This window comes from Tachyglossus aculeatus, chromosome 6 (genome assembly GCF_015852505.1).
Source record: "Tachyglossus aculeatus isolate mTacAcu1 chromosome 6, mTacAcu1.pri, whole genome shotgun sequence".
In the NCBI taxonomy this organism is placed as follows: Eukaryota; Metazoa; Chordata; class Mammalia; order Monotremata; family Tachyglossidae; genus Tachyglossus; species Tachyglossus aculeatus.
The window spans coordinates 17,313,266-17,385,354 of NC_052071.1; the positions used below are offsets into that span (position 1 = coordinate 17,313,266).

At 41.7% G+C, this 72,089-nt stretch overlaps 1 long non-coding RNA gene across 1 annotated transcript; it reads right to left on the reverse strand.

Annotated features, from left to right (window-relative positions):
• Positions 1-14,963: 14,963 nt before the first annotated feature.
• Positions 14,964-52,930, reverse strand: LOC119930092. Its single transcript, XR_005451623.1, has 2 exons — positions 52,896-52,930; positions 14,964-15,104 (listed from the first exon to the last, which is right to left on the reverse strand). It is a non-coding gene; the product is annotated as an uncharacterized LOC119930092 (long non-coding RNA).
• Between the last annotated feature and the right edge of the window lie 19,159 nt (positions 52,931-72,089).

The window sequence follows — 72,089 nt, forward strand, 5'->3', positions numbered from 1 at the left end:
TTTCACTCAGTGTGTGTTGGGAAGATGTGAAGAATGCACCCAGAAGGGAATTTATGAGTGGTTTTCAATTCCGGAACCTCAAAGGGACCAGCTCTGACATGTATCATGTGCAGACATCGGGAAGAAGCAGTGTGGCTCAGTGGAAAGAGCCTGGGTTTTGGAGTCAGACGTCATGGGTTCAAATCCTGGCTCCACCACTTGTCAGGTGTGTGACTTTGGGCAAGTCACTTCACTTCTCTGAGCTTCAGTTACCTCATCTGTAAAATGGGGATGAAGACTGTGAGCCCCCTGTGGGACAACCCGATCACCTTGTAACCTCCCTAGTGCTTAGAACAGTGCTTTGCACATAGTAAGTGCTTAATAAATGCTATCATTATTATTATTATCCCCATTTTGTAGGTGAGGTAACTGAGGCCCAGAGAAGTGAAATTAGTTGCCCAAGGTCAAACAGACAAGTGGCAGAGTCAGGATTAGAACCCATGACCTTCTGGCTCCCAGGCCTGGCTCCATCCACTATGCCATGCTGCTTCCCCACTGTGTGAGACTATTTGTCCCAAGGTCCTTGTCTGATTCTGGGGTCGGAACAGTGTAGTTCATCATTGAAATTAAGCACGAAAAAAATCTCCAGTGTAAATATATGACACTTAGAACCAAATGCCCAGAGAATCCATTCAAATCTTTGGTATTATACAAGGTTAGTCTTTTTTTTCTTTCCTGTCCTGTACATGTCCTTCCCCATTGCTCTTTTCTTTTCTGAGGTCTTCTCCAAAAGTCTGCCTTTCCTTTCCTTTTCTTGTGATAGTCGAGGCATTTAGGATCTTTTTTTTTAATGACTGAAGGCATCTCTGCCCTAGTCTACTTCCTTCATTCATTGAGAAGCAGCAGTGTGGCATACTGGGAAGAGCACAAGCCTGGGAGTCAGAGGACCTGGGTTCTAATTCCAGCTCTGCCACCTACCTGCTATGTGACCTTGGGCCAGTCACTTAACTTCTCTGGGCCTCAGTTTTCTTAACTCTGAAATGGGGATTCAATCTGTTCTGCCTCCTACTTAGACTGTGAGTCCCATATGGGACCTGATTGTCTTGTATCTACTTACCCCAGCACTTAGTAGAGTAGTTGGCACATAGTAAAAGCTTAACAAATAAATGTAGTTCATTCATTCATTCAGTCGTATTTATTGAGCACTTACTGTGTGGAGAGCACTGTAGTAAGTGCTTGGGAAGTACGGGTTGGCAACATATAGAGACGGTCCCTACCCAACAGCGAGCTCACAGTATTTCAATCTGTACCCGAGTTCCTTTGGGTCCCGTACTCATTACCTTTTCCTCTCCTGACAGCCGTCTTAAGATTTCTTAGAAGAAAGAAATTTACGAACTGCTAGGGACAACTATTCTTATTAATAATAATAATAGGAACAACTGCCAGTCTCCTGTGTTTGGAGTTCGGGCTTTTGGGCCTGCAACGTTATTTACACTTCAAGCTCCTCATGGCAAAGTGCCAAAGAATTGGGTTCCGTTCCCCATCTGGGACGATTTTGGGACTTTTGGGAAGACCTCAGGCTAGATTGTAAGCTCCTTGAGGACAGGGATCATGTCTGTCAACTCCATTGTATGGTACTCTTCTAAGTGCTTAGTATGTTGCTTAGCACAAAATAAGCATTCAGTAAATACCACTGACTGATGCTTCACTTATGAAAGCATTCTAATGGGTGAAGCCCAACAAAGGACTGGCAAAATGCCTTAATCGACATCATCTTCTCGATAATCTTTACTTCATGATCGCCTGTCAGTCAGTCCATCAATGGTATTTATTGAGCGCTTACTGGGTGCAGAGCACTGTACTAAGCTCTTGGGAGAGTACAGTATAACAGAGTTGGTAAACACATTTCTTTCCCACAAAGAGCAACATACTAGGCATTTAGGGATGTGACTGTGTATTTATTATTTATACAAATGTCTGTCTCCCCCTGTAGACTGTGAACTTATTGTGGGCAGGGAATGTGTCAATTTATTACTGTATTGTTCTTCCCCAAGTGCTTAGTACAGTGACTGACAAAGAGGCCTTCCTCAGAGGAATCTCCTAAGGCGAACTGGATAGGTGATGCCTATGTAGTTCCAATGACCCCTCGACATACACATTACCCAGTGGGGGCTAAGTGCTCCTTTGGCTTTGTCCACAGTATAGTAGACAGAGTAGTTTCCTAGGTAAAGTTTGACCTAGATAAGCAGTTCCATGCTGGTTCCTGAATAGAGCATTGGCAGCCTACTGTGAGCAGTAATGCCTCCTGGAAAATTTGGTTATTGCTTATTTAATTTGGAATAGTAGCCCACTGGGAAGGGACAGTGTCCCTCTCTAGGCACACTACCTGTGCTCAGTGAATGAGCCACGGGAAGGTAAACAATAGGTGTGCTTTATGAGAACAGGGAGAAGGCTGAAAGGATACACACTACAGATGTCACTAAAGGGACATTTCCCTCCTTACTTTAAGGATAGATTTCTTGGCGGTGTATGAGTCTAAGAAGCCTTTTTGATTCTTGAGTAGTAGAACAGTGCCTGGCAAATAGTAAGTACTTGACAAATACCATAATAATTACTAGTAATAACATGTATTAGTAATAATAGTACCTATTGAGCTACATCTTGAACTCCTTGTGGGCAGGGAACATTTCTACCAACTGTTATACCATCCCAGGCACCTAATAGAATCAATAAATACCATTAACAGATTGACAATTAAGCTCTGGCTCGTTGCAGAGCACTGCATCATGAGATGCGAATTGGATCAAAATGTGTGAGTTCCTTTATTAAAAATTTTAAAATGGTATTTGTAAGTGTTTACTATGTGCCAGGCACTGTTCTAAACCCTTGGGTAAATGCAAGATAATCAGGTTGGACACATTCCGTGACTCACATGGTACTCACAGTCTTAATCCCTGTTTTATAGATGAGACAACTGAAGCCCAGAGAGGTGAAGTGACTTGCCCAAGCCAGACAGCAGACAAGTGGTAGAGCAGGGATTTAGTCAGTCATATTTGTTGAGCACTTACTGTGTGCAGAGCACTGTACTAAGCACTTGGGAAAGTACAATATAACTATATAATAGACCCAGTTCCTTTAACCTCAGGGGACTTGTATCTCCTTGAGGGGTGCCACTAATGGCAGAAGGAACCAGCTTCTTCCAGAATGTCCCATTCGATTCTGGTGGTGGGAAGGGGTGGTGCTTTTTCCCTTTTTCCTCTCCTCCTCCCCATCCCTGCCCCCGCCCCTGCCACCTCTTTCCCCTCCCCACAGCACCTGCATACATGTTTGTACCTCTTTCCCCTCCCCACAGCACCTGCATATATGTTTGTACAGATTTATGACTCTATTTTACTTGCACATATTTAGTATTCTATTTATTTTGTTAATGATGTGCATTTAGCTTTAATTCTATGTGTTCTGATGACTTGACACCTGTCCACATGTTTTGTTTTGTTATCTGTCTCCCCCTTCTAGACTGTGAGCCTATTCTTGGGTCGAGAAGCACCGTGGCTCAGTGGAAAGAGCATGGGCTTTGGAGTCAGAGGTCATGGGTTCAAATCCCTGCTCCGCCAATTGTCAGCTGCGTGACTTTGGGCAAGTCACTTAACTTCTCTGTGCCTCAGTTACCTCATCTGTAAAATGGGGATTAAGACTGTGAGCCCCCTGTGGGACAACCTGATCACCTTGTAACCTCCCTAGCGCTGAGAACAGTGCTTCGCACATAGTAAGCGCTTAATAAATGCTATTATTATTATTATTAGGGACCATCTCTATATGTTGCTGGCTTGTACTTCCCAAGCGCTTAGTACAGTGCTGTGCATGTAGTAAGTGCTCAATAACTACAATTGAATGAATGGTGCTGTGTCTTAGCTCCCTATTGGCACAGGAAGTAGCTCCTCCCCAAATGCCCCAGTAGCCCTTGGGGCAGGTGTCCTGCTTCTGCTTCTCTCCTGCCAGACATAATGGGACTTGTGTGGCTAATAATGGGGCCCTCCTTGACCCCAGCCATGGTTCTTTTCAGCGGGAATCAATTTGACTGGCGGGATGTAGAGTCTCTGACCCTGTTGTGAGTAGCCGGATTCTCCAAGCCTTCGACTTAGAGAGGTTGAACTGTTGCGGCCAATTTCGACTTTCTGCGCTTTGTATGGGCTCAGCTAGCTCAAACGAGTTGGACTCCAAGGATCTGTATTTTTTCCAAGTTCAAAAAAAGAGAAAAAAAACTGTCTTCCTTGGCCACCTCCCTCTGTGCCCACAGAGGGCAAGAAAACATACTAGATAACTGGTATCAAAGGTAAAAGGTATGTGATCCCGTCATTGCCTCCAGATTTACACCCTGTCTAAAGAACAAGGTGAACTCACATGACAGTAATATCAAAGATGGGTGCGTTGAGAGGGTTGTGATAGCTTCAGGCAAGGATACTCTTCTTTTCGGGTGATGCATGACCGAAGATCCATTTTGTGGTGACATATGCTTCTCTCTTCCTCTTTCACATGGCTTCTGTTTTAAAACAAAAATGGTCTTTGTCAAGTGCTTACTATTCATCGAACACTGTTCTAAGTGCTTTGGTAAGTACAAGTTAATTTAGTTGGATGCAGTCCCTGTCCCACATGGGGCTAAGTAGGAGGGAGGTGTATTGAGTCCCCATTTTATATTGAGGAAACCGAGGCACAGAGAAATTAAGAGATTTGCTCAAGGTCACACAGTGAGGAATTGGCAGAGCTGAAATTAGAAACCAGGTCCTTTGATTTACAGACCCAGGCTTTGTTTCTTGGCCTTGTGTTGCTTTTCCTTCCTGCACCAGGGACTCTCTTGGGCTTCTGAAATCTCATTGCCATCTTCCCAGATTTCTTCTTGAGCCAACTTGAAAAACAATTAGTTCTTTCAAATTGTTTTCTTCAAGGAGCCTGCTTACTTCTTATCAACTCTCATTGCTTGCGAACTTAGTTACCTCTCTTGAAAGCAAGCTAGAGAGTCAAGCAGCTGTTTCCTTATCAAGAATTTATAGCAGCCTATTTGTTTGGAATTAACATATCTCATTAACTGTCTCAAGGACACCAACCAAATTTGCCTTTTAGAGAGCGTCTAAAAAACTTCCTTTTGGGCTAATCCTTTCTAGGAGATCTGCTTCTCTTAACTTCCTCCTTTCTATGGGGGTGCAAAGTGGAGAAGAAACTCATCAAGGCAGGTAGACCATGAGACTCATGTGGCATAGGGACTGTGTTCGATCTGATTAACTTAATAATAATGATAATAAATAATTATAGTACTGGTTAAGCCCTTACTATGTGCCAAGTGCTGTACTAAGTACTGAAGTAGATGCAAGTTAAGCAGGTTGGACACAGCCCCTGCCCCACATGGGGCTCACATTCTTAATCCCCATTTTACAGATAAGGTAACTGCGTCCCAGAGAAGTTAAGTGACTTGCCCAGGGTCACACAGCAGACTTGTGGTAGAACCAGAATTAGAACCCAGGTCCTTCTGACTCTTTGGCCTGTGCTCTATTCACTAAGCCACTCAACTTGTATCTACCCCAGAGCTTAAAACAGTGTTTGACACATGGTAAGTGCTTAACAAACGCCATTAAAAAATAAGGTAGAGCAAGCTAGTGTAAGACAGCAATCCTTTCAGACATTGACACTATCGAAAAGGAGAATCAAGCATGTCTGTAAGAGAAAAGGGGACAGAGTCATTTTTGAGCTCGTGTGCAATAGTTCCCTGTTGACTCTTTGGCTCAGAGAATTCCAATCTTATTGAGCTCTTCACCCCAAACGTTTGTTTCAACACTGTATTTCCCAGCTTGCCAGCACTCAGCAGAACCATTTCACAGTGACAATGCCTAGATCCTTGAGCATTTAATATTAATAATTGTGGTATTTGTCAGATGCTTTCTCCTTGCCAAGCACTGTTCTAAGTGCTGGGATAGAAGATGATCAGATTAGCCACTGCCTGACCCATATGGGTTTACAGCCTAAGTAGGAGGGAGAACAGGCATTGAATTCCCAGTTCGCAAATGAGGAAAATGAGGCTCAGAAAAGGGAAGTGACTCTTTTCCAGCAGCCAAGTGGTGGAGGTAGGTTTAGAACCCAGGTCCTCTGTCTCCCAGTCCTATGTTCTTTCTACTAGGCCCACACTGCTTCTGCATATTCTTGGCCTCTTCACATAGACAAGCAGCGTGGCTCAGTGGAAAGAGCCCGGGCTTGGGAGTCAGAGGTCATGGGTTCGAATCCTGACTCCACCACTTGTCGGCTGTGTGACTTTGGGCAAGTCACTTAACTTCTCTGTGCCTCAGTTCCCTCATCTGTAAAATGGGGATTAAGACAGTGAGCCCCATGTGGGACAACCCTGATTACCTTGTATCCTCCCCAGTGCTTAGAACAGTGTTTGGCACGTAGTAAGCTCTTAACAAATACCAACATTATTATTATTATTATATGCTGGTTTGGGATCTCCCTCTGATTTTGGTATGAGTTTGGTAACAGCAGAAAAGTAACCCTGTTTTAGCCCCTTCCTTCCCTTTGGGACCAGAATCATTTGGACCTTGGGTGAAATTTGGTGAGTTGTCTGCTATCCACCCTAGATTACCACAGCTCCTGTCTTCCTAACATCTGGAGATGGTGATTCTTGAGCCAATGAAAGGCTTATTAACGGGAAAGTCATTTCAGCCTCTGAGGCCTTGTGCCCGATCAGTGGCTGGAGAAACAAACTGCAATTGCTAGTCTGATCAATTTATAGCACTTCATTAATAGCCCAAGTGGTTTGAGAAAGAAGGCTGTGAAGGAGCTTAGCAATGTTCACTATTTCTCATTTTGAACTTAGCACAGATCATTCAAGCAGTAAAATGGCTTTAGAACCACATTTAATTCTTTAAAGGTAGGCTATTAAACAAATTGGTATATTGCATTTCATCCTAAGATAAACCAGCAACAGCTATTTGTTCGCATTTGTGGATACAGGGAAACACGGGAGGTAATATCCAACCTCCAAGGCTTTACGGAAGTTATTTGTCGTTCACCAGAGAAGTTACGATAAACATGCAAGTTATAAAATGATGTTTTTATATCCTACTTAAAAGCAAAACAGGTGCTATTATGGCCGTTGGATGTGCAGTGGAATATCACGAGGCTAATTGAAAAGGGAAACTTCAACGTTAACAAGCTGGCATCAGCAAGGTTTCCCTAATCGAAGCACAGTGAAGGAGGCAGGATTTCAGAACCTACCAAAGGAGCAGTGAAGATGAGGGCGACATTTTAAATAGAGGTCATGCCATAGGATGGCAGTAAGGCTGCTATCCTCCGGGAAACACATATCTGGGAACACAAATCTGTTAGACTCTCTGGGAGGATGAGAGACATGATTTGTTCTCTAGTTCCAGAGCTACCTTGGATTTTTCATGCAGAAATGTTGAGTCAATCAGTCAGTGGTATGTGTTGAGCACTTATTCTCTGTTAAGCACTTGAAAGAGTATGATGCAGCAGAGTTGATAGAGGCAATCCCTGACCACAAGGAGCTTTCAGTCTACAGGGAGAGACAGACACTAAAATTGATTAGGGATGGGGGAAATAGCATAGTAGAAAAATATTTACATATATACTGTGGGGCCGGGGTGAGTATCAGAGTTCTTAAGGGGTACGGAGACAAGTGTAGAGTCAACAGTTCATTCATTCAATCATATTTATTGAGTGCTTACTGTATGCAGAGCACTGTCCCAAGCGCTTGGGAAATAAACAGTGACATTCCCTGCCCACAACAAAAAGAGGGTGGATAAGTGAAATGGGGGCTTAGCTTAAGTGCTTACTGTGCTCTGTACATAGTAAGTGCTCAATAAATATGATTGATTGAAAGGTCTCCTGAAAGAGATGTGATTTTAGGAGTGTGGAACTCTTCATTTGCTTATTCATTAAATGACATTTACTGAGCACCTACTCTGCAGCGTGGCTTAGTGGAAAGAGCCTGGGCTTGGGAGTCAGAGGTCACGAGTTCTAATCCTGCTCTGTTACTTAGCTGATTGACCCTGGGCAAGTCATTTGACTTCTCTGGGCCTCAGTTCCCTCATCTGTCAAATGGGGATGAAGACTGTGAGCCCCATGTGGGACAACCTGATTACCTTGTATCTACCCCAGTGCTTAGAACAGTGCTTGGCACATAGTAAGTGCTTCACAAATACCAACAATATTATTATTACTCTGCACAAAGCACTGCACTAAGATCGGTGGGGAAACAATAGTAATGTCATTTATTGTGGTATTTTTAAGTGCTATGTGGACAAAACTGTACTAAGCACTGGCGAAGATCCAAAATCACCAGTTCTCACACATTCCCCATCCCACACGGGGATCAATGTAAGTAGGAGGCGGAACTGGTTTTGAATCCCCATTTTAGATGAAACTGAGGCACAGAGTAATTAAGTGATTTGTGCAAGATCAGCCAGCAGGCAAGTGGGAGGGCTGGGATTATATAAATTAGGAAAAATGCAAAGAAGGAATAAATGACATGGTCCTTCGTACTCACTTTAGGGGGTTTGTTGGGGTGAGGGTGGTTCGGAAGTTGGCAATGGGGATGTATGGGCAGGCCAAAATGCATACAGGAACATGAGGACGATGAGTATTGAAATAAAAAGATTGTTAGAAAAATCCTGTTTGATTTCTCCTTGATCTATTGGGAAAAAATGGATGGGTGAAGAGTAGAGGAAGAGCTAAATCTTCACAGCAAGAGGTGAGAAGATGGATTTGAAAGCCTGTTTATTTTCATATTTTGCAAATTTGATTTTGATGAAGGTCTTTCCAACTGATGTTATCAAATAACCAGGAAGTAGTTGGAAGATAGTCGCATCACAGGGGCACACATAGCTTAATTTTTTCAGTGGCCTTTCTCATGTCCAAAGAAAAATGGTTCTGGCTCTCTTTGTTCTAAAGCCAGGGAGAATAACCCTAGCTCCTGAACAGAGAACCTTTCTCTTCTTTTTGTTGTACTTTACAAAGCACTTAAAGTCCTAATACTCTGTCATTTCCACTGTCTGTAATTTATTTCAATGTCTGCTTCTCCCTCTAGACTGTAAACTCATTGTGGGCAGGGAAAGTGTCTACCAACACTGTTGTATTCTCCCAAATGCTTAGTCCAGTGCTCTGCATACAGTGTCTCAATAAATAGAATTTTTTATGGTATTTATTAAGTGCTTACTACGTACCAGACCCTAAGCACTGTGTTCTAAGTATTCTAAGCACTGGGGTAGATACGAGTTAGTTGGAAACAGTTTATGTCCCACATGGGACTCATACTCTTAATCCCCATTTTACAGATGAGGTAATTGAAGCCCAGAGAAGTGAAGTGACTTTCTCAATTACACACAGAAGACAAGTGGTGGAGCCGGGATTAGAACCCAGGTCCTTCTGACTCCCAGGCCAAGGCTCTAGCCTCTAGGCCATGCTGCTTCCCAATTGATTGATTAAATAATGGATTGATAATTCATTCAAATAATTCTCATTTGATTCATTCAGTGCATTGCTCCCAGAAGACTCAATAAATACTATTATTTCTACTTCTCCACAAATTGAATCAGAGAGTTGAGTAAATATGTTTCAGGTTTGACCACTATAGACAGCCCCGTGGGGATCATTCATGCACAATCCCAGCACTTTTTCATCTAAAACAAACTCTGCTTTCTAAGTGACTAGGTTAATTACCTTAACATTCCACTTCAAAGGCCCTTTGGAAAACACCTAACAGGAACAATTGTAGATGAGCATAAATACAGTTCAGCACACTTTAATCCTCACCTGGCACTTCAGGCCCTCTCCCAGGGGAGGAGAATGCAACCTGACATGGGTAAAAGTTGAATCTTCCCACCAATTACACCTGCTTTTCTTTCTCTCTCCTTGGCCGCTCCTTTATCTGAGAGAGAGCTGTTGATATCCCACCTGTTGCCTCTCACCTATCCAATAAGGGGTGCAAATTGTTCTTCCTAGGTGACAGAAATGGACCTGTCAGTCAGAGACGAGAAAACAACCACAGACTGAAGTGACATAATTGTACCTTGACAAAGGAACAAATGTGATGTTTCTACACTAACAACCAGCCTGATCCAGATTTTGTTTTCATGGGGTAGTACACATGTGGAATGTGGAGGGTCATTACGTTTTCAGCATTTTCAAATATTCCATCTCACTTTGAGGGCTACCCCTCATTCAACTTCCTGTCTGGCTTCTTCTGTGCAGGCATCAGAAATGAATAGTCAGAAAAGCAAAGATGTTTTTGTTAGATTTGGTGACAGTTTAGCATGGATGTGGCTTTAGCCAGTCAGTCAATCGTATTGATTGCACACTTACTGTGTGCCGAGCAGTGTACTAATTTTTTGGGAGAGTACAATATAACAATATAACAAACAGACATACTCCCTGTCCAAAACCAGTTTACAGTCTAAAGGGGAAGGCCGACGTTAGCCATTAGCTAGGGGTCTAGGTGTGCTTCCCCTTTTGGAACTTGGAGTAATTCCACTGAAGCATGCTCCTCTCTCCTCCCCAACCCCCTGCCTTCTGCCTCTAAGCTTCCCATTTTTAATTTTATTTTTTATGGTATTTCTTAAGAGCTTACCATGTGCCAGGCACTGCACTACACCTTCGGGTAGATACAAGATCATTAGGTTGGACACAGCACCTGTCCCTCTTGGGATTCCCAGTCTTTAACCCCATTTTATTAATGAGAAAACTGAAGCACTGAGAACTTCAGTGACCTACCCAAGGCAGAGTTGGAATTAGAACCCAGGACCCTCTGGCTCCCAGGCCCATTCTCTATCCACTAGGCCATGCTGTTTCTAAAGGGTTCCCTGCCATCCAAAGTCAATTTAGGATCCCATCTCCAGAGCATCCTGGTCCCTTAATGGCAATTAGTTAGGAATCCCCCTGGAAGCTGGGGTAGATATGAATATTTCATCCAACAGAAAGGTCAAATTCAGAATAACACTCTCAAGAGATTTTCTATTTTTGAAACTGGAAAACTGGAGCAAGGCAGAAATTGCTTTGAAAATGGTCTTGGCTTAAATCAACTAAATCTAAAACACAGAAGCTCTGAGTTCCTTCAGTGGTTCAGAGGTCTGATAGAAATAAGCACCCTCAAGTCCTCTAGAGTGTACGTTTGTTGTGGGCAGGGAATGTGTCCACTAATTCTCGATTATGACTCTCCCAAGCTCTGTGTCACGTTCTGCACATAGTAAGTGCTCAATAAGTACCGTTGATTGAGTGAGTATGCATCCCACTTGTATTTTCAACTCTTGCTTTGAGGATGTGTGATAGTGTATAGTATGAAAACAAAGCAATTTACAACAGCACAGCACCAAATTAAAAAAAATAGATCTTCTATAGAATACCTGAGTACCCTTGAACATCACTGATTACTTCTCATGTAGAATGCGTGGACCTAAGACTAAGAGGACCTGGGTTCTAATCTCAGCTCCACCTATAGGAAAGTAGGTAGACACATTTTCTGTCATCAAAGTATTCACGCTTTAAAGGGGGAGTCATACATTAAAATGAATTACTTATAAGAGAATGGGAGAATACAAGGCTATGGATGTTATTAAAGTGCTTACTATGAGTCATGCACTCTTCTAAGCATTGGGGAAGATACAGGGTTATCAGGTTGGACACAGTCCCCACCCCACATAGGGCTTGGTACAAGACTATAAACCCCTGGTACAAGGGAGTTGGATTTAATCCCCATTTTATAGGTGAGGAAACTGAGGCTCAGAGAAGTGAAGTAACTTGTTCAAGGTCACACAACAGACAGGTGGCAGAGCTGGGATTAGAACTCAGGTTGGGACTGTGGTGAGTATGAAGTGCTTAAGGGGTACAGATCCAGGTCTGGTTTGAATTCAAAAATAAAACCCAATTCTCTGTGTGTAGGAAATTCAAGTCAGTGTTAAGAAGGTGATTGTTTTTCCCCATAGATAAAAAGTGACAGAGTTTTGGCACAGTCTTCTTGGGGATTTTGGGGGCTGCTTCTTGGAGAAGCAGCGTGGCTCAGTGGAAAGAGCACGGGCTTTGGAGTCAGAGGTCATGGGTTCTAATCCCTGCTCCGCCAATTGTCAGCTGTGTGACTTGGGCAAGTCACTTAACTTCTCTGTGCCTCAGTTACCTCATCTGTAAAATGGGGATTAAGACTGTGAGCCCCATGTGGGACAACCTGATCACCTTGTAACATCCCCAGCGCTTAGAACAGTGCTTTGCACATAGTAAGTACTTAATAAATGCTATTATAATAATAATAATAATTATTATTATTTCATGGAAGCTCTTAAAATATTTCCTAAACCCTAGAAGTGCCTACTGGAATGTTCTGCTGTTGATGTGTGATGAATATTTCCATGATATATAGTATTGGGTAATCCTTTGGAGTTTTGAGGACAATATATTATATTCCAAGAGTAAATTATTTCTACTACTACTACTAAAAATAATATCAACATGGTTATTATTTAAGCATTTACTATGTGCTAAGACTGTACTAAGCACTGGGATAGATACACAATAATGAGGTCAAACATAGTCCCTGTCCCTCAACAGGCTCCCATTGTGATTAGGAGGAAGAACAGGTATTGTATCTCCCTTTTACAGATAAGAAACTGAGGCACAGAGCAGTTAAGTGACTTGCCCAAGGTCACAACAGGCAAGTGGCAGAGTCAGAATTAGATCCCAAGACGTCTGAGTCCCAGGCCTATGTGCTTTCCATAAGGCCATACAGAGTACGTTAATGTATTCTACAGGTATCTGTTGGTCATTTCTGAAAATATTTTTTCATGCCTCATAATCAATATAGCTTTGTATTCGCTTATGAGCTTGGAATCATAACTTTCCAATGCTCATTCGCTTGTGTAGGCTGAGTTACTAATGCCCCTTATTATGGAAATAAAACCTGTGCCACTCTCCTGCATGTTCAAAAATTCGGTCTCCGCCTTCCTGGTGTTTAGGCCCGAAATACTGGCTTCTCTTCTGGGAATGAAACATCTCCTGTTTTGACAGCCTATTCAGGTGCCAGAGGAAATATCCTAATTGCTCCTTGGTACAAAATGTAACATTTTGTTCTGTTTAATGTGAGTTAATTATCCAAAGTTCAAATTTAAACCGAGTTATATCCCAAACTGAAGATGCTGTGAAAACTATGTAAATGTGTCTTTAACCAAGTGCTCTTTGAAAATGAAAACCATATCCACCTGTCACCTATTAAATCCACCTTTTTAAAAGGAAAGCAATGGCTGATTATACTAATTTTACCCTGTTGGTAACTGTCACTAATCTTCAGCACATTCAATGTGCTTCGCTCTTGTGAATCTTCCATTCCCCTGATGCCATAAATATTCCATAAAATATTCAAAGCCAGTCCACAGCCAAGTAATAACAAATGTCAAATGCCACATTAGGAAGATTCATGGCCATTTGAACTATAAATTTTATATAAAGCCTAACTTATTGTGATCATTCATACAGGAGTGTGATGCTGCAATTAGCATCAACACCTTTATTAGTAGGGCATGATTCAAGCCAAGTTAATAGAGACTATTTATATCAATTGGCCTATCAGCTTTCTGTGTAACCACCACGTTTTTCTTTCCTTAGTGGACATGAGTCGGGAATAAGGAGAATGTGTTGAAAGTGGCCTGTTCTCTTAAAATCTCAGTGTGACTGGTTAGACATCAAAGTTCTACTTTTTCAAAGATCCCAGAAAACTTCTTTTCTCTGCACTAAAATGGATGGAGAGATGATAGAAGGAATGCATTTTAATAACCTTTCTTTTCTCTGTTGGTTGATCAGTCAGTGGTGTTTTTTAAAATTATATCTGTTAAGTGCTATGTTGCAGACACTGGTTTAAATTACAGGGGTAGATATGAGTCAGTCAGGTTGGATACAGTTTATGTCCCACATGGGGCTCACAGTTGTAATCCCCATTTTACAGATGAGGAAACTGAGGTACCCAGAAGTTGAGTGACTTGCCCAAGGTCACAGAGCAGATAAGTCGTGGTGGTGGGATTGGAACCCAGATCCTTCGACTCCCAGGCCCATGCTCTTTCCACTAGGCCATACTGCTTCTCATTGAAGGATTACTATGTGCTGAGCACTGTTTAAGTGCTTGGGAGAGTACAACACAATAGAAGTTATAGCATTGATCCAAGCCCTCAAGTGCTTACATTCTAGTGGGGAAGACAGACATAGTAATAAATTACAGAGAAGAGAAACAGCAGAGTATAAGGATATGTACATAAGTGCTGTGGGGATGGGGATAAAGTAATTTTTAGATTACTTAAGGGCTCTAGGCCCATGTGTGTAGGTGACACAGAAGGGAGGGAGACTAGGGTGAGGAAAAGAGAGGTTTCTCAGGGAAGGCTTCAAGGAGGAGAGATGATTTTAGTAAAATTTGAAGATGTGGGAGAACTGTGGTCTGTTGGATATGAAGGTGGGGGGAAACTCTGAGCCAGAGGGAGGACACAAGCAAGAAACTGGCAGTGAGAGAGACTAGATTGAGTTACAGTGAGCGGATTGGTGTTAGAGGAGTGAAGTGTGTGAACTGGAGATTCTTAGCGAGTTAGAGAGGAGCATGAGAGCTGATTGAATGCTTTAAAATGTATTGTAAGGAGTTTCCTTTTAATGCAGTAATGCATGGGCAGCCATTGGAGGTTTTTGTGGAGTGGGGAAAACGTGGACTGAAAAGTTTTTAAACCAACTTTCTAAAACCTCTCAGGGCAGCAGAGTGAAGTATGGACTGCAGTGGGGAGAGACCAGATGCAGGGAGGTCAGCAAGGAGGCTGATGAGTAATCAAGGTGGGGTAGGATAAGTGCTTGAACCAACTTGGAAGCAGCTTGGATGGAAGGGGAATATTCTAGAGATGCTGTGAAGGTAGAACTGACAATATGTTGTGACATAGTATGTGGATTGAATGAGAAAGACGAGTTGTGGATCATGCCAAGGTTACAGTTTTATTAGACAGGAAGGATGGTTGCGTTGTCTTCAGTGATGGGAAAATCATGGGGCAGGAGAGGGCTTGGGTGAGAAAGCGATGGTTCATGTTCAGTTTGAGGTACATCCAAGTAGAGCTGCTCTGAAGGCAGGAGGAAATGTGAGACTTCAGAAAAGGAGAGCGGTCAGGACTGGAGAGACAGATTTGGGAATCATCTGTGGAGAGATGGTACCTGAAGCTGTGGAAGAAAATGAGTTCTCCAAGGGAGGGGGTTCAGTTGGAAAAGATAAGCAGAACCAGAACTGTCCTCTACTACCTAGTAGCGTTTATTTTATGTATTGATTTGGACTGGTTATTGAGCCAAGCAACTTAAACAGGCAGCACCATCCCTGACTTCTCATTTGTAATTCAAAACAGAAATATAATTCCAGCCACAAATCGGCACACACATTACAAATTGAGTCTGTATTTTGCAGATAGGGGAGCCTGGGAAGACATGTTGGGAATGGGTGAGGTGGCTATTGGCTATCTTAATAACAATAACAATAATAATAATAATAATAATAATAATTGTTGTGGTATTTGTTACACCCTTACAGTGTGCCATGCACTGTACTAAGTGTTGGGGTAGATACAAGGAAATTGGGTTGGACACAGTCCCTGTCGCACAGAAGGCTCAAAGTCTTAATCCCCTCTTTACAGATGAGGTAACTGAGGCACAGAGAAGTTAAATGATTTGCTCAAAGTCACACAGCTGACAATTCGCAGAGTTGGGATTTGAACCCATGACCTCTGACTCCAAAGCCCATGCTCTTTCCACTAAGCCACACTACTTCTTGTGCCCATCTCTCCCATGAATCCTCCTCTTCCTCTTCTAAGAATGCTTCAGTCCCCTCCAGAGACCGTAGCTGTAAGGACTGAAGGAGCTGCCTGAGTCCTTTTTCTTGTGATAAGATTCCTGGAAAGTTCCTTGAACCTACCTCAAGGTCATAAGTGCAAACGAGGGTTGCCTTTTTACCTCCTTAACCTCTTCTCTCTTGCCCTTGCTCCTCTCTCCACCAGCATTTCAGTCTTCAGAATCATTATTCATTTATTTTTGATGGTGTTTGTTAAGCACTTACTGTGCACCAGGCACAGTAAATCCCCATTTTAGCGATGAGGTAACTGAGGCACAGAGAAGTTAAATGACCTGCCCAAGGCCACACAGCATACAATTAGGAGAGCAGAATTAGAATCCATGACCTCCTATCTCCCGGGCCCAGGCTATGTCCACTACACCATGCTGCTTTCCAAGCTGCTTCTTTATGGCCATGGCTGATATTTGAGTAAACATAATAGAGTGCTCTCAGTTTCTCCCTCTATTCATCCCCCCTCCCATTCATTCAATCGTATTTATTGAGCACTTACTGTGTGCAGAGCACCTTACTAAGCACTTGGGAAGTACAAGTCAGCAACATATAGAGATGGTCCCTACCCAACAACAGGCCTCCCAGCCCCACAGCATTTATGTATGCACCTGTAATTTATTTATTTCTATTAATGCCTGTCTCCCCTTCTAGACAGTAAGTTCACTGTGGCAAATGCTTACTTAGTACAGTGCCCTGCACACAGCAAGTCTCAGTTAATATGATTGACTGACTGATTGACTCAGTTTAATTGCCATTGAACATCTTCATAAGGAGAAGAAAGCATCTGCCACAGGAAATGATTTCCCTAAGTCAGGAAGCCCTGCCCCTCCGAGTGAAGTCCACCCAAAAACAAAAGATCAAACGGATTTCTTTTATTCAACATAAAGATAAAAATTTGCTGGAAAAAAATCTTGGTGACCTAGTCAACTATGGGGTTATGCTCATATTTTTGAGTCCAGATAGTTCAAAAAACAAGTTTTTCACTAGGCCTAAATTCCTGGTTTCTTGGGTGTACACTCAGGAAAGAGTAATCTGTTTCATATATGTCCACATTTTATACAGTTTTCCAGCAAGGGACATGTGTGTCCTCTAAGCATGTCACTTACTGAGAAGTAGCATGTCCTAGTGGAAAGAGAGTGGGCCTGGGAGTCAGAGGATCTGGGTTCTAATTCAGGCTCCTTCACATACCTGTGGTGTGACCTTGGGTGAGCTACTTAACTTCTCTGTGCCTCACTTCCCTAATCTGAAAAATGGAATGCAACACCTGTTCTCCCTCCTATTCTGAGCCCCACATGGGACCTGATTATCTGCTGTGTACAGTGGTTGACACATAGTAAGTGCTTAACGAATGCCATTATTATTAGTAGTAGCATAACATTATATTTTTACATGATATAATATTATACACTTACAGTAATAAACCAGGTATATATGATGCATGTGGGCTACTTTTCACTCAGTGTGTGTTGGGAAGTTGTGAAGAATGCTCCCAGAAGGGAATTTATGAGGGGTTTTCAATAAGGGATCTGCTCTGACATGTACCATGTGCAGACATCGGGAAGAAGCAGCGTGGCTCAGTGTAAAGAGCCCGGGCTTTGGAGTCAGACGTCATGGGTTCAAATTCCGGCTCCACCACTTGTCAGCTGTGTGACTTTGGGCAAGTCACTTCACTTCTCTGCGCTTCAGTTACCTCATCTGTAAAATGGGGATGAAGACTGTGAGCTCCCCGTGGGACAACCCAATCACCTTGTAACATCCCCAGTGCTTAGAACAGTGCTTTGCACATAGTAAGTGCTTAATAAATGCTATCATTATTATTATTATTGTACCATGTACGGAGATAGATTTCATTAGCATAAGAGGTTTAAATACAGATCTGCCCCCAAAGGGTTTATTTCTTCACAGTTTGATTGGGTCTTGTTATATTCCCCTGTAAGGGGGGTGGTAAACCTTTTACAGAAGGAAGGTCAGGGCCTCTGATTTGTATTGACTTGTTTTAAATTTTGTTTGCCCTTTTTGGCTTCTTGGATGTAATGAGTTAATGCCTTAAGGGCAGCCTGTCAAAGGGTGATAAAACCCCAGGCTCAGCAGAGGAGGTTAGCTCAGTTCTAAGTGTATCCTTAATTAGCACAGCTGAGAAATTTAGGAGTGAGGATTAAATATTTTTTGTCCAGGGAATGGGCTAAATGTCACATATTTTATGGTGCTTTATTCTCTCTCTGATTTGAAAATACATGAAAAACCCACAGATCGTTGGACTGTCAGGTGAGCTGAGATTCTGTCTTGGGAGCAGAAGAAAGGGGGAAGGAAATGAAACTTGTAAGTGTCAATGTACATGTGCGAACTTGTAGGGCTTCCTGGACTTAGATTTTTGGGGAAGCTTAATTTTTATTTAGAAAATGGTCATTCAAGGAGCAATAGCTCATGGGAAATACGCTGCTAAATGATCCACTAGACTGGATCCTTACCTGCTGTAACACTGCTCAGTCCTATGCTGTTATACTGCTTATCCACCCTACTCCACTCATTGCCTCCACCAACTATTCCACCAGACCTTTATCTCCAGAAACCCTTGAATCTCCCACTATCCCATCCCTTCCCCCTGATGATCTTAGATTGTGAGCCGCTGAAGGGTAGGGTCCGTGTTCACTTACACCTGTGTATCTTCTCCCAGCATTTAGTATAGTGCCCTGCACACAAAAAGTCCTTAATAAATACTATTATTACTTATCAACTTTTTTGTTGATAAAATTGAAACCATCAACCCTGACCACTCCTAAAAGCTCCCCCTCACCTCTCCAGTTCCATTTCCATCCTCTCACCTTTCTTAGCCATCATCCATCCATTCAATTGTATTGACTGATTGATTGATTGATCATACTTCAAGATGTCACTTGTTTTTCGCATCTTCCCCTCAGCCTGTGTATCTGACCCACTGTGTCACTCTCACCCATTCTTTCTCCATCACTGACTGTCATCTTTAACTACCCTCTCTGCTGTTTCATTCCCTTCTGCCTTCAAACTTGCTCACATCTCCCCATCCTGAAATTGTGGATCCCATCAGACCCTCAACCTTCTGCTCAGTCTCCTTCCTCCTATTTCTGCCCAAACTGCTAGAATGGATTTCATGTGATCACCACCTCCACTTAGTTTCCTTCAACACACTTCTTGACCCTCTATAATCTGGTTTCATCTCCCTTAACTACAGGGAGACTGCTTTCTTCAAGGCCACCGATGACCTCTCACAGATAACACCCTTTTATCTTTTCTAATTCTCTTCTACATTTCAGCTCCCTCTGACACTCCAGCCAACTCCTTTGTGCTGGAAACACTATCTAATCTTAGTTTTCTTGTCCCAGTTTACCTTTCTGTATGATCCCTCTGAGTCTCTCTCTGGCTCTTCCTCCCTCCACCTCATGCCCTGTCCTCTGCCTGAAAGTTTCTCCACCACATTTGAGAGACCACTGTCATATTCAAAGTCCTTCTGAAATCTCATCTCCTCCAAGAGGCTTACACTGATTGATTTTTAATCTCCCCATTTAACATCCCCCAAATACCATGTCAGCACTTTGATACACCATCTGAGCACTTTAGTCGCAACCCCTCTTAACACTTAAGTACTGTAACTCTAGACGGTAAGCTCCTTGTGGGCAGGAATCACAAATAACAAGTCAATTGTATTGCATGCTCCTAAGTGCTCAGTACAGTGCTCTGCCCACCATAAGTGCTCAATAAATATATTGATTGATTTCCTCTTATTTGTAATCTACTTTGGTATTTACCTCCTCCTGGACTGCATGCTTGTGCATCCAACAGAAACTCCTTACCATTGGCTTTACATCACTCAGTCACCTTGCCCCCTCCTACCTTACATTTCTGATTTTCTGTTACACCCCAGCCCACACACTTTGCTTCTGTAATGCCAACCTACTCATTGTACCTCAATCTCGTCTATCTCGTCACTAACCCTTCACCCACGTCCTCCCCCTGGTCTGGAACTCCCTTCCACTTCATATGTGACAGACCTTTACTCTCCCCACCTTCAAAGTCTTATTAAAACCATTTCTTCACCAGGAGGCCTTCCATGACTAAGCCCTTACTTCCTCTTCTCCCCCTCTTTTCTTTGTCACCCTTGCACTTGTCTCTGCACCCTTTATTCCCCCCTCCCTCAGCCCCACATCACTTACGTACATGTCTTTAAATTGTTTCTTCATGAAAATGTTTAGCTCCTCTTCTAGCTCCCTGTGGGTAGGGGATGTATTTACCAATTCTGTTATATTGTACTCTTCCAAGCACTTAGTACAGTGCTCTGTATGCAGTACAGTAAGTATGAACATTTGCTTAATTGATGCATCTAGTCTACTAATTCTATTTTACATTTCTGAGCACTCAGTACAGTGCACTGTACACAGTAAGCACTCAATATGATTGAGGCGTCTAGTCTAGTGATTATATTTTAAGTTCCTGAGGACTTGTTACAGTGCTCTGCTCATAGTAGGCATTCAATGGTATTGACTGACTGACCTAGCTTATCAGCAGCCATGCCCGAGGTCAGAAGAGCAGAAAAAACTATATCTGACTCACCCAAAGAGCTCTTATTATTCTTGTCAGCTAGTAACAAAGACACTTGGTGCAAAATCACACTTTTATTTTGAAAACAACAACAACACAAAAAAACTATTGCAAATGTTTCAGCTGTTGAGAAACATTTAGAATTGTACATGTTTTATAAAAACATGCCTTTTTTGCCTGTGGAGACTGTCACTCTCACAATTTCTTGAGATTAAAAAAGGAGTTTTAAAATGTCAGAAAACTGTACTTTCTAATTGGTTGTCATGTTGGTCATGTTCTGAACAACTGGATATTTGATGGCATAATTTATTGAAAATATAAATATGTCAACATTATGGTCTCGTCATTAACTCATACTTATTACACATCTGTTTTATGTCTCCTTTAGCCACATGCTTCTCCCTGCTGATTTAGTGCTTGGGTTTCAGGCTGGGTTTGCGGTCTTATTAACTCATTTGGGTTTTATATTTCCAATCTCAGTGTCTGTGGTGTGTAATTTGGGGAGGAAAGTAGGTTTTTCATTCTAGGACTTTTCATGGGCTGTAGTTCATTCACCACAGACTCTCCATGACACTGAAAAAAAAGACTGTTTTATGTTGTGAATGAAGTTACCTGTAGAGGATATGTTTTACTTATCATCATCAACATCATCAATGGTGTTTATTGAGCACTTACAATGTGCAGAGCACTGTACTGAGTGCATGGGAGAGTACTATACAACAGTTAGCAGAAATGTTCCCTGCCTACAATGAGTTTACAGTCTGGTAGGGAAAGACAGACATTAATATAAATGAATATAAATAAATATGTTCATTCATTTAGTGGTATTTATTGATCACTTACTGTGGGCAAAGCACTGTATTAAGTGCTTGGGAGAGTACAATATAACAAGAAATAGACACATTCCTGCCAACAACAAACTTACAGTTTAGAGGGGTAGCTTACAGTTTGGTGGGGGGTGAGAGAGGCATTATAAGGGTTCCTATATTGGTCTTTTGTTGGAAAGAGGTCTGGTGTATCATTCTGGGATTTCCATTGTCTCGGAATTTAGACTCTGAGATTGATTATGTGCCTAATAAAAAAAACAAAAGTTAACTAAATTCTACTTTCCACTGAACACACCTGCTCCCCAAGGAAGTCAGTGAATCAAAGTATTTTATAAAGTTGCTCCTGTTCAGAACCATGCATGTGTAGGTAGAACATGATTTCTGTTATGGGTTTTGGGTAACCCCGAGGAGAAGATTCATTCCCTATGGGAGAGTTTGGAAACTTGGATGCACAATTGAAGCAGCATGGCCTAGTGGAAAGAGAATGGATGTGGGTGTCAGAAGACTTGGCTAGACTCTAAGCTCATTGTGGACAGGAAATATTTCCCCCAACACTGTTATGTCACACTCTCCCAAGCATTTAGTACATTGCTCTACATGCAGTAAGTGCTCAGTGATTACGACTGGTTGATGGTTAATTGATTTTAATCCCGGCTCTGCCACTTGCCTGCTGTGTGACATTGGGCAAGTCACTTAATTTGTCTGCAAAATGGGGATTCAGTACCTGTGCTCCCTCCTACATAGACTGCAAGCCCCATTTGGGACCTGGTGATATTGTTTTTTCCCCAGCGTTTAATGCAGTGCTTGGCATGTAGTAATCACTTATCAGAAACCACAATTTATTCATTATTATTATTATTATTATTATTATTATTAATAATAATAAGATAAGGATGGAAAAGATTTCAGTTCACATGCCTGTCTTCAGGTGCATTTTCAATAGTCATAACCATCAGCAGATCTTCACTGTTGGTAATTGGGCCATATCACTGAAAAAGATGTTGGTTATATGTCTGTGTCATTGCTCTGCTCACTGCAACACAGTTTCTCTGGATCAGACAGAGGACAAATATTAACATTATCAGGATACCAAAAATGCTGCAGTTGGGGAGCCAAGATAGAGCATATGTGGGAAGAGAAACCATAGCATACATTTTGAAGTTACGGTGAACCCAGTGGTATAATCACAGTCCGTTGGAAGAGAACCGAAGTAGAAAGAGTAGCCTGGTGTATGGCAGGCAGCATGGAGGGTGTTTTCCTAAAATAAAAGCTCTGGGAATTTGGGATTATCAAGAGACAGACTCTAACAGAGCAACAGGTACCACATGTGGCAAAATCATCAGCACAGGAAGGGATTTTCTCTCCCTGCTCACACTAAGGAATAGACTGGTGGTCGATTGTAGGCCTTTTGAACTCCCTCATCTCCTCACCCCCCATATATAATCCTGGCTCTGCCACTTGTTCAGTCACTTAAGTTCTTTGTGATTCCATTTCCTCACCTGTAAAACGGGGACTCAATATCTGTTCTCCTTCTTCATAAGACTGTCAGCTCCCTGGGGGACAGGGACTATATCCGACTTAATTAGCTTGTATTTACCCCAGTGTTTGGCACATAGTAAGCGGTTAACCAATACCATGCTAAAAAATGTGATGTCAATTTTCTCAGCATCATCTTTGATGAGCCACTTAGCAAAAATGTGGGGTGGATACAAGTGGATTGACTGCATTCTGGTTCATCATTTTTTTATGGTGTTTGTTAAGCACATACTATGTGCTAAACACTGTTCTAAGCACTGGGGAAAGTTCAAGCTAATCAGGTTGGGTTCAGTCCAAGTCACATGTGGGGCTCACAGTCTTAATCCCCATTTTACAGATGAGGTATCTTGAGGCCCAGGAAAGTAAAGTGACTTGCCCAAGGTCACACAACAAGCAGTTGGCAGAGCTGGGATTAGAACCCATGTCCTTTGAGTCCCAAGCCTATGCTCTTTCCACTAGGTCATGCTGCTTCTTGATGAGCCTCTCTTGCCACCTGTTGTTAAATATAACTCCTTATAATCAATTGTCAGATGAATAAGCTATTTCCCTGTATTTTCCAATTAAACCCGTCAGCTGTGTCAACTCCCTGGCGATGCTCAGACTGAGAGGGCTACTTTATTCACTTCCTCCATCTGTAGTTCCTTCTCCTCCAGGAAGAACCCAAAAGGGTTTTGAGGACTAGATTCAGATACCCAATGGGTGAATCGGGGATGGAGGTTGGAGGAGTGGAGAGATGAAAAGCAGAGGAAAGGGTGGAAGGCAGAGGAGAAGGATGACAAATAGAAAGGGGGCAATGAAAAGTGAAATGGAAGGGACCTAAAGTCCCATTCTGTCTTTCTGTACTTTATCTCTACTTCCTCTGCCTCTGCCACACCAATTTCTACCTCTGCACTCTCTGCTCTCCCTCGAAATCAGATATGGGCCTGCTCTTCTGTCTTTGTCTGCAGCTCCAAAAGTGGCTATTATGTGGGATTTTTGGCTGCCTTAGCATCTGTTTCCAAACTTTACCTCACCCTGCCCCTTGGCATTCCACCCTTGAAGAGTCGCCCCCACCTCCAAATGAAAAATGGGATCATCATCATCAATTGCATTCATTAAGCATTTACTGTGTGCAGTACACTGTATTAAGCGCTTGGTAGAGTACAAAACAGAGTTGGTAGTGTGGAAACTGACCCAAAACCAGGAGACTCCATTTTAGGTTTTGGAATTCATTAACTTAACCTCGCCCCTTAACTTAGGCCTCTGTCTCAACCCTCCCATCTGTGAAAATGAGATAGAGAACTAAGGTTGGAGAATCATGCACTGTCCGCATGGAGACTCCAACACCATAGGTCTGTGAGATTTGAAATATAAAAGCCTGATAGGGCCACTAAGTAACAGGAAAGGATGCCCCACCTACCCCAGACTAAGCAGCATGGCATAGTGGAGAGAGCCCGGGCCGGGATTCAGAAGGTCATGGGTTCTAATTCCGCTCCGCCACTTGTCTGCTGTGTGACCTTGGGCAAAGCTACTTCACTTCTCTGTGCCTCAGTTACTTCATTTGTAAAATGGGGATTGAGATTGTGAGCCCCAAGTGTTTGCTTGTATCAGCCCCAGCTCTTAGTACAGTGCCTGGCACATAGTAATTGCTTAACATATACCATTGTTATTATAATAGGCTGCATAAGTGCTTAACATATACCATTGTTATTATCATAGACTGCTTTTCACCTCTACAGAAGCGAGGATCAAGATCACTTTTAGGGCAATAGAGTCTGTCTGTCCTCACCCTTTCAGATCTGTTATTACTACTGCAATAATAAACCCCTTGTGCCCTATAGCTGTGACTTGATTCTTTTTCTAGAACTCTACTGTAGTGTTTCCTTCCTTCAACGAGCATACAGTCTCTAGGGGTGAGGCGGACATTGATATGAATAGAGGGTTAGTAATATATGATATATAATTGATAGCTGTGTACATAAGAATATCAAATGGGAGTCAGTTATTATCCAAGATGGGCTGTATCCAAATTCTCTGAGACTAATACATTTGAACCCTAATTTATAACCAACTTGACTCTTAATTAAATATCAGCTTTAACTATTTCTTTTTTATTTGGTCAAGTAATAAATTCAAGTACTCTCTTTTATTGTGTCCTGATAATAATTAGCCATGTCCATTTATTCTGCAGTTTAAACAGACTCAATTCCAGGTTTAATGATTATGTGCAGTATTATTTAAAAGGAAATTTTGCAATTGCAAGCAGTAGCTTCTTGGGTATATTTTGAGGCCAAGGAACACCTTGGTCAAAACAAATCAACAGGAGACAGCAAATGAAAGTTATTATATACAGATTGTGTTAAAGACCTTATGTCCATTTAGTCTATCGTGCATGACAGCATCCTTTTTGGCAAGTAATTTCTTGTAGGAGCTGGTATTTCAATTTTCATCATCATTTTTCTAAGTGCTGTGGTTTCCATTTATAGATCTGAACATGTAGAATGTCAACTGATCCAAATTCTCTGATTTTGACCAAAATTGCACTTTGCTTCCCCAGAATTCCTGTTCTTTCACTTACCCCTTGTTCAAACTGGAGGATGAGGGAGCCTGTTCATTCATTCATTCATTCAATAGTACTTATTGAGCACTTACTGTGTGCAGAGCACTGTACTAAGCGCTTCGGAAGTACAAATTGGTAACATATAGAGACAGTCCCTACCCAGCAACGGGCTCACAGTCTAGAAGAGGGAGACAAACAACAAAAAAAAACAAGTAGACAGGTGTCAATACCATCAGAATGAACAGAATTATAGCTATATACACATCTTTAATAAAATAAATAGAGTGATAAATATGTACAAATATACACAACTGCTGTGGAGAGAGAAAGGGGGTAGGGCAGGGGAGCGATGGGGAGGAGGAGGAGAGGAAAAAAGGGGGGTTCAGTCTGGGAAGGCCTCCTGGAGGAGGTGAGCTCTCAGTAGGGCTTTGAAGGGAGAAGTTCCATGCCCACCCATGACATATTTGTTCTGTGGATTAGAAGAGGGATTCAAGTTCCATTCTTGTCAGTCTCAAGCAGTGGTATTAGCCCCGGAAACTCACTCCAAAAGTGAAAGATTTAAGAGGTGAACTTAGAGAAGTTGTGGGAAAACAGCAGACAGGAAAGCAACCAGAACTTCCCATTTACAATTTGTCCCGTGATGAAAAATGAACTAACTTTTGAATAACCAAAGGCTCTCTTAAATGAATGGCCATCCAGGCATTGCTTCTTCATAGTAGTTTATTATCCAAAAATTGTGTTGTGTTTATTGTTTCGTTGGGAAGGAAGGGATTGAGGGGAAAATGGTTTGTGAAGAATAGAATTGTGAAGCATGGCTTCCATCAGGCCGGATGAAATTCGAGAAGCTCAAAGTGGGCAGCACTCTCCAGAGTGCTTAATACAGTCCTCTGCACAGAGTAACCCCTCAATAAATACCTTTGATGCTGCTGATGATGTGGAAAATGAAAAAGAGCCATTAAAAATGTAAGGCTTTAAAGCTTGCTTCAAACTTTACAAGGACAAATTTGAAGTGAACAGCCGACACGCTCCGCAGTACAATCTGAGGATATGTTCCTTAAAAATATGGTAGTATTCCATGGCCTGTTTTCCTCTAAATTTGGCTGTTATAAATTAGACAAAAGAAACACAGTTCTTTTATATGCTATCCACTGTAATGATAAACATCATGTAACTATCTTTTAATTTTTACTAAAGTAATTCAAATAATAGCAGCCCAATTTTCAAGAAATTAAAATAAACGCATGAGCAGAAGCAGTGTGGCCTAGTGGAAAGAGTTAGGGTCTGGGAGTCAGAGGACCTGAGTTCTAATCCTGACCCTGCCAAATCTGCAACCTGACTCAGGAAAGTCACTTTATTCCTCTATGCCTCAGTGACCTCATCTGTAATATGGGGATAAACACTGTGAGTCTCATGTGGAACATGGACCCTGATTAGCTTGTTTCTAGCCCAGTTCTTAGTACAGAGCCTGGCATATAGTAAGGCTTAATAAATACCATAAAAAGGAATCACATGAAAAATTGTATTAGGACTATGAGTCTTTGCATGATACCATTGAAGTAGAACTTTTTCTGTTGTCTGGGGTGGTAGATTTTCATCTTTATTGAAGAATTTATTCAATATAGCTCGAATCAATCAATCAGTGGTATTTATTGAGTATTTACTGTATATTCATTCATTCATTCAATCGTATTTATTGAGCGCTTACTGTGTGCAGAGCACTGTACTAAGTGTTTGGGAAGTACAAGTTGGCAACATATAGACATGGTCCCTACCCAACAGTGGGCTCACAGTCTAGAAGGGGGAGACAGAGAACAAAACAAAACATATTAACAAAATAAAATAAATAGAATAAACATGTACAAATAAAATAAATAGATAGAGTGTACAGAGCACTATATAAATAATGCAATAGAATTGGCATACACTTTTCCTGCCCATAATGATTTTACAGCAGCATGGCCTAGCGGATAGAGCAAGGGCCTAGGAGTCAGAATATTCTGGGCTCTAATGCCAGTTCTACCACTGTGTGACCTTGGGCAAGTCACTTCACTTCTGTGTGTCTCAGTTACTTCATCTGTCAGATGGCGATGAAGACTGTGCCTAATGTGGGACAGGGACTGAGTCCAACCCAATTACCTTGTATCTACACCGGTACTTAGTACAGTGCCTGGCACATAGTAAGTATTTAACAAATACCACAATCTAGGTGGGGAGACAGACATTAACATGAATAAATTGTGGATATCAATCAATGGTATATATTGAACATTTACTTTGTGAAGAGCCCTGTACTACGTGCCTGGGAGAGTACAATACAGAATTAGCAGAAACATTCCCTGCCCATAACAAGCTTACAGTCTAGAGGCTTTAAAGTAAATTGTGGCTATCGATCCATGGTAATGAGTGAGCACTTATTGTGTGCAGACAATAATAATAATAATAAAAACATTTATTAAGTGCTTACTATGTGCAGAGGGAGACCACGGGTGGGAGGCAGAGGGGTACCTGGAACAGGAAACAAGGGGACCAGTGCCGGAAGGTAGGGGCAGTAAGCATTCAAGAAGGGGCAGTAAGCATTCAGAAAATTCAGCTGATTGACAAGAAGGAGAAAGGAGAGAGATTAGAAGCAAAATGAACAGATTGAATCATTTTGGAATACCAAATCAATCATATTTATTGAGCACTTTGTGTAGAACAGTGAACTAAGTGCTAGGTACAGTATAACAGAGTGGGTAGAAATGTTCCCTTGCCCAGCATGAGCTGAAAAATCACTGTAACACATTCCCAGTAATCACTGGGAAAAACAGGACCACCTCTTTCACAGCAATAGGAGAGGGAATCAATAACAGAAAAGTTGGGACATGGGAGGATCAGATTCTGATGAGCCTTCTGGGATCAGTCTCATTTCCAAGGATCACTTGGCCATTTAATGGAAGTCATCAGAATGCCAGTATGGTGGCTGGTTCTATTAATTCCTCAAGTGTGAGGGACATACTGCCCTGTTTATTGAGGGAATTGGCCAGGATCTGGATTGCACCATTTCCAGTTTAATGTTGAAAATTCCTAGATGTCATGAGTGATCGTACTTGGGAAACCATGCTGGAACTCTTTGAAGGCACGTAAATAGCTCTGTAGCTGAGCTAATAGCCTCTGAAGCAGAAGTGAATTGAGCTCTCTTAAGCATCTTAGTGTCGCTAACTCTGGCCATCTTCTGCACATATTTCCTGGTTTGCACTCAATAAATAATAAACAATTTATAATAATAAATAATTTATGGTAATAAAAATAATAATGATGGTATTTGTTAAGTGCTTACTATGTTCCAAGCACTTTTCTAAACATGAGCCCCCCTTTTCCTCTCCTCCCCTCCACATCGCCCCCCTTCCTCTGCCCTACCTCCTTCCCCTCCCGACATACTTGTATATATTTGTATATATTTATTACTCTATTTTACTTGTACGTATTTACTACTGTATTTATTTTATTAATGATGTGCATATAGCTATAATTCTATTCTGATGGTTTTGACACCTGTCTACATGTTTTGTGTTGTTCTCTGTCTCCCCCTTCTAGACTGTGAGCCCGTTGTTGGGTAGGGACCATCTTTATATGTTGCCGTCTTGTACTTCCCAAGCGCCTAGAACAGTGCTCTGCACACAGTAAGCACTCAATAAATATTATTGAATGAATGAATGAATGAACACAAAGTAACCAGGTTGTGCCTCGTGGGGCTCACAGTCTTAATCTCCGTTTTACAGATAAGGGAACTGAGGCACAGAGAAGTTAAGTGACTTGCCCAAAGTCATGCAGCTGATAAGTGGCGGAGCCAGGATTAGAGCCCATGACCTCTGACTCCCAAGCCCGGCTCTTTCCACTAAACCACGCTGCTTCTAGTACTGGCATACTGAATTTGGCAGCAGCAATCAGGAAGTTTTCATCCTTTAAGCACTCTCCTCTTGCTCCAGTGAATTTCTGGGCTCACCTGAAATTTTTTTCATGCCTAATTAATGAACTCTCCTGTGTTGAGTCCCAGTGCCATGCCAGATGATGTGTGAAACTCTGAGAACCATCATCCCTAGCCAATAGATTAATTATAAGGACAGTACTACTACTTTTGCTGCTAATGCTACTATACTACAATTACTACTAATACTACTACTAGTGATTATTATTATTATTATCATTAATAAAATAAAACAGATCTAGGAATCTAAGGGACCTGGGTTCTAATCTCACCTCTGCCACTTGTCTGCTGTGTGACCTTGGACAAGTCACTAAACTTCTCTGTGCCCTCAGTTACCTCATCAGTAAAAAATAAGATGAAGATTGTGAGCCTCATGTGGGACAGGGACTGTGTCCAACCTGATTTGCCTGTAACCACCCAGCACTTAGTTACAGTGCTTGGATACAAGGAAGCATTTAAGAAATACCACTATTATTATCATTATTACTACTACTAATGATAATAATAATAATGGCATTTCTTAAGCACTTATTATGTGCCAAGCACTGTACTGAACTCTGGCATAGATACAGGAAACATAATCCATGTCCCACGTGGGGCTCACAGTCAAAGTAGGAGGTAGAATAGGTACCAAATCCTCATTTTACAGAGGAGGTAACTGAGGCACAGAGAAGTTTAGGTGCCTTGCCCAAGGTCACGCAGCCGACAAGCGGAAGAGCCAGGATTAGAACCCAGGCCCTCTGACTCCCGAGCCCATGCTCTTCCCACTGGGCCATGCTGCTTCTCAAATCTGTAGTCCAAATTTGCCCCAATCACCTGTTAAGGGGTAGTTCGTGAAATGAAAACTGGCTGTGAAGATTATAAAATTGCAGTGCTCTTTATGGCCCTAATGGTAGGGAGGAGTTCACTAAGAATCTGCAAGGTGAGAGTGTAGGTCAGTTTTACTTCAAGTGTCTTCATTTGCTGCAGTATTTGGGCCCATATCTAAGTACTAAATTCATTATTACTATTATTATTACTGTTAAGCACTTACTATGGGTCGAGCACTACTCTAAGTGCTGGAGTTAGATACAAGTTAATCAGGTCAGACACAATCCCTCCCCAAGTCCCTCTCCCACTTGGGGATCATGGTTTAAGTAGGAGGGAATAGGATTTCTTCCCATTTTACAGTTAAGGAAACTGAGGCACAGAGAAGTGAAGTGACTTGCCCAAGGTCACACAACAAACATTTGGCAGAGCTAAAATTAGAACACAGGTCCCCTGACTTCCAGGCCCTCCCTCTTTCCACTAGACCAAGCAGCTTTTCTTAATGAGAATTGCAGAGGTTTTACTGCCTGCGTAATCATCATCTCCATCATCATCATCAATGGTATTTATTTAGCACTTACTAGGTGTGGAGCACTGTGCTAAGCACTTGGGAGATTACCAATACGACAGTTAGCAGTCACTTTTCCCATCCACAACGAGGTTACAGACTAGAGGGATCCTAAAAGTGTAAACTCGTTGTGGGCAGGGAATATCTCTGTTACAATGTTGTTCGGTTCTCTCCCGAGCACTTAGTAAAGAGCTCTGCACTCCGTAAGCCTCATTAAATACAATTGATCGATTGATTGATAAAAACCCAACAGGATAGCTATTGTGGTTTGGTTTCCCTTTCTCCTTTACGCCTCTGACATTGCTTGGAGCATTCACTTGGCAGCATCTTTTGTCAACATTATATTCCCCTTGATTGGCTCCATAAAGGAGGTGAAATTTTAATGCCATTTTTGAAACTCCGCTAGGACTGAATGAAGTGGTAGAGATGTAATGGGAGGATGCTTTTATATTGGAAACTCTGACTGTATGTCACTGTCAAATTCAGTTCATAAATCATCCAACAAGATCCCAGGAGAAGCAGCACCATTCATGTCAAAGTCATATCTTAAGGTTTTCAGTCTATTTTCAAGACGAGTGATGAATGGAGGCCAGTTATGTGCCGGATGTCAGCCTGGGGGTTTTGCTGATATCATACAAGCACTTGTCCAAAAGAAGACAAATGCAAGCATTTCTATTCCTGCGTACAAATGAGCTTTAGAACACTCCTTTATATATGTTCATTCCAATGTATGGGACTCTCTCCCACTTCCTTATTCTACTCATTGGACAATAATGATAGTAATGGTAATAATAATAGTTATCATAATAATAATCATAGTAATTAAAGTATTTGTTAAGTGCTTACCGTGTGTCAAGCACTGTACTAAGCATGTGGGTAGATACATGGTAATCTTGTTGGACAAAGTCCCTGTCCCACATGGGGCTCACAGTCTTAATCTCCATTTTACAGATGAGGAAACTGGGCCTCAGAGAAGTGAAGTGGCTTGCCCAAGGTCACAAAGCAGACAAGTGGTAGAGCCGGGATGAGATCCCAAGTCCTCTGACTTCCAGGCCTAGGCTCTTCACTCATTCATTCATTCATTCATTCATATTTATTGAACTCTTACTGTGTGCAGAGCACAGTACTAAGTGCTTGGGAAGCACAAATTGGCAATATATAGAGACGGTCCCTACACAACATCGGGCTCACAGTCTAGCGGGGGGAGACAGACAACAAAATGAAACAAAATTGATGATGAGGATCAATTGTCCTTATTGACCCCTTACTGTATGCAGAGCACTACCCTAAGCCCTTGAGAGAACACAATCTAATGGATTTTGGTGGTATTTGTTAAGTACCTCTGTGCAAAATACTGTGATAAGCACTGTAGTAGGTACAGATAATCAGGTCAGAGTCAGTCCTGTCCCACAGAGAACAGTCAAAGTAGGAGGGGGAACAAGTCATTTAATCCCCATTTCTCTCTTGAAGAAATTGAGGCACAGAAAAGTTAAGGGATTTGTCCAAGGTCTCATAGCAGGCAAGTGGCAGAACCAGGATTAGAACCCAGGTGTCCTGTCCCACAGGCCCATGGTCTTCCCACTATGCCACACTGTTTGCTGTGTTTAAAATACGTTGAAATATCCACCGGAAAAAAAAATCCCTCAGGCCTTTTTGGAAAATAATGTTTTGGGAAAAATAGAATTCAGATATCCGTATTGCACAGGTGTGTGCCCTTTGGCATCAGGGTTTAAGGTTAAGAATTAATTCTTGACCCACAAGAGATTTTTTTTTAAAGGGAAAGGTGTGTGCTTGGGAGTCAGATGTGACCTCCACAACTGGTAATGATGATGATGATGATGATGATGATAGTGGTATTTGTGAAGCACTTACTATGTGCCAGGCACTGTACTAAGCTCTGGAGGAGATACAAATTAATCAGATTGGACACAGTCCTTGTCCCTCAAAGGGCTCACAGTCTCAATCCCCATTTTACAAATGAGGAAACTGAGCTCCAGAGAAGTGAAGTGACTTGCCCAAGGTCACACACCAGACAAATGGTGGAGCTGGGACTAGAATCCAGGGCCTTCTGACCCCCAGGTCCATGAGAGCTGCCCCCAGGTCCACTACTGACCTACTGGGTGGCCTTGGATTAGAGCTTTTCAGCCTCAGTTTCCCCATCAGTAACATGGTGATAAAAATATAGAACCTCAACCATATCCTTTGAATCCAACAAATGTTCATTGATGATATCTATGCATGAACAGTAGGCATAGGGGTGAGTGGGCAACTATTGGTAAGTTCTTTCATCATAATTAGTGAATATAGAGTACATCCTGAGTCTATTGCATTGCAATAAGTGCTTGAAAACGTTTTTAAAAAATAAATTTTCATTATTACAATTACTAATGAAAATTATTTACTTCCTTCTAGGGTCATTCCTCAGGAAAATGTTTGCTTAAGTTCTATGTGTTGTGCATCTGGATTGTTACAAAAATGAGATGATGAATTATGAAGATGGGGATTTTTTCAAAGATTCTTTGCCCTGTCCTGGGCAAGAGCATCTGAATGTGAAATACAGTTTCCAAACTATCCCCCTCTGAAAAAATCAATCAATCAGTCATATTTATTGAGCTCTTACTGAGTACAGACTACTGTACTGAGTACAATATAAGAGCTTGCGATCTAGAGGGAGAGACAGACATGAATGTAAATAAATAAATTACAGATATGTACAGAAGTGTTGTGTTGTGGGGCTAAGGGTAAGGTAAATATCAAGAGCTTAAAGGGTGCAAATCTGATTGCAAAGGCGATGCAGGAGGGAGAGGAGAAATGAGGGCTTAGTTGGGAAAGACCTCTTGGGGTAGGTGTGAATTTAATAAGGTTTTGAAGGTGGGGAAAATGGTAATCTTTCACATTGAAAGGGGAGGGAGTTCCTGGCCAGAGGCAGGATGTGGATGAGTGGTCAGCTGCGATATAGACATGGTGGAGGTTCAGTGAGTAGGTTGATGTTAGAGGAGGAAAATGAGTGGGCTGTGTTGTAGTAGGGAACTGGTGTCATAAGATTGGAGGGGGCAATGTGACTGAGTGCTTTAAAGCTGATGGCAAAGAGTTTCTGTTTGATGCAGAGGTGGATGGGCAACCACTGGAGGTTCTTGAGGAGTGGGGAAACCTGGACTGAACGTTTTTGTAGGAAAATGATCTGGGCAGTAGAGTGATATATACGGAAAGATAGGAGGCAGAAAGGTCAGGCTGATACAATAATCACAGAGGGCTAGGAAAAGTGCTTGGATTAACGTGGTAGCAGTTTGGATGGAGAGGAAAGGGCAGATTTTAGCCATATTTTTGAGGTCGAACTAACAGGATTTGGTGACAGACTAAATATGTGGGTTGAATGAGAGAGATGAGTTGCGGATAATGCCATGTGATTAAATAAGGTTCCACATGAAAGTCCAAATTATTAATCCTCTAAAAATTGAAGAAGGAATCTTTTTGATCATTTGAAGAACAGTTCATGTGCCTAACTAACCATTCTGAACCGATCAATGAAAAGATGAGAGATAGCGGCTTCATTTCTGTGTGGAAAATCATTGCAGGATCCTACAGTAAGTGAAACCAACAAAATCAAAGCCTGATTAAAACTTTGCAGACCAAATGAATCCAAAAGTGTTACTATCAGTCGATCAATCATTTGTGTTTATTGAGCGCTATTTCTGTGCAGAGCTCTTACTAAGCATTTGGGAAAGTATAATACTCTTACCATATTTAATTGCTGAGGTCCTGGAGCTTACCGGAATCTTTTTGATCATTTGAAGAGCAGTTCATGTACCTAACTAACCACTCTGAACCGATCAATGGAAAGATAAGAGATAGCGGCTTCATTTCTGTGTGGAGAATCATTGCAAGATCCTACAGTAAGTGAAACCAACAAAATCAAAGCCTGATTAAAACTTTGCAGACCAAATGAATCCAAAAGTGTTACTATCAGTCGATCAATCATTTGTGTTTATTGAGCACTATTTCTGTGCAGAGCTCTTACTAAGCATTTGGGAAAGTATAATACTCTTACCATATTTAATTGCTGAGGTCCTGGAGCTTACCGGAATCTTTTTGATCATTTGAAGAGCAGTTCATGTGCCTAACTAACCACTCTGAACCGATCAATGGAAAGATAAGAGATAGCGGCTTCATTTCTGTGTGGAGAATCATTGCAAGATCCTACAGTAATTGAAACCAACAAAATCAAAGCCTGATTAAAACTTTGCAGACCAAATGAATCCAAAAGTGTTACTATCAGTCGATCAATCATTTGTATTTATTGAGCGCTATCTCTGTGCAGAGCTCTGTACTAAGCAGCCCATCCCTCTTCGCATCAAGCCAAAACTCCTACCCATTGGCTCCAAGGCGCTCAATCAACATTCTCCCTCCTACCAGATTTACTCTCTTTTCCCACTAGCCCCACCTTGCCCTCTCAAAGTAACTTACTCTACTTACTCCCTTACTTACTCTACTTACTCTCGGCTCTGCCACTTGTCAGCTGTGTGACTTGGGCAAGTCACTTAACGTCTCTGTGCCTCAGTTCCCTCATCTGTAAAATGGGGATTAAGACTGTGAGCCCCACGTGGGCCAACCTTGATTACCTTGTATCCCTCCCCAGCCCTTAGAACCGTGCTTGGCTCATAGTAAGTGCTTAACAAATACCAACATTATTATTATTATTATTATTATTATTATTATTATTATTATTATTATTACTCTGCCTCATTCTTATCTCTCCAGCCACCAACTTCTTGCTAACACCCTTCCTCCTTCCTGAAATTCCCCCACCCTTCACATCTGGCTGATTCATTCAGTCATATTTATTGTGTGCTTACTGTGTGTGGAGCACTGTTCTAAGCACTTGAGAGAGTACGATACCACAGTAAACAGACACATGCCTTGCCCACAACGAGCTGATCACAGTTCTCCCCATCTTCACAGCCCTCCTGAGATTATATCCCCTCCAGGAGGCTTTCCCCAATTAATATCTGACCCTCAGTCACCTCAGGCCTTCCACGCTACTTAAATACTTAAATTGCCCCTAACTCCATAGCACTAACATACTTCCATTCTATATTGTGTTTCTCGCCTTTGCTGTAATTTATTTAAGCATCTGTCCCCTCTTCTAGATTGTGCTTTCTCTGAGGTTGGGTCTTCTAATTCTATTGTGCTCTCCTAAATGCCTTGTCTAAGGATCTGCATGAAGTAAGTGCTTAATTAATGCTACGGATGGATTGATTTATTTCTGCTCAAGGGTTTGAGGGTGAGAGGGAAGCACACCAGATTTCTTGGTTGCTTTTGCCTCAGCATGTCTTCCCGGCCTTCCATCAATCTGTGCTTTTGCTTGTCAGAAATGCACATGGCCTTAATAATAATAATAATGGCATTTGTTTAGTGCTTCCTATGTGCCAAGCACTGTTCTAAGTGCTGGGGGAGTTACAAGGCAATCAGCTTGTCCCATGTGGAATTCACAGTCTTAGTCTCCATTTTCCAGATGAGGTAACTGAGGCACAGAGAAGTTAAGTGACTTGCCCAAAGTCACACAGCTGACAAGTGGAGGAGCCGGGATTAGAACCCATGACCTCTGACTCCCAATTCTGGGCTCTTTCCACAGAGCCACACTGCTTCTCATACTTACCTTCCTACTTACCTTCAATCAGGAAAGGACAATTGAGAGTTGACAGCTGTCAGTCATACAAATCTCGGCCAACAGGCTGGCCAACAAATGCAATTTGAAACACATTCCAATAGACCGGATATGAATCAGTGGTATTTTTGAGTACTTTACTATGTGCAGAGCACTGAACCTAAGACCTTGGGGATGTACAATACAGATCTTATTCATTAATTCATTCAATTGTATTTATTGAGCACTTACTGTTTGCAGAGCACTGTTTTAAGCACTTGGGAGAGTACAATATGACAGTAAACAGACACATTCACTGTCCAAAGTGGGCTAAACAATATAGAGAGGGGATAATAAATGGCATTTGCTAAGTGCTTACTCTATGTCAAGCACTGTTCTAAGCACTGGGGTAGATACAAACTAATCAGGTTGGACAAAGTCCATGTCCATGCCAACATGGGGCTCACAGTCTTAATCCCCATTTTACAGATGAGGTAACTAAGGCCCAGAGAAGTCAAATGACTTGCCCAAGGTCAAACAGCAAACAAGGGGAGGAATCCGGATTAGAAACCAGATCCTCCTGACTCTGAAGCCATTATCCACTAGGCCAATGAATAGGTCATATAAGCCGGGCATATTTTGGTCATTCATGGACTTATTGACCATTATGAAACCAGTATTCTTACCTGTATAGAAATGTATCCTCTTTGCAAGAGTGCAGGATTAACCATAAGAGAACCTGGTCTTGGTTAGATTGGAAAGGAAACAGTGATTTCCCATTTACATAGGGAAACCTCTTGATAGGGTGATGACAAGATTTTCAGGGATTCATAATTCAGTCATAATTCAGAGAAATATAGTGACCTAGTGGATAGAGCATAGCCTGGGAGTCTGAAGGATCTGGGTTCTATTGCCAGCTCCTCCACTTGTCTGCTGTGTGACCTTGGGCAAGTCACTTCATTCTCTGAGCCTCAGTTACCTCATCTGTAAAATGGGGATTAAGACTATTGGCCCCATGTATGACATGGACTTTGTCCAACCTGATTAGCTGGTATCTAATCAGATACCAATTACCAGATACCAGATACTTTTAGACTGTGAGCCTACTGTTGGGTAGGGACTGTCTCTATATTTTGCCAACTTGTACTTCCCAAGCAATTAGTACAGTGCTCTGCACACAGTAAGCGCTCAATAAATACGATTGATGATGATGATGGTATCTATCCCGGCACTTAATATAGTGTCTGGCACATAGTAAACACTTAACAAATACCATTTATTAAAAAAAAAATCTACTCTCCTCCAGGGTTCCCTGGCTTTCATGAAGAGTAAATCGTGGAAAAAGCTGGATTTCTATACACTGTAGTCACAGGTTGTATCGTGGTCCAAGTTGTGGAAATTGGAAACAGGTATCCAAACCCCATGGAAGAAGAATAAGATGGCAGCTAAACTCAGAGAAATTCTGAGGTGCTCACTGTCCCTGAAAATTAAGATTTTCTGAGACTACCTTGGCCAAATTACAACATATTATTAATCATTTAGTCAGTGGTGAAGCTTGTAAAGGAATTAGACTTTCTTTAATTACCCAGCAGGCTGTTAGGTGATGATAATACATTCAGTTAGCTATAATGCAGGAGCTGCATTATTTCAAATTCCCACATAAAGAAAAATGTTCCTAGTAATACTGGGTCTAATACTGCACATATTCATCCAAATTGTTTCTTACTGTGGTGTAATGTGTCTTAGCAGACTCACAATCTCAGACAAACATTCCCTAATTCCCTAATAACCTTTAGGCCAAAACCATAATGAAAACGTGCATTATGGCAGAACTGTATCTGCAAAGTCCTTTCATTTTTCCAAAATACCCTCCCAGCATTTGTATCATTTTTCTCCCTCAACATCCCCTTAGATAGAGAGACAATTATTAATTGTGATATTTGTTAAATGCTTACTATGTACCAGGTGCTGTACTAAGCACTGGGGTAAATAGAAGGTAATCAGTTTGGGGCCCACATGGGGCTCACAGCCTTCATCCTCATTTTACAGATGAGGTAACCGAGGCACAGAAAAGAGAAGTGACTTGCCCAAGGTCACACAGAAGAAAAGTGGTAGAGCCAGAATTAGAACCCAGATCCTTCTGACTCCCAGGCCCAGGCTCTTTCCACTAGGCCATGCTGCTTCTCATCATTCAGTCATTCATTCAGTCAGTCAGTCAGTCATATTTATTAAGTGCTTACTGTGTGCAGAGCACTGTACTAAGAGCTTGGAAAGCAATAAAAAGAGACAATTCCTGCCCACAACAGGCTTACAGTCTAGAAGGAGGAAGACAGACATCAAAACAAGTAAACAGGCATGAATAGCATCAGTAGAGAAGCAGCGTGGCTCAGTGGAAAGAGCATGGGCTTGGGAGCCAGAGGTCATGGGTTCTAATCCTGGCTCTGACACTTAACAATAATAATGATGGTATTTGTTAACCACTTACTATGTGTAAAGCACTGTTCTAAGCACTTGTCAGCTCAAGTCACTTAACTTCTCTGCGCCTCAGTTACCTCATCTGGAAAATGGAGATTAAGACTGTGAGCCCCATGTGGGACAACCTGATCACCCTGTATCCCCCCCAGCGCTTAGAACAGTGCTTCACATGCTTTGCACATAGTAAGCGCTTAACAAATGCCATCATTATTATTATAAATAAGTAGAATTATAGATGTATACACATCAAAAAAAGTAAACAGGCATTATATTGACCACTTAGTATGTGCAGAGCACTGAAGTAAGCACTTGGGAGAGTGGTATAACACAGTTGGCAGACATGTTCCTTGCCCAAAATGAGCTTAGAGTGTAAAAGACTGTATTATTATTTCCTTTTATGGTTGAGGAAATTGAGCCACAGAGAGTAAAATGACTTACCCGTTATATATTCATTTATCTTTATATTATTGTTTCTCTTCCCTCTGCGTCCCCCTATCCCCATTCCCTCGGCAGACTGTAAGCACACTGTGGCCTAGGGACATGTTTACCAACTCTGTTGTACTTTCCCAAGTGCTTTCTACAGTCCTCTGCACACAGTAAGTCCTCAGTAAATACCGTTGATTGAGTAAATGATTGATTGACTGTCATACAGCAGGCCAGTGGCAAAAATGGATCTAGATTTTTCTGATGCCCGGATCCTGGCTTTTTCCATTACACTATCCTGCTTCTCAAGAGTAGTAATAATAATAACAATAATAATGATGGTTTTTCTTAAGCACTTACTATGTTCCGAGCACTGTTCTAAGCGCTGGGTTAGATACAAGGTTATCAGATTGTCCCACGTGGGGCTCACAGTCTTAATCCCCATTTTACAGACAAGGGAACTGAGGCACAGAGAAGTGAAGTGACTTGCCCAAAGTCACACAGCTGACAAGTGGCAGAGCTGAGATTAGAACCCACGACCTCTGACTCCCAAGCCCAGACTCTTGCCACTAAGCCACGCTGCTTTTCCAAGTACTAGTAGTAATAGTATTCATTGAGCAAGCGCAATGCACTATACTAAATGCTTGGGGTGTGCGCAACAGAGAAACGACACCTCTCCTGGTTCCCAGGGAGCTTTTGGTCTAAAAAAGTAGCTAATCAGGATGGACACTGTCCCTGTCCTACATCGGGGTCACAGTCAAAGTGGGAGGGGTTGAATCCTCATTTTGCTGTTGAGGAGACTGAGGCACAGAGGAGTGAATAATAATAATGATGGCATTTGTTAAGCGCTTACTGTGTGTCAAACACTGTTCAAAGATCTGGGATAGATAAAACCTAAACAGTCCATGTCCCACATGGGGCTTACAGTCGTAATCCCCATTTTACAGATGAGGTAACTGAGGCACAGAGAAGTTAAGTGAATTGCCCAAGGTCACACACAGACAAGTGGCGGGGCTGGAATTAGAACCCAAGTCTTTCTGACTCCCAGTCCCATGCTCTATCCACTAGAGCTATGTTACTATCTTTGCTGATTGATTACTCTCTGGAAGTCAGAAGATTTCCTGATTTTTTTTTAAATTCCCTTTTATCTTCATTAATTGTTCACCCTATCTAACAGAACCTGTGTCCTGTGGTTGTGTTCCTTATGGTCTTTGAGTTTGCTTATGGTGCTTAAGAAAGCCTTTTTTGTATTTCTCTATTTTGTTCCCCTCACTGGATAATGAACATTTTTAGCATATATCAGTGAAACCATGGTTTCCAGGAGAGCACTAGGTAAGTAGTTTTAAAGGTGGAAAAAGCATAATCTGAAATGCTTAGTTGATTTTCAGAGCTAAACCAACAGGGATAATTTTGGCTGTCCAGAGTTCCCTGTTTTCACTCCACATTGCTTGTTATTTAGGGGAACATTCATTGATCTTTGACCTTGATCCTTCAGTGGGATGAGAAATAAATCAAAAGAATTGGTATTTGTTAAGCACTTACTATGGGCCAGATTCTGTACCAAGTTATGGAGCAGATACAAAAGAATTGTTATTCATTAAGCACTTACTATGGGCCAGACACTGTACCAAGTTCTGGGGCAGATACAAGCAAATCGAGTTGAACACTGTCCCTGTCCCACGTGGGGCTCACAGTCTCAATCCCCATTTTACAGACGAGGTAACTGAGGCTCAGGAAAATGAAGCGACTTTGCCAAAGTCATCCAGCCGACAAGTGGAGGAGCCGGGGTTAGAATCTGTGACCCTCTGACTCCCAGGCTGATGCTCATGATTCTAGTGTGAACAGGAGAAGGAAATAGCAACTTCAGAGGGAAAACTTCTTTATCATTTAATTAGAATTGGCCATTTGTGGGGTTTATCATCTGCCGGTGGAGGCTGAAATTGCAGGGCCTAAAGTCTGGCTGATAAAAGATTGGCTCACAGGAACCCTATTGATTGGGTCACAGTGACACGATGTGGAGCCCAAAGAGGGGAGAGGAGAGAGAAAGAATGAAATGGTAGGGAGAGAAAAGACAGTGTGGAGAGGCAAAGAAGCAATGGCAGAGACACAGAAAGAGTGAAGCTGAAAAATGGGAGAGAGGCAGGAGGACAGGAGCAGACCAAGGCTGGTCCCAGGCTGAACAAGCACTGAAGAAGTCACTTAACTTCTCTGTGCCTCAGTTACCTCATCTGTAAAATGGAGATTAAGACTGTGAGACCCATGTGGGACAACCTGATTACCTTGTAGATACCCCAGTGCTCAGTGCATGGCACATAGTAAGTGCTTAACGAATACCATCATCATTATTATTATTTTCAATCAATTATATTTATTGTGCACTTATGTTCAGCACACTCTATTAAGCACTTGGGAGTATACAAGGTTACAGAGTTGGTAGACACATTCCCTGCCCATAAGAAGCTTATAGTCTAGAGGAGGAATTACTTCTGTTTAAAACACTTTTGTACCAAGATAGGAAATACTGGAGAGGACCTTTTCATATTTCTACATCTCTCAAAATCTCTCAGTAGCTGTCATTAAATATTATTAGTAGTAATTAGCAAACCTTGCTTCTGAGTTGTAAGTTATCCCTAAAACCCTGTCACTCAAGTGAAATGCTGAGGAGAATAATATGATTCATTTTACATTTCTCAAGATACGTTGTAAAAAATATACATAAAAATATGCTTGAAATGCTTACCAGACTTGGCTGTTGGTAAAATATGCATTACTGACCCTAACTTCTCAATATATGCTGTTATATTTGCAGTTCTGATCATAACTACAATCATAGCTTAACTTTCCCAAGCAACCTGAAATGCTGTAGAGTTGGGAAAAAGTTTTTCATGTGCTATTGAAAATTGGTGATTTACATCTCTAGCCCAATGAAAGTAGCAAGAGTATGGTATACTTTGCAGAAAGCTTCCGAAATTTGCTTAAAGGTTGTGTTTTCCCTCAAGAGTTAAAAGCAAAAATATCCAAACTTTTTTGAATGTAGAACAATAAGGAACCAACAGGAACATTGCTTCTGTCTCGCATTCAAAAATCATTCAGTATACTGAACTGATTTTTAATAGCATGACATCTCCAAAGTATCAGCAGGGTAGAATTTTTTTCATTCCTAAAATATTGTATAGCAAGAAGGACATATTGAAACAAAAATAAAAAAGCTAGTGACCTCATCTGGCTGCTTGGTCTTTTCTGGTCATTGTTCCCTCATCAAAATATCAATCAAGCATATTATTGAGCACTTACTGTGTTCCCGAGTACTGTATTTTATTCGGTGAATCGGACTTAGGACCATTTTGGGGTTGAGGGAGGCAGTGGAGTTTAGTGGAGACTAAAGAACAGTAAGCACTCACTAGATATCACTGATTGATTGGTTTGTCTGATGGGATTCATTCTTTGGTTGCAGGACAGAGAAAGTCTCGGTCACTTCTCTCACGCTGTACTCCTCACAGTGTACAAAGATTATGGGACTAGAAGACAAGAAATCTGGGTTTGAATCCCAAATTGAATCTTATCTCATTAGACTATGCCAGTAAATCCATCCACAAGTATTGTGTTTCCGCAGTTTGTTTAGTATTCATTGAGCATTGCCATTGTGTTGGATAATTGCTAGAAAGATCATTCGTGTCATAACACTGCCCTCAATTACATTCTAAAGGGAGCATAGTACACAACTATGCCCTTGGTTTATTATTATTACTGTGCAATACATCTGCTGTAGAAGGTCTGTCTGCTGGGTTGCCTTGGGTAAGTCGCTTAACTTCTTGGTGCCTCAGTCTCCTCTTCTGTAAAATGGGGATTAAGACTGTGAGTCCCAAATGGGTTATGGACTTTGTCCTACCCAATTATCTGGTTCTTATCCCACTGCTTAATACAGTGCCTGGCACATAGTTAGCAGTATCTAGGAGGGAGAACAGTTATTGAATTCCTATTTTATAGATAAGGAGACTGAGGAACCAAGAAGCTCAGTGACTTGCCGGAGGTGTCACAGCAGATATTTGGTGGAGGAGGAATTTGAACTCAGGTCCTCTGGCTCCCAGGCCCATGCTGTTTCCATGCTACTTCCCAACAGATCTTCTAGAGCAGATCTATTGCACAGTAATAATAAATACAGAATGGAACTGAAACTTCTTTTTTTCTTATTTTTTAATGGTATTTGCTAAATGCCTACTATGTACATACTTAGTACTTGGGTACATACTCTACAGAGAAGAAGCGTGGCTCAGTGGAAAGAGCACGGGCTTGGGAGTCAGAGCTCATGGGTTCTAATCCCGGCTCCCCCAAATGTCTGCTGTGTGACTTGGAGCAAGTCACTTAACTTCTCTGAGCCTCATTTACCTCATCTGTAAAGTGGGGATTAAGAGTGTGAGCCCCATGTGGGACAATGTGATCCCCTTGTATCCTCCCCAGCACTTAGAACAGTGCTTTGCACATAGTAAGTGCTTAACAAATGCCATCATCATTATTATTATTATTCTCCCTCTCTACAATTTATTTTAATGTCTGTCTCCCCCTGTAAACCATAACCTCCTTGTGGGCAGGGATCACATCTATCAACTGTTATATTGTACTTTCCCAAGGGCTTAGTAGAGTGCTCTGCACACAGTAAGCCCTCAAAAAATGCCAGTGATTGATTGAAGGAAGCAGCATGGCCTAGTGGAAAGAGCATGGGTCTGGGAGCTAAAGGACCTATGTTCTAATCCTGCATACACCACACACCTGCTGTGTGACCACAGGCAAGGCACTTCACTTTTCTGTGCCTCAGTTACCTTTCCTCTAAATGGGGGAATTCAATACCCATTCTCTCTCCTGATTGTGAGCCCTGTGTGGGATAGGAACTTTATCTGACCTGATTAACTCATAACTTCCCCTGCCCCAAGAACAGTGCTTGACACATAGTTAGTGAATGCTTGGCAAATACCACAATTATTCTTATCATTATTATTATTATTATTATTGATTTGTCAGACATGCTCCCCATTCAGAGATGAACTCCCCAGTGCCAGTGGTGGTTAATTGGATGAGCTGACAGGAAAGAGAAATAATTGGAAATGCACTTATTTCATTCTTTAGACTAAGGATTACACACCTATATATTTTAGCAAGATTGCTGCTCTCCTTATTCATTCATTTTCACCTGAAAGGAAAGGCAATTCTTTTCTCGCTCTTGCAATTTCTTTTTATAGCCATCAGAATAAGTGGGTTAAGAACCATAATGGGTGAAATTAAACTGTAAAGAGGCTTATATTGAATGAGCCGTGAAAAATGTCTTAACAAAAACATTCATTTTAGGAGCCACAACTGAACTTGTGTCATAGTCTAGTCACTCTTCTAAGTGGAATTATCAAGTCATTTTTTCCAAAAATTTGGTTCTGTTTCTAATAAGGCAATAATGAGGAAAGACAATTCTCCCCACCCACCCAATCTTCACTCCCCAGATATAATTGTTTAGGTAACAGGAGATATCCTTAAGAATTAGGAAAGTTCCCTATTAAAGAAGCAGCGTGGGCTAGTAGAAAGAGCATGGGCCTGGGATTTAGAAGAAATGGATTCGAATCCCAGCTCTGCCACTTGTCTGCTGTGTGACCTTGGACAAGTCACTTTACTACTCTGTGCCTCAGTTTCCTCAGGCACAAAAAAGTCAATTAAATACATGTTTGACATTTTATTTAGACTGTGAGCCCCAGTGTGGGATGGGGAGAGTGTCTGACCTGATTATCTTCTCTCTATCTCAGTTCTTAGTATATAGTAAGGGCTCAGCAAATTCCATTAGTATTATTATGGAGGCCTGAAGTAGGTAGCAGCAGGGTAAGTAGATAATTTGAAAGTGGCTTCTTCGTAAGAGGTAAATCTACCGATCTGTTGTTCAGAGAAAACACACACTAATTTACTTCTCAGAAAACCACAAAATAAAAGCCACAGTTTTGGAGGATCAAAATTGAGTTTTCTTGGGATTTAGTTTTAGTACCAAAGAATTTCAGTAAGGAGATTCCTCACTTTGTCAAACTAATTTCCCTAGGTGTATTTGAAAAAAAAAAAAAATTTTTTCCAGAAAGAGATGTCAAAAGCTTGAGCCTGAAATCTATAGAGTGAAGGCAATCTGGATGTTTGAGAAATGTTAATATCTTTTAAAATGACGCTTCGCTGTCCATTTCCCCTTTCATCCATCAGCAGTGCTCTGCATTTTTGATTAATATATTCACAGTCATCTTGTGTTTCTCTGCTCTCTGAACCTGGATATTAGCCCAGCTCAGACTGATCCTCTCCTGACTTTGGGAAAACATAAAACAAGCTTATGCATTCATTAAGACCGAACAGCCTTTCCGGAGGGAGTGTTGGAATTTAGAGTCAAGTGTCTGACCTGAATAGATATGAATGTCAAGTCTACTTCATGTTCACCTCAAGTCAAAAGAGTAAAGAAAGGTGATGCCATTTATAGATTTTTCAGAATAGCATCACTACTGTATGTAGCTATCCTTATGCACTTGTATAGTTTGTATCCTTGACTCGAAACTCAAGTGTTGCATCTCAGTATTGGAGAGTCATTCAATCTTTAAATGCATCGTTATTTTAGGGAAGCAGTGTGGTCTAGTGGAAAGAGCACAGACCTGGGAGTCGGAGGACCTGGGTTCTAATCCCAGCTCTGTGGTATTTGTTAAATGCTTACTATGTGTCAGGCACTGTACTAAGCTCTGGGGTGGATACAGGCAAATTGGGTTGGACACAATTCCCTGTCCCACCTGGGGCTCACGGCCTCAATCCCTATTTTACAGATGAGGTAACTGAGACCCAAAGAAGTGAAGTGACTTGCCCAAGGTCATACAGTAAACAAATGGCTGAGCCAGGATTAGAAACCAGGGACCTCAGACTCCCAGGCCCATCAATCAATCATATTTATTGAGCACTTACTGTGTGCAGAGCACTGTACAAGCACTTGGGAAGTACAAGTAGGCCCATGCTCTATCCACTATACCACATTGCTTCACTTACCTTCTGTGTGACCTTGGACAAGTCATTTCACTTCTCCCTACCTTAGTTCTCCTAATTGACAAAATGGGGGTTCAATGCCTGTTCTCCCTCCTACTTAGACAGTGAGCCCTTGTGGGATCTGATTATCTTGTACCTACCCCAGTGTTTAATACAGTGCTTAGCCCATGCTAGGTGCTTACCAGATTATTATTATTATTTTGTTCCCTTAGACTTTCTTCAAATCTTTGGTACATTTTAAGGAAACCATACTACAGCTGATTCTATTGGCAATTGTCCAGAAATGGGAATCAAAAATTAACAGTCTTTTGGGTCATATTTTCTTTATGAATACAGGTAATATTGTGGTTTATTAGAAGCCACAGGTTTTGGAAGAAACCCCAGATATGGAAAACAGGCATTTTGTGTTTTCCAGGGATTAGTTTTAGTTGTCATAAACACCACATTTGGTAATATGGGATCTGTAACAAGTTGCACAATCAGTGCAATGTGGTTGAATAGATAGTAAATTTTAAACTCTGCAGAAGTGAAGAGAGCCTGGAACTCACCGATTTGTATTTCTGAATGCCGAGCACATCTCATTGCGATAGTTTCCCAGCTTGATAACTGGCATCTTTTCATGGTTAATTAGTAAGAACTGGAAATTCAGTGCTCCTTCCTTCATTGGATGAAAAATGCAAAAATGCTTCCTCTTTATTATTATTATTAATAATAATAATAATAATAATAATTGCGGTACTTGTTCAATCAATCAATCATATTTATTGAGTGCTTACTGTGTGCAGAGCACTGTACCAAGTGCTTGGGAGAATGCAATGCAACAGTATAACAGATATTCCCTGCACACAACAAGCTTACAGTCTAGAGGGGTAATCAGGTGAGACACAGTCCCTGTCCCATATGAGGCTAGCAGTTTAAGGGACTCCTAATTTCCTCATGCTACCTTTCTCCATTGAGGGCAGCCAATTTCTATGTCTTATTGATTCCATTATAGCTCATTCGGGAAGCGGTGTAGCCTAATGGATAGAGCACAGACCTGGGAGTGAGAGGACCTGGGTTCTAATCCTGGCTCCACCACTTGTCTGGGCAAGGCACTTCACTACTCTGTGCCTCAGTTACCTCACCTGGTAAACAGGGATTAAGACTGTGACAGGGACTGTATCCAACCTGACTACCTTATATCTACCCCAGCACTTAGAACAATGCTTGTCACATAGTAAGCACATAACAAATACAACAGTTATTATTATTACTCAAAAGACATTGTTCCTAAGTCTCCCCAGACACAGATTCTCATGAACATGGTCTCAGTTCTTTCTAGTTTAAGAAGTAGGTAGGATTTCATGAATTTGGCGACTAAACCTTTCGATCTGGGTTTCAATACTTTGGGTTTAAAAGTTGCCTCATTATCAGTTTATCCGTTTTAGTGCCTGAGTTTAATTGTTTGAGTCTTAATATGTGTAAATGGATGAATGGAACTCCCGGGGATTCTCCATGTCAAACTGTGGCAGTGAAATTTAGATGTCGTAAAAAGGTTGGTTCAGGGGGGTAGAATTTTCATTAGAAGAAAACATCATTTGCCCAATGGTTAACTCGATAGAAATGTTTCTGACCCCAGGGCATGTGCCAGAGGGCAAATCGACATATATCCACCAGATTTTAAAGGCCCAGAGGTTTTATTTGCACTGTTCAAGCGGGATTTACATTGCTAATACTCCGCATGTACCTTCTACTTGTTATCAAAATAATAATAATAATAATGATAATAATGATAGTTGAGGTATTTCTTAAACTTTTACTATTTATTAAGCTCTGCAGTAAGTGCTGGAGTAGGTATATTTTTTAGCAGATGAGATCCAGTCTAGTGTTTTGCACACAGTAATCGCTCAGTAAATGCGATTAATAATTCACCTGTGTCTTGCATGTGCTCCACACAAAATAAGAGGAATATAAGTGGCCTAGTGGCTAGAGCATGGGCCTGGGAGTGAGAAGGTCATGGGTTCTAATACCGGCTCCACCCCTTGTTGCCTTGTGAGTTTGGGGAAGTCACTTCACTTCTCTGGTTATCAGTTTCCTCATCTGTAAAATCATCAATCATCATCAATCGTATTTATTGAGCGCTTACTATGTGCAGAGCACTGTACTAAGTGCTTGGGAAGTACAAATTGGCAACATATAGAGACAGTCCCTACCCAACAGTGGGCTCACAGTCTAAAAGGGGGAGACAGAGAACAAAACAAACATACTAACAAAATAAAATAAATAGAATAGATATGTACAAATAAAATAAATAAATAAATAAATAGTGTAATAAATATGTACAAACATATATACAGGTGCTGTGGGGAAGGGAAGGAGGTAAGATGGGGGGGATGGAGAGGGGGACGAGGGGGAGAGGAAGGAAGGGGCTCAGTCTGGGAAGGCCTCCTGGAGGAGGTGAGCTCTCAGCAGGGCCTTGAAGGGAAGAAGAGAGCTAGCTTGGCGGATGGGCAGAGGGAGGGCATTCCAGGCCCGGGGGATGACGTGGCCGGGGGTCGATGGCGGGACAGGCGAGAGCGAGGTACGGTAAAATGGGGATTAAGACCCTGAGAACTGTGTGGAAGAGGGGTTATGTCCACCCTGATTAGCTTGTGTCAACCCCAGTTCTTAGGATAGCGCCTGGCATGTAATAAACATTAAACAAATACCATTTTAAAGAATAAATAAGAATAAGCACTTAATAAATACTATCAATTGATCGATTGATTGACCATGCATCAACGTGAGGTACGTGCCTGTGGTTTTAGAGATCAAATACCCTAGGGGAATGAAACCTGGGCTGCTAGTGTTAGGGAACATGTCTGCTAATTCCCTTCTGTTGGACTCTCTCAAGCACCTAATACAGTGCTCTGTACTAAGTGCAGCGTGGCTCAGTGGAAAGAGCCTGGGCTTTGGAGTCAGAGGTCATGGGTTCAAACCCCAGCTCCGCCAATTGTCAGCTGTGTGACTTCTGGCAAGTCACCTAACTTCTCTGGGCCTCAGTTACCTCATCTGTAAAATGGGGATTAAGACTGTGAGCCCCATGTGGGTCAACCTGATCACCTTGTAACCTCCCCAGTGCTTAGAACAGTGCTTTGCACATAGCACTTAATAAATACTGTCATTATTATTATTAAATACCATTGAATGTTTGAATGATTGGTTGCTGAATATCTTTTCTTTTGGCTGGGGCAATAATGCCCTTGGCACACCTCCAAAAAGGCAATTTAGACCCTCACTGTTGGATTCTGTTCAAAGATGGTCTGGCATCCTTCCACTGTGCACCCAGATGGGGGCGGGAGCGGGGTGTGAGAGAACAAGGATCTTTTCTCTTCCATGTGTAAATCTGTCAGATTATCTCCCACAACCTCCTTTTCCTTCTCAAGCCATCAATCAATCCATCAGCGATATTTGCCCACTGTTGGGTAGGGACTGTCTCTATATGTTGCCAACTTGTACTTCCCAAGTGCTTAGTACAGTGCTCTGCACACAGTAAGCGCTCAATAAATACGATTGATTGATTCACGGAGTGCTTACTGTGTGCAGAGCGCTGTACTAAGTGCTTGGGAGAGTCCAGTACAACAGAGCTGGAAGACATGTTCCCTGCCCCAATGAGCTGATAGTGTAGAGGAGGGGTCAGACATTATTATAAATAAATTATTAACAGATATGTACATATCTGAACCCCAGACTGAGCCCCTCTTTTTCCTCTCCTCCTCCCCATCCCCCCACCCTACCTCCTTCCCCTCCCCACAGCACCTGTATATAATAATAATAATAGCATTTGTTAAGCGCTTACTATGTGCAAAGCACTGTTCTAAGCACTGGGAAGGTTACAAGGTGATCAGGTTGTCCCACGTGGGACTCACAGTCTTAATCTCCATTTTACAGATGAGGTAACTGAGGCTCAGGGAAGTTAAGTGACTTGCCCAAGGTCACAAAGCAGACATGGTGGAGCCGGGATTCAAACCCATGACCTCTAACTCCAAAGCCCATGCTCTTTCCACTGAGCCATGCTGCTTCTCTTATATATATGTTTGTACAGATTTATTACTCTATTTTACTTGTACATATTTACTATTCTATTTATTTTGTTAATGATGTGCATTTAGCTTTAATTCTATTTATTTTGACGACTTGACACCTGTCCACATGTTTTGTTTTGTTGTCTGTCTCCTCCTTCTAGACTGTGAGCCCGTTGTTGGGTACGGACTGTCTCTTTATGTCACCAACTTGTACTTCCCAAGTGCTTAGTACAGTGCTCTGCAAACAGTAAGCGCTCAATAAATTTGATGGAAAGAATGAATAAGTGCTGTGGGGCTGAGGGAGGGATAATTAGCAAATGCCCAAAGGGTACAGATCTAAGTGTATAGGTGACACAGAGAGGAGGGAGTTGGGGAAAGAGAGCTTAATTGGGGAACTTGTGACCTGAATAATGCTTTGAAGGTAGAGAGAATGGTGTTCTGGCATATATGGAGGGGGAGGGAATTTCAGGCCAGAGGGAGGAGGATGGGAAAAGGTAATAATAATAATGATGGTAATTATTAAGCACTTACTATGTGCAAAGCACTGTTCTAAGCACTGGAGGCAGTGAGATAGAAGCAGTGAGGAGAAGCAGAGTGGCACAGTGGATAGAGCACGGGCCTGGAAATCAGAATGTCATGGGTTCTAGTCCTGGATCCACCACTTGTCTGCTGTGTGACCTTGGGCAAGTCACTTCTCTGGGCCTCAGTTACCTAATTAGTAAAATGGGGATTGAGACTGTGAGCCCCACGTGGGACAGGGACTGTGTCCAACCTAATTTCCTTGTATCTACCCCAGCGCTTTTAGTGCCTGGTGCATAGTAAGCGCTTAACAAATACCATAATTATTATTATAGATTAGATCGGGGCACAGCGAGCAAGCTGGAACTAGAGGAGCAAAGTGTATGGGTTGTAGTAGGAGATCATTGAGGTAAGGTAGGAGTGGGCAAGTTGATTGGTGCTTTAAAGCTGAGGGTAAGGATCTTATGTTTGATTGCCTTGTATCCCCCCAGCAATTATAACAGTGCTTGGCACGTAGTAAGCGCTTAACAAATGCTATTATTATTATTATTATTATTACTATTATTATTATTATGTGGAGGTGGATGGGCAACCATTGAAGGTTATCCTCCTGCTTCTCTTCCCCCACATATTTCTCCTCCTCTTCCTTTTCTCCTCCTTTTTCTCACCTTCTTCCTTTTCCTCCTTCTCTTCCTCATCCCTCACCTCATTTTTACTCTTTCTCATTTGTCTCCTCTCCTTCATCATCCTCTCCCCTCCCTCCTCAGTCAGTAAGTCAATGTGTGCAGAGCACTGTGCTGAACACTTGGGAAAGAGTTGGTAGATGTGATCCCTAACCACAAGGAGCTTTCAATCAATCAATCAATCAATCGTATTTATTGAGCACTTACTGTGTGCAGAACACTGTACTAAGCGCTTGGGAAATACAAGTTGGTAACATATAGAGACGGTCCCTACCCAACAGTGGGCTCACAGTCTAGAAGTCTTTCGGTCTATTGTCTGATTTTTCTCCTCCTCCTGATCCATTTCTTCCTTCTCTCCTTCTACTTTATCCTCCATCTTTTCCTCCTCCTTCCCTCTCCCCCTATTTCTTCCTCCATCTTCTTTCCTCCTTCTCCTCCTCACCCTCTTTCAGTCATTTGTGTGAAAGAGAATGAGGACAAATTGATAAGCCCCTAATAATTTCCTGGAATTTACTGCTATAAAAATAAAAAAAGTATCAGGGACATTTCATCTCCTTCAGCTTTCTGATCCTAAAGTAGTGGCTTGTTGTATTTTGAAGCCGAAGAACTAATGTACAGTAGAATTATATAAAAATGATGAGCTACCAAATAGGTTTTAATTTAATTTACTTCAATTGCTAACTCAATATGGATTCTTTGGGTGAATTCAATAATTCTGTACTTAAAGTTTCCATCAGTGGCATTGGTCTTTATACACAATTGGTTTTAATACACAGTATTCCTTTTCAAAGCACCAAAGACAATTGCATCTTAAATTTTAATAGCATGTTATTAAACAAATCAGCAGGGCCCCGCCAAGTAAAAAATGAGGTAAAGATAATTTTTGAAGAAAAATCATTTTATCATTGAGTGCTTACTATGTGCAAAGCATTGTAGTAAGTGCTTGAGATGCTGTAATAGAATTAGCAGACATGTTTCCAGCCCATAATGAGTTTGTAGTCTAGGCGGGGAGACAGATATTAATATGAATGAACACATAATTTATAATATTTAATTTCGAGATGTGTACATAAGTGCTGTGAGATTAGGGTAGAGTGAATATCGACTGTCCCAAGATCACAGATTAAAGTATATAGGCAAAAGCTTGGTCACATAAATGCTTTCAAGCATAGGCAATAAAATACTTAACTTTCCTGTTTGAAGCAATTGATATATTGAATTTCTTCAGGCTCTGTCATAATTGGACCAGTGTGTTTATATCCTGTTGTGTATGTCTCTGGAATTATTTTAAAGTTTATAACTTCCAGTTATTCCCTGACTTGGAGCAATATCATTTTCTTCACACCAACACCTGAAAACAGGCACTAGAAAATCTAGATGACATTTTACCTCAGAGCAGTGTTCCATCTTGGTCTTTCTACTAGTTGAACTTCTACAGAGGGTTTCAAATCTGAATTTCATTACGTGTAGATACCCAATCAGCTGTGTTGGAAAAAATAAAAAAAAATTAAAAATCACGCAATCAGCTGCAGAAAGTTTAACAGTTCACAAAACGTTTAGTTTCTGTGATTCCAAGGAAGTTATTGGTTTCTGTATTGAGCACAATCATGAAGAAAAATAATTGGGATATATCATGGGAGACTTTTTTGGGTTTTGGTATTTTTATTGTATTTATTAAGTTCTCACTATATTTCAGGCACTGTACTAAGCCCTGGAATAGATAAAAGCTAATCAATTTACTTTTGTTTCTTTGACTGAGGGATGGAGTAGCTTGCAATCCTCTTCTTTTCTGGGGTTCTGATGTACCCCAGAGTCGCCTTGCAAAACCCCACAAGATGCTTGATATAACAAAATATTAATTCATTAAATGGTATTGAGCGCTTACTGTGTGCAGAGCACTGTATTAAGTGCTTGGGAGCGTACAATTCTTTGTATAGTGCTCTGCACACAGTAAGTGCTCAATAAATATGATTGAATGAATGAATACAACAATGGAACAGACCCATTCCCTGCCCACAACGAGCTTACAGTCTGTTTACAGTCTGCACAGCTTGGTCCAGAGGAAAGAGCACAGTTTAGGATGTAACCGGACCTGGGTTCTAATTCCAGCTTTGTGTAATTGGGAGTTGTGTGACCTTGGGAACTTACTTAATGTCTCTGTGCCTTAGAGTCCCCATAGGTAAAAAGGAGATTTAATACCTGTTCCCCCTCCTACTTGCACTGTTAGTATTATATGGGACAGGGTGGTGTCCAACCTGATTATCTTTCATCTACCTCAGTATTCAGTACACTTGGCAAATAGTAAATATTAAATGAATACCATAATACTTGGAGAACCTAGTGAATATTGGCTTCCAAAGGGAGTAAAATAAAAGAGAAGAGTTAATTTATCACTTAATAAGTCACTTTATTTCTCTGGGCCTCAAATTACCTGTAAAATAGGGATTAAGACATTAGCCCCCCATGGGACATGGACTGTGTCCAACTTAATTGTAAAAATAATAATAATAAAAATAATAATGGCATTTATTAAGCGCTTACTATGTGCCAGGCACTGTACTGCACACTGGGTAGATACCAGATTATCAGGTTGGACTCAGTCCCTGTCCCACATATGACTCACAGTCTTCATCCCCATTTTACAGATGAGCTAACTGAGGCACAGAGAAGCTATGTAACTTGCCCAAGGTCACACAGCTGGACAAGTGGATTAGAACCCAGATCCTTTGAGTCCCAGTCCCATGGTCTTTTCACTAGGCCATGGTGCTTCTTTTATCTACCTCAGGGCTCACTACAGTGCCTGGCACATGGTAAGTACTTAACAAGGACAAGTGAAAAAAAAATCTCATTTCCTTCTGCATTTCCAGTCTTTTTCATCTAGCCATCTATGGTTATTTCAAAACTCATATCAATATGAACAATCTTGCCAGCCCATCCATCTCAGGAATTGTCAAGCAAGCTTAAACTCTTTGATAACCACACATTTCATTTGTTAAAGTTGATTTTGCCTTAAAAAAAAAGACACAGAAATTCATTCAGTAGTATTTATTGATCACTTACTGTGTGCAGAGCACTGTACTAAGCACTTGGAAAGTACAATTCAGCAATAAAGAGAGCCAATCCCTGCCCACACAGGGCTTACAGTCTAGAAGGGGAAAGACAGACATCGAAACCAAGTTAACAGGCATCAATATAAATAAATAAAATTATAGATGCGTACACATCAAAACAAGTATACAGGCATCAATATAAATAAATAGAAATCTTTTGTTTGACTTTATTGGGAGAATCTGTGTAGTTTAAAAAAAGGCTAACGTAACTTGGTAATTCAAGAGTATGTAAGTCACAGGGAGTAACATCAACACACTGAATATATATTATAGAGAAAAGCAATCCAAAGTAACTGAATAGCAGCTTTCTCATAATACCACATCATTCTCCATTGTCCCCAGCTTCAAAGCATTATTAATGTCACATCTCCAAGAGGTCTTTCCGGTTAAGCCCACTTATTCCCATCTCCCTCTCCCTTCTGCGTCATCTCTGCACTTGATCTGTGACCTTTGGGCATTTGATATTTGCTCCACCCTCACCACCACAGAACTTATGTACATATCTTTAAGTGATATATTATAAATTACTTATTAATATTAACGTCTGTCTCCCCCTCTAGACTGTAAACTCATTATGGGAGGGAAAGTATCTGTTAATTCTGTTGTACTCTCCCAAGTCCTTAGTGCAGTGCTCTGCACATAGTAAGCATTCATCAAATAACAATGATCAATCGATTGATTAAAACTGTTGGGGAGGGAGCTGACGGATGTGGAAAAATTCCACCCCACCTAGACGAGGCGACAGAACTGGGGAATTTTTTAGAGTGCTTGTGATTTCTGTCATTATTATTCTACGAGAGATCATTGGTGACAAAGAGCGGCAGTTTCTGAGACATAATTCCCGTAATTCTATGGGGATTTTGATTTTTTTTCCATGTGTTTATGGGGTGAAAGAGCTAAATCGTGGAATCGTACCATGAACTTCCTGTAATTATTCACTAGTGGGAAATGGTCTCCAGGACTTCACCAAGAGTTATCCCAAGTCACTTTGTCCTCAGGCACCAGTTAGCTCATGCGGAGGAAATAGCATGCTGATTTGCAGTTATAATTGAGGAAAATTGCTTAAGAGGATTCTGACAGTATAGAAAATAGGCCAATTAGTTACCCAGCTCCCATCCTCCTGTGATTCATGATTGTCTCCATTTAATTTTGCTGTCACTTACAAAGTGAGGTTAAGAATAGATTAGCTTCTTTTAGCCAACTCTTATAATTAGCTTACTCTTTCCACTTTTTTAAGCAGCATGATTGGGTTTCAAAACCAAAGGTCCTCAATACTGTATTTAACAGTTATTCATCATAAAACAATAGCTAATTTTTCAAACCTCCTCACAGAGCCTCCCAACTACCCATCCATCATGCTCAGAGACAGTTTTTCAAATGACCATTGAGTGCTATTTCACAATAATTAGAATCAAAGCCAAGAAAATGTAATGAGATGATTTAGCCAGATACATATACCTTAATTTCTTTTGAACCAACTTGAAACAGTGATGCCAAATGGCAACACAATTTCACAAAGGAAGAAAAAGATAAGGAAAAAAACCCTGCCCATATTATAAATGAGTATTCCTGTTATCTTCTTCAGATTCATTCATTCATTCAATCGTATTTATTGAGTGCTTACTATGTGCAGAGCACTGTACTAAGCGCTTGGGAAGCGCAAGTTGGCAACATATAGAGACGGTCCCTACCCAACAACAGGCTCAGTGTCTAGAAGATCCTTTAACCCATTGTGTTTAATAATGATGGAATTTGTTAAGCACTTACTATGTGCCGAGCACTGTTCTGTTTAGAATATCATTTATGTAGGAGCAGTAAATAATAATTGTGGTATTTGCTGCTTATTATGCAGCAAGCACTATGTTAAACACTGGTGTAGGTATAAATTAATCAGGGCATTTAATCAGTACAGGAACTAATCTAGTTTACCAGCCGCAGAGGTATGAGAGGCCATGCCTATGTAATGGAGAAGAACCACAATAGGGAATAATCCAAGATGTATGAAATCTGAAAATCCCACTAGACTGTAAAGTAACTAAGGGCAGGGAATGTGTCTGTTTTTTGTTATATGGTACTCTCCCAGGTGCTTCGTGCAGTGCTCTGCATTCATTCAATCGTATTTATCGAGCATTTACTGTGTGCAGAGCACTGTATGAAGCGCTTGGGAAGTACAAGTTGGCAACACATAGAGATGGTCGCTACCCAACAGTGGGCTCACATTCTAGAAGGGGGAGACAGACAATAAAACAAAACAAAAACAAAAACAAAAAAAGAACACACAGTAAGTGCTCAATAAATACAATTGAATGAATGAATGAAAATCAACTCATTAGTTGTGTCTACACTGAGAAATAGACCAGTGGCATCTAGAGCAAATGTATTCATCTTGTCTAAAGATATGACAGCAGAATTTTATTTCTCACATAAGGTTACATTGAATTCCCATGGCGGCTGTGACCTTTGCACCTGGCTGAAGGACAACAAGCCTGAAATTCCTCTGTCTTCCTTGTTTCTAATTGTTTTTGCTTTCATCTTTCCTTTTGTATCTGTCATTAACACATGACCCATTAGGGAAACAGTGTTGCTTCATAATAATAATTGTGGTACTTCAGTGCTTACTATGTGTCAAGAACTATACTACGTTTTGGGTAATAATAATGATGACATTTCTTAAGCACTTACTGTGTGTGAAGCACTGTTCTATGTGCTGGGTTGGATGCAAGGTGATCAGGTTGTCCCACGTGGGGTTTACAGTCTTAATCCCCATTTTACAGATGAGGTAATTGAAGCACAGATAAATTAAGTGACTTGCCGAAAGTCACACAGCTGACAGGCGGCGGAGCTGGCATTAGGACCCATGACTTCCGACTCCCAAGCCCAGGCTCTTTCCACTGAGCAACGCTGAGTAGATACAAGATAGTGAGGTACCACATGGGGCTCATAGTCTAAGGTGGAAGAAGACTAGGTATCGAATCCCCATTTTTATAGATGAGGGAAGTGAGGCACAGAGCAGTTAAGTGATTTACCCAAGGTCACACAGCAGGTACGTGGCAGAACCGGGATCCTCCCAAGTCCTCTGACCCTCCCAAGTCCTCTGACAACCAGGCGTTTGCTCTTTCCTTCAAGCCAAGCTGTTTCTTGCCCAGTGGCAAGAATACCTTCCCAGGCATACTGTACTTGAGCTGTAGCATGAAAACATAGCCTCCACTGCCCCAGCAGCGATAAAAACTTGAATTAAATTCACTTACTTTAATTACTCTCCACCCCACTTGGAGACCTTGAAAGCCAAATCACTTGGTAGACATTTAAAGATCCTTTGGTGTGATTAGCAAGTATTTATGGGAAGAGTTGGTCAACTGTGAACGTTACCAGCTTTTAGTCCTCTTTTAAGCCTGCCACTTATTTTTCAGTGTATTAGAGCCAAAAGGAAATGACCTATATCAACATCAGCCAGATTATCCTTGTGATTGTAATCATTTTTCACAAGACATTGAACATAATTCTGTGGGCTGAGGCAGTTTAGAGAAAACAGTTTAAATACCATCTACAGTGTATTATCTGAATTTCAATAGTCCCCAGGAAGGTGGCATAAAATCCTTAACAGTAGCACCCGACAAAAGAAAGAAATTATCTATCTTTATCAATTTCGCTTTATCTCCCTCAATTATAAAAGCACATTAAGCAGAAGATTTCTCAACAAACCATGGAACAAAAATGGAAGTGCGTTAAATTGCAAATATTCCCAACCTTAAGATGGAAAATGAAAGATTTGCTAGACAGCCTCAACTACCTACTCTTTTCTGGGATTACTGGTGTTTTGATCTTGGGAAAGTATGAATTAATAATTCATTCATAAGGCGAAAATGGAGATGAGATGAACAAATTTTCATTTACAAGCCATACCTGCTATATCTATACCAGCTAAAGTTTGGGATCTGGACTCAAATCTGCTTTGGATGACAGCATCTAATAATAATAATAATAACAATAATAATAATAATAATGATAATATTTGTTAAGACCTTACTATGTGTCGAGTACTATACTAAGTGCTGGGGTAAATACAAGCAAATTGGATTGGACACAGTCCCTGTCCCATGTGGGGTTCACAATCTCAACCCCCATTTTACAGATGAGGAAACTGAGGCACAGAGAAGTGAAGTTACTTGCCCAAGGTCCTAAAATAATAATTATTAAGCGCTTACTATGTAAAATAGATAAGTAGCAGAGCCGGGATTAGAGCCCATGATCTTCTGACTCTCAGGCCTGTGCTCTTTCCATTATACCATGCTGCTTTTCATAAGCAGTGGCAGATGCTGGATGATGGAGTCTTCCTACGAGAACAGAGAAGCATGGTCTAGTGGAAAGAACATGGACCTGCCAGTCTGAGGACCTGGGTTCTAATCTAAACTCTGCCCCTTGCCTGCTGTGTGACCCTGGGCAAGTCACTTAACTTCTCTGAGCTTCAGGTCCCTCATCTGTAAAATGGGAATTAGGACTATGAGCCCCATACGGGACTGGGACTGTGTCCAACCTGACAAATCTGTACCTACTCCAGCACTTAGTAGAGTGCCTGGAACATAGTCACCTTGTATCCTCCCAGCGCTTAGAACAGTGCTTTGCACATAGTAAGCACTTAACAGCAGCGTGGCTCAGTGGAAAGCACATGGGTTTAGGAGTCAGAGGTTTGAAGTCAGAGGTTCAAATCCCGGCTCTGCCACTTGTCAGCTGTGTGACTTTGGGCAAGTCACTTAACTTCTCTGGGCCTCAGTTACCTCATCTGTTAAATGGGGATTAAGACTGTGAGCCCCACGTGGAACAATGTGATCACCTTGTAGCCTCCCCTGCGCTTAGAACAGTGCTTTGCACATAGTAAGCGCTTAACATGCCATCATTATTATTATTATTAAATACCATCATTTTTATTAATTATTATTATTATAGTTAGAGCTTAACAAATGAACAAAAACCACAATAACAGCTCAGCATCAGTCTCACCTTTTCTTGTGTTTTGAGCGATACATGTGTAGGCCAAACACAGCTCTAACACCGATTGTTGCGCAGAACTTAAGGCCTCCTTTCACCTAGCACATTTTTCCTCTCTTGCCACAAATCATTTGCCCTCATAATCGAAAAATCGTATTTATTGAGTACTTGGGGGAGAACAATCTAACAGAGTTGGTGGACAAATTCCCTGCCCATATCAAGCTTAAGGTCTACAAGGGAAGTGAGAATCAAATGATGAGTCAGAAGACTGAATTGCAAACCAATCAATGGTATTTATGGAGCGATTACTGTGTGCAGAGCACTGTCCTAAGTGCTTGGGAGAGTATGGTACAAAAGAGTTGATAGGCAAGTTCCCTGCCTACAATGAGCATACAGTCTAGAGACTATAAGATTGTAGTTATGTTGCAGGGGAATCATGTAATGCTGCTAGTTCCCAAACCCTAGGTTCAAAGGAGCGTGTTTTGAGTTTGACATTTTTTTAGAGGTATTGTTAGGTGTTTTCTATGTGCCTGATTTGCCTCGTAAATCAACTGTGGGGTGCAAGTGGGACAGTTGTCCAAACTGGTTAACTTGATTAACTGATTAAACCCCAGCATTTACAACAGGACTTGAAGCAGAGTAATCGCTTAACAAATACCACAATAATAAACATAATAAACGGTCCTCTAATAATGATGGCATTTGTTAAGCGCTTACTATGTGCAAAGCACTGTTCTAAGCATTGGGGGGAGACAAGGTGATCAGGTTGTCCCATGTGGGGCTCACAGTCTTAATCCCCATTTTACAGATGAGGTAATTGAGGCTTAGAGAAATTAAGTGACTTGCCCAAGGTCACACAGCAGACATGTGGCGGAGGCGGGATTAGAACCCATGACCTCTGACTGCCTCTGACTCTAGACTGTAAACTCATCGTGGGCAGGGAATGTGTCCATTTCTTGTTGTACTCTCCCAAGTGCCTAATACGGTGCTCTGCACACAGTAATCCCTCAATAAATACGACCGAATGAACGAATGAGGATGGGAGAGCAAATCTGGGAGTGGGTGGAGGCTGGGGAGGTGAGGAGGAAATGGTGTAGTTCACACTTTGATAGTTTGCAGGAATCAAGTAGGTGGGAAAGGTCATCGAGGTAGAGTAGGAGGGGAGGCTCTTTTTTCTCATTTCACATCCCTGTAGTTATCATGATCATCAGAAAACATCCATGTATGGCCCATAAATTCACAGTCCTGCATTGCTGTGGGTACATGAAGTCTTCCATTCAGTTGCTAAATAGTGCCATGCAAATCACCATGACCATTCATTCATTCAATCGTATTTATTGAGGGATTACTGTGTGCAGAGCACTGGACTAAGCGCTTGGGAAGTACAAGGTGGCAACAGATAGAGATGGTCCCTACCCAACAACGGGCTCACAGTCTACAAGGAGGAGACAGACAACAAAACAAAACATGTGGACAGGTCTCAAAACCGTCAGAATATATAGAATTATAGCTAAAGGCACATCATTAACAAAATAAATAGAAAAGTAAGCATGTACAAGTAAAATAAATAGAGTAATAAATCTGTACAAATATACACAAGTGCTTTGGGGAGGGGAAGAAGGTAGGGCGGGGGGGATGGGGAGGAGGAGAGGAAAAACGGGGCTCAGTCTGGGAAGGCCTCCTGGAGGAGGTGAACTCTCAGTAGGGCTTTGAAGGGAGGAAGAGAGCTAGTTTGGCGGATGTGCAGAGGGAGGGCATTCCAGGCCAGGGGAAGGACGTGGGCTGAGGGTCGATGGCGGCCTTCAGGATTCCGTCCACAGTCCTCTGGACTGTAAACTCGTTGTGGGCAGGGTGTGTGCCTGTTCATTGTTCTAGCGTACTCTCCCAAACACTTAGTACAGTGCTTTGCACACAGTAAGCACTCAATAAGTATGATTGACTGACTGCTCTGTTAATAATAACAATAATGAGAATGGTGTTAAATTCAGAGCATACGGAGAAGCAGCGTGGCTTAGCGGAAAAAGCCCGGGCTTGGGAGTCAGAGGTCGTGGGTTCTAATTCTGCTCCGCCGTTTGTCTGCTGTATGGCTTTGGGCAAGTCACTTAATCTCTCTGTACCTCAGATACCTCATCTGTAAAATGGGGATTAAGACTGTGAGCCCCACGTGGAACAACCTGATTGCCTTGTATCTACCCCAGCGCTTAGAACAGTGCTTGGCGCATAGTAAGTGCTTAACAAATTCCATAATTATTATTATTATTATTAAATACATAACTGCTCAATGCTCTGCACACAGTAAGCGCTCAATGAATACGATTGAATAAATGAATAAATATGATTGATGGAAAATTCAGTGATCTCCCTCCAAAAAAACTCGAAGAGGGCACTTTAAAGTCATTAATCCCATTACACACTTCTGCATTTGGACTTGCACAATTTGCACAGGAGGATTTAGGTAGTTATTCTTTTTTCAGGGTGTAAAAAACAATTAAAAAAGTGCCATTCATCCCAGAGATAACACAACAATAGAGTTCAGACTTTCTGATGTGGTTTGAGCTGTAATAAAGGTTATCTTGAGATAAGTAGTGGTAATGATAATGGTCTTGTTAAGCACTTAATATGTGCCCAGGACTGTGCTAAGTGCTATAGAGCACTCACAGCCTGAGGGGGACGGAGAATAGGCATTTAATCTCCATTTTACAGATGGGGACACTAAGGCACAGAGAGGTTAAGTGACTTGCCTAAAGTCACCCAACAGGCAAATGACAGAGCCGGGATTAAAATTCAGGAGTTCCGACTCCCAGCCCCATGTTCTTTCCATTGAGACGCGCAGCTACTCATAATGATATTTATGAAGAACATTATGCCAAGCACTGGGGTAGAGATCGAATACAGTTCTGTCTCACAGTCTGAGGACGAGAGAAGAGGTATTTTGTTCCCATTTTATTGATGAGGAAACTGAGGCACAGAGAAGTTAAGGTCATACTGCAGGCAATCACGTATCTGGGTTTATACAACTGCATTTTCTTGCCCACCAAGTCCCCTGCTCTTTCTTTAATATCCACTGCCTAATTTGCCTATCGCGTTGTTTTGATACTTTTTCCCCCTCTCAGCATAATTCATTGAGAGAAACTATTTAGTTGGCATCATTAAATTTCAGGATGAACAAATCAAAGGTTTGATTTGGTATTGTTTTTAAAACCCCAAATTTAGCCTCATCTGTTTTCCAAGTTTCAGATCCGCTTTAAAGGAACAATTGAAAACAAATGCCCTAGGCTTGCTTATGATTCAGTTTCACAAACGTTAAGAATAATTAACTTTTTTGACTCTTGTATTAAGTATGCACAGCTGTGATTTTGGCAAAACATTCAGAAGTAGTTTTCATAATTTTGCAGAAAGCAGGGACACATTTCGCCAGCAGCCAAATGGTACTGAGAAGGAAATACGTGAGTTTTTCTCTTTCACACCTGAGTGATTTAGCTCTCATCTAACTATCTAACGATGGTCCATGATTGACAGCTAGATTTGCCAATACCCAGGCAGCCCTGTAGTATTACTAGGACAAATATTCATCCAACCTGTCAACACACATCACTCATTCTCATTATCAATCGATGTTCACTGCCACTGCAATTCTTCCCAACAGTCACGGGGGAACTTCGGCTAAAATCCCCCATTAAACAAATTATCCTCACAAGATTTAAACTCTAAACACCCTTTAGTAAGACAAGCTTACAGAATGCTGATGAGTATAAAGCATTGCATGGCAATTATGGACAGTTACTTGTTTCGGGAATTAACTTGGGATAGTTGATTTCAAAAATAAAAAGTCAGCCTTTACACTGCTCCATGAAATGAAGGCCAACCCAAATTGGGAGGTTTTTCTTTTTTTTTTTTCCCCCCCTCAGGTGTGGCTTGTCTAAATTGGCTTCAGTGAGTGTCCCAGAATTAACTCAGCACGTGGTAGAAGAAGCATTCTTCCTAAGCTTCAATAGACCCCCCAGCTGTGCTATAAGGGCAATTAAGAAACCCCCGAGTCAATAGTACTTAGTGAGGATCTACTTAGGGTAATTTAAATTAGCTAGCGCCCAAAGCCAGAAGCCTCAGTTTTCTTTCCCTTCCCCTCTGTGTATTTGACACTAACACTTGATTAGAGACAAGCCTCCTCTAGATTGTAAACTGGTTGTGGGCAAAGAAAGTGTCAACCAACTCTGCTATCTTCTACTTTCAGCAATTTACCAAAAAAAAGCCAGCATAGGCACCCTGAAGGGAACCCAGTATTAAATTCAGGGCTGTTACCAGAGCCTGCTGTTTCTTTAAAGGTTTGAATGTTCTAGAAACCAGAGGCAGATGTGGCAATTTGATTGCCCTGAGCCTAGCCCGGAAGAACATCCAAGGCACAGTAGAGTGTGTAAGAGAGTTTATTTTACCTTTAACCAAGTTGCCGTTTGAAAGTTACCCTGACTTGGAAGGATTTATGGTGAAAACTCACAGCATGATACAAGATGTGAATTCAGGACAGCCTCTGGATTGGTAAGTGAAGAAAATCACTTGTTAAAGCAGCTGATGGAAAAGTTACTTTCTCAGATGGTGCATTCCAAGTGGGAATGAGAGCAGAAATCCGAGGTTAGCAGTCAGTGATAATAATGATGGTATTTTTTAAGTGCTTACTATGTGTGAAGCACTGTTTTAAGCGCCGGGGGTGTGTGATAGCGGGTGATTAGGTTGTCCCACTTGGAGAAGCAGTGTGGCTCAGTGGAAAGAGGGTGGGCTTGGGAGTCAGAGGTTATGGGTTCTAATCCCCGCCCCCCCCCCCATGTCTGTTGTGTGGCCTTGGGCAAGTCATTTTACTTCTCTGAGCCTCAGTTACCTTATCTGTAAAATGGGGATTAAGACTTTGAGCCCCACGTGGGACAACGTGATCACCTTGTATCCTCTCCAGCGCTTAGAACGGTTCTTTGCACATAGTAAGTGCTTAACAAGTGCCAAAATTATTTTTGAGAAGCATAGTGGCTCAGTGGAAAGAGCACGTGGCTCAGTGGAAAGAGCACGTAGCTCAGTGGAAAGAGCACGTGGCTCAGTAGAAAGAGCCAGAGGTCGTTGGTTCTAATCCCGGCTCCTCCACATGTTCATTCATTCATTCAATCGTATTTATTGAGCACTTACTGTGTGCAGAGCACTGTACTAAGCGCTTGGGAAGTACAAGTTTGCAACATACAGAGACGGTCCCTACCCAGCAGCGGGCTGACAGTCTAGAAGGGGGAGATAGACAACAAAACTAAACATATAAACCAAATAAAATAAATAGAATAAATTTGTACAAACATATATAATATATACAGGTGCTGTGGGGAGGGGCAGGAGGTAAGGAGAGGGGGAATAGAGGGAGAGGAAGGAGGGGGCTCAGTCTGGGAAGGCCTAACATGTCTGTTGTGTGACCCTGGGCAAGTCACTTAACATCTCTGAGTCTGTTACCTCTTCTGTAAAATGGGGATTAAGACTGCGACCCCCACGTGGGACAACATAATCACCCTGTACCCCCCTCCCAGCGCTTAGAACGGTGCTTTGTGCATAGTAAGCGCTTAACAAATGGCATCATTAGTTTTTGAGAAACAGTGTGGCTCAGTGGGAAGAGTCTAGGCTTGGGAACCAGAGGTCGTGGGTTCTAATTGCGACTCCGCTGCTTGTCAGCTGTGTGATTTTGGTCAAGTCACTTAATTTCTCTTTACTTCATCTGTAAAATGGGGATGAAAACTGTGAGCCCCACGTGGGACAACCTCATTACCTCGTATCTACCCTGTGTTTAGAACAGTGCTTGGCACATAGTAAGCGTTTAACAAATACCAACATTATAATTATTAATCTTAATCTGTCTTAAAATGGGGATTAAGATTGTGAGCCTCATCTGGGACAACCTGATTACCCTGTATCCCCCCAGCGCTTAGAACAGTACTTGGCACATAGTAAGCACTTAAATGCCATTATTATTATTATTCACCATTTTACAGATGAGGTAACTGAGGCACAGAGAAGTTAAATGACTTGCCCAAAGTCACACAGCTAAATGGAGGAGTTGGGATTAGAACCCATGACCTCTGACTCCCAAGCCCGTACTCTTTCCACTGAGCCACGCTGTTTCTCTTAGTATGTAGTATTTATTATGTCATTATTCTGTGACGAGCACTGTTATAAGAGATAAGGAGAGTACAGTAGTTCGGTATACTTTCTCTAGGGGTTTCATAGTCTAATAGTAGAAATTGATACAAAGTAATTCATAGGGAGAAAAGACTGTAAGCTTAGTATGAGGAAGAGACTACCTCCTCTACCAGCTCGGTTTGTATTGCAATCTCCCAAGCACTTAGTACGGCGTTCTGCACATAGTAAACAATCAAAAAAATGTGATTGAAAAAACAAGTGCCTATGTACATCATGAAAATGCTTAACTTGTGGTATGTATGTACTTTTGTACAGAAGTGCTTTAGGTGGGTAGGACCAACTGCATATACACTTAAGTCTCTGACATTAGTGATTTATAGAGGTAGCTTTATTTCATGTCTTCATTTAACTCCCCCCACCCCCAGAAAAAGTCCTGGCTGTTGCCCATTTTTTTTTTAGAATGTGAACCCTGTGTGAGACAGGAGTACTCTGTCCAACCTGATTAACTTGTATCCACCCCACTTCTTAACAAATATCATTACTATTTTTGCCTGGAAGGACTTTCTTTTTGACCAGAAGCCAGTGGTAATGATTGCCAAGAACAATTTGTGTGATACACTTTGGCTGTTCCAGAGGGTATTTTTTTTTTTAGCCTCGGTTATGTAATAAAATTGTGTTGTGCTCCAGGAAGACTATAAGCAATTCCTGACAATGTAGACTTAGGTTGTAAGAATATGCAGAATTGGGTTCTGAGTCACATATCTCATAGGTAAAACCATTAAAATGGCATGGTGGTTGGAAGGAACCGAGTTTGTAGAGAATGTGTTGAGGAGCTGTGTGGCCCCGTAGATAGAGCATGGGCCTGGGGGTCCGAAGGGACCTGTGTTCTAATCCCAGATCTGTTACTTGTTTGCTGTGTGATCTTGGGCAAGTCACTTAATTTCTCTGTTCCCTCATCTTTAAAATGAGGATTAAGACTGTGAGCCCCAGGTGGGACATGGACTGTGTCAGTTGGATTAGCTCGTACCATGCATGGTGCTAAGTAATCAATCAATCAATCGTATTTATTGAACACTTACTGTGTGCAGAGCACTGTACTAAGCGCTTGGGAAGTACAAGTTGGCAACATATAGAGACAGGCCCTACCCAACAGTGGGCTCACAGTCTAGAAGGGGGAGACAGAGAACAAAACCAAACATATTAACAAAATAAAATTAATAGAATAGATATGCACAAATAAAATGAATAAATAAATAGAGTAATAAATATGTACAAACATATATACAGGTGCTGTGGGGAAGGGAAGGAGGTAAGATGGGGGGATGGAGAGGGGGGCAAGGGGGAGAGAAAGGAAGGGGCCCAGTCTGGGAAGGCCTTCTGGAGGAGGTGAGCTCTCAGTAGGGCCTTGATGGGAGGAAGAGAGCTAGCTTGGCAGATGGGCAGAGGGAGGGCATTCCAGGCTCCGGGGGATGACGTACTTAAAGAATATCTGAATTTTTTCCTTATTAATAACTTATAGTACTCTTTGTCCTCAATCTCATATACTCAGGTTCCTTGGGCCACTTGCGTCCCCTAGTCACCCCAATAAAATCCTGTGATCACTTACCAGTTTCTCCTTTAGCCCTTTAAGGCCACAGCAATTCCTTTCATGAGGTGTATTACTCGGAGAGCCTGTGGATATAAAGTTCTCCCTCTTCTTTAGCCTGTGAGTCCCTTGTGGAACAGGGATTGGGTCTGACAATGATTCTCTATCTACTAATCATATTTCATGAGCATATTGTGTGCTGAACACTGTATTAAGCACTTGGGAGAGTACAGTAAAACTGATTTGATAGACATGTTCTCTACCCACAACAAGCTTACATTATAGAGTCTACGATCTTTCTACCAAGGTAATCAATCAGTGGTATTTATTGAGAACTTAGTCTATGCAGAGTACTGTACTAGGCACTTGGGAGAATGTAACACTCTCCAATACTTAGCAGGATGCTAGGCACAAAACAAGTGCTTAACAAATGCCATTGTTAATTAGTTAATCCTGGAAAATTAAATCCCCTGACGTGGACATAAATCCCTCTAGACTATAATTTCCTTGTAGACAGGGAACGTGTCTATCAACTGTTATACTGTCCTCTTCCAAGCGCTTAGTGCAGTGCTCTGCACACAGCAATCAGTAAGTACCAGTGATTAATAGGAAATGTTAGAATTCCACTTGTCACTCCACACACTTCCATCTTGCAATCAGTAGTGTATTGAGCGCTTAATGTTTGCATAACACTGCAGTAAGGGCTTGGAAGAGTCCAGTGGTGTAAATAGATAAGATCCAAGTTAACCACGTTGGACATAGTCCATGTCCCACATGGGACTCGCTGTCTTAAAACCCATTTTACAGATGAAGTAACTCAGACACAGAGAAGTCAAGTGATTGGCCCAAAGTCACACAGCAGACAGGTGGGGGAGTTGAGATTAGAACCCAGGTTCTCTGACTCCCAGATCTGTGCTGTACCCACTAGGCCACAGTGCTACCCTAGTCTTTGCAAGTAAATCATTTTCTATACTTAAACTCTTGACTGTGGGTTTGCAAGAGTCTTTCGGGAATTCATGGAGGGAGGATTTAAACTTTTCACTCATCAGAAGCAAACACAGCCTTTGGGGGAAAAAAAAAATCATGTGAAGGCAGAAATGATTGAGATTTTCCAGATTTCATATTCCTTACCCAATCTGCTCTTCTGGTGAGTAGGAAGCCCTGTTGGGAGTGGCAAGGAGAATTGCGTTTTTGTATAAAAAAATAATATCTTATTTACTGAAAGACTATCAGTGCAAACACAGTTCATCTGATTTCATTGAGTTATTCTTCATGCCAAATAATAAAAGTTAAGGAGTAGAACAAAAACAACGTTCAGTTTGCAGAAAGCTAATGGTATTTCATTAACAAACTGTAAATAGTAACAACATAAGCTAGATGTGAAACTACTTTCACAGGCCATAAATGCTTAATGTTTATTACCAATAAAAGTCAAAGGAGCATTTAGTAAAGCAGTTTACCAAACAAACATTAAATACTTTAATACATTAGCTTCAGTGGACAGAATCGGGCTATTTAATTAGCAGTGAGTAATCCCTTGAGCTTTGATTCCCCACAAAGGCTCATTTAGAGTAGTGGCCTATTGGAAAGAGCAAAGGCCTGGGAATCAGAGGACGTGGGTTCTAATCAGGCTTGAAGCTTGTCTGCACACAGTAAGCGCTCAATAAATATGATTGATTGATTGTCAGCTGTGTGACCATGGGCAAGTCATTTCACTTCTCTGGAATCCAGTTTTATCATCTGTAAAATGAGGATTGACTGCAAGCCCTATGTGGGACAAAGGACTGCGAACCTGATTAGGGTATATCTACCCCAGCGCTTAGTTCAGATCCTGGCACACAGTAAGCACCCCAGCAGTGTTCAGTAATGGCCTTGGGAAGCAGAAGGTGAAAGGAGGGGATGATTGTGTTGCAGTGATGCTTGGGAAACATGAGAATGAAGGGAAGTCCCATTAGAACTCCATTTTTCCTGAAGTATCTGGCTGTGGGAACCCAAAAGGCAGTGCTGAAAAACAAAGTCAATCAATCAGTGGTAGTGGTTGTGTGATTATCATGTGCAGAGCACTGTACTAACCACTTGAAAGAGTACAATACAACAGAATTAAAAGACACGTTCCTTTTTTCATGTTTTTTGTGAAGCTCTTACTGTGTGCCAGGCACTGTTTTAAGCGCTGGGATAGATGCCAGGTAATCAGGTTAGACAAAGTTAATGTCCCACATGGGACTCACAGTCTTAATCCCTATTTTATAGATGAGGGAACTGAGGCCCAGAGAAGTGAAGTGACTTGTCCAAGGTCACACAGCAGACCAGAGATATAACTGGGACTAGAACCCAGGTCCTTCTGGTTCCCAGGCCTGTGCTCTGTCCTCTAGACTGTTCTGTTCTCTGCTCACAAAGTTCTGGTGCACTGGCTCTCTCGGGTGGGAGAGGGTGGCAGTGGGGATTGCCACGATGGGTAGTAAGGGCTTTTCCTAAAGAAGCAGTGTGGTCTAATGGGTAGAGCAAGACCCTGGGAGTCAGAAGGACTGGGGTTTTAATCCCGGCTCTGCCACTTGTCCACTGTGTGATCTCGGGTAAATCACTTCATTTCCCTGGGCCTCAATTAATCTGGAAAATAGGGATTAAGACTGTGAGCCTTGTATAGGACAGGGATTTATCCAACTTGTTTTAGCTTGTATTTACCCCAGTGTTTAGTACAGTGCCTGGCACATAGTAAACGAGAAGCAGCATGATGTAGTGGACAGTGTGGGCCTGGCAGTCAGAAGGTCATGGGTTCTAATTCCGGGTCTGCCACTTGTCTGTGGTGTGGCCTTGGGCAAGTAACTTCACTTCACTGGGCATCAGTTCCCTCATCTGCAAAATAATAATAATATTATTATTGCATTATTGATGGCATTTTTTAAGTGTTATGTGCAAAGCACTGTTCCAAGCGCTGGGGAGGTTACAAGGTGATCAGGTTGTCCCAAATGGGGCTCACAGTCTTAATCCCCATTTTACAGATGAGGTAACTGAGGCCCAGAGAAGTTAAGTGACTTGCCCAAAGTCACGCAGCTGACATTTGGTGGAGCTGGGATTTGAACCCATGACCTCTGACTCCAAAGCCCATGCTCTCTCCACTGAGCCACGCTGCAAAATGGGGATTAAGACTATGAGCCCCATGTGGGGCAAGTCTTTGCCTAAACCAATTCGCTTGCATCCACCCCAGAGCTTAGTATAGTGCCTTTACAAACCAATAGTACTATTATTTTTATTGTGCCTAACATACTATTTTTTTTTAACGGGGCAAGTTGGGGCTGCAACAGGTGGTGATGACATAGACAGCTGAGTTAAGGGTCACAGCCCTGACCTTCCCCTTCACTACCCCGGAAAGCCTGTGTTTCAGAAGCACTGGGAAAAATGTGTCTAGTGTTGGTTCTCCAAACCTATGTATGTTTCGGAAGCTTCGCCTTGGTACTGATTTCCCTACCAGGAAGCAGTAACTTTTGTAAGTCTGGTTTCATTTTATTGTGAATGGAACTGACTGCTTTTTGGGGCCATTGAGTAAAATCTTGGAGAGCTTGTGTATTAATAAAAATAATAATAATGGCATTTATTAAGCACTTACTATGTACAAAACACAGTTCTAAGCGCTGGGTAGGTTACAGATCCCTTCTAGACTGTGTGCCCATTGTTGGATAGGGACCGTCTCTATATGTTGCTAACTTGTACTTCCCAAGTGCTTAGTACAGTGCTCTGCTCATAGTAAGCCTTCAATAAATACAATTGAATGAATGAATGAGGTTGTCCTTCGGGGGGCTCACAGTCTTAATCCCCATTTTACAGACGGAGTAACTGAAGCACAGAGAAGTGAAGTGACTTGCCCAAAGACACACAGCTGACAATTGGCGGAGCTGGGATTTGAACCCCTGACCTCTGACTCCCAAGCCCATGCTCTTTCCACTGAGCCACGCTGCTTCTATTACCGATCAGTCAGTTTCTCTGGTGGATTTCTTTGGTCGTGTGTTTATACCTGTGAACTTCATAGAGCCACTTGTCTGCTGTGTGACCTTGGACAAGTCACTTAACTTATCTGTGCCTTAGTTAACTCATCTTTAAAATGTGGATTAAGATGCATGCCCCATGAGGGACATAAACTGTGTCTAACTTGATTATCTCCTATTTTCCTCAGTGCCTGACTCATAGTAAGTACCTAACAAATACCATTAAAAAAAAGACTTGTACCATGTTTACCAGTCATATTAGGGTGTACTCCCCAAGTGTTTAGTACAGAACTCTGCACACAGTAAGCAATCAATAAGTACGATTCATTAGAGTACATTGATAATTAAGTCAGACACAGGCCCCGTCCCATATCGGATTGTCACTGTCAGAAGGGAAACAGGTTTTGAGTCCCCATTTCACATAGGAGGAAACTGAGGCCTTGACCAGTTAAGTGACAAGGTCACAACGTAGGCAAGTGGGAGAGCTGGGATTAGAACCCAGGTCTTCAGAGTCCCAGGCCCATGCTCTTTCCACTAGGCCACGCAGCTTCTCAACTTGGAACTTAAACTAACACATTAAGCTCAGTAGAGTCTAGAAAAGATTTGGCATAATATCACTTTTCAGGCCCTGTGTTGATGGGTGTTTGTTGCGGGGAGGGATTATTTCATGGACTCCCTCTTTTAATGGCACTTTAGGATCATAATCCTGCAACTAATGTTCTGTAATTCAATTACTGCGCCATTGTGAATGTTAACAGTCATGTAG